This window comes from Lactuca serriola, chromosome 8 (assembly GCF_051521515.1).
Source record: "Lactuca serriola cultivar US96UC23 chromosome 8, Lser_US96UC23_V15, whole genome shotgun sequence".
Taxonomy (NCBI): Eukaryota; Viridiplantae; Streptophyta; class Magnoliopsida; order Asterales; family Asteraceae; genus Lactuca; species Lactuca serriola.
The window spans coordinates 35986734-36058822 of record NC_136415.1 but is presented as its reverse complement, the minus strand read 5'-3'; the positions used below and the strand labels follow the sequence as shown (position 1 = coordinate 36058822).

Here is a 72089-nt window from a genome sequence, read left to right as displayed (position 1 = left end):
CTGTCTGTGCTGGGTGAAAGATTTTCATACATGTTTTAAATTATTTAAAATGTATACGTATTTTATATCTACAAAATGTGTTTGGTAAAACATGGGTAGATGAAATAGTTTCTGTGTGACAAAAATAAAATGATGAAGAGGTGATATAGACCATGAGGTAAGGGTGAGAGGTGAACCATGAGAGAAACCTTTTACCCAAGTGATGGCCCCGTCATCCAGCAGAGTATGGATAACAATCACGGACTATTCTAGACAGTCCAGTGGACACTAGTAGGATCGCAACCTGTAGGTGTTTTGAACTTTGTATTCACCAGGTGTACTCTAAAAACCCATCGACATGTATTGTAAGTGGATTCTCGGAAACGATACTGTCGATAAACGAGATAAAACCCATTGACCTGTATTGCGAGAGGAGTCTCGGAAACGATACTGTCAATAAACGAGATAAACCTTGGTAACTATGGAATTAGTGCCTGTTGAGTAAACCTTGGCAATGATGGATTTCGTGTCTATTCCTTAGGATAACCCTTAGAAATAAATAAATGAGGAATAACTGAATTCTTAGGGTAGAATAAAGAAGATAATGGGGATGGGTAATTGGGTTGATTGTCTAAATGTTTAAACATAATAATTATATTATTGTGGGTTGAAAACCCTATATACTCACTAGGTTTCCCAACCTGACCCACTCAGTTTATTTATATCACAGGTGTTGATATGAAGTCACATTACACTGAGAGATTAAGGAGATATAAATCACTAGTGATAATGAATGTATGTTATGTTTATGCTTATGTTTCTGTATTGACAATGACATCCCAAATGTTTTAAAATGAATAAAAATACTTTTCTTTGGAAATGCTTTGATAACGTATTTATCATGTTTTACTGGGAAAAAAATTCGCAACATTTTTATTAAAAGAGGTACTCTGACTTTTATAAAGCATAAACAAAATCGGTCTTTTCTGACCGTGAAAATGGGGATGTCACAACCTTTATGCAGGGTCGGCCTTATGTGTTGTTGAGTTAAGTTAGGGCTTAGGGGCCCATTTCCTAAAGGGCCCCAACCAATATACCTCAATGTCGATACTTCTCTTCTCCGGACTCCATTTGATGATTAGTGATATGCACGCCTCATCAAAAATAAAAGCGGAGACTTTTGTTCTTCTTCCTTCCTTCTTCACTCTCGCTGATCGATTTAGGCTTCTCCAATCTCAATTCTTGAACATTGAAAGGTTGCTTGAACCGCTGATTGCTGAAATACATTCATTGTTCTTCTTCCTTCTCCATTCTCGGCTTCTGTGATGATTTTCTCTGATTCTCCATTGTTCAAAAATTTATGATGATTCAAGGTATGTGCAATGTTTGACTGTTTTCACTTGATTTTTCCATTATCAGATATTGATTTTCCCATTTCATTAGGGTTGTAATGGTAGTAGTCTTATCTTCACATTATTTTTGCAATAATAATCCTAAAACAAGGTTGTATGAAGTGTAGAATGTATCAATACACAAGTTGTATGGTTTCACGAGGAATCTTAATTTTTGTTTATCTACTTTATAGTTCTTCAATATATTTATTTTCTGATTTCTAACATAATAGATACCACTAAAGACCATATTTTTCAAAAATATGGTCCAACTTTATTGTATTCATAATAACATGTGTTTTTGTTAAACACATTGCTGCCCCAAAAAAAGGATTATTGAAATGGTTTTCGGTTGATGAAAAAATGAATTAATTGTTGCCCCCCATCTACTTTGACATTGGTGAACAAAGACGATAAGGAAGATCACAGATAAAATGAACAATAAGAGAACATTAGTTCAGCTTCACATGGTATGTTTATTGTTTTAGTGTAAACTTAAATTGTTGAATTAGGTTAGTATGTGATTATTGTGTGTTAGAATTGAAATGATTGTCCCTTTACTAGGAATGAAAAAAGAACATTGGTTCAGCTTCACATCAGTAATGCAGTTTATCTCAAATTGATATGTGTTATTTCTTGATTCTAGTTGGACTAGACTTAATTTTTTCACATACATAATGAACTTTATCCAAATATCGCATACATAATGTGCATTCCATACATTGATTCATGCCCTGTCATGTGTATACTAATGATTTTAGAATAGTACAAGTCAAAGGGCCCCAAATTTTGGTTCATTTAGAGCCCCCTAAGTGATTAAGCCGCCCCTGTCTTTATGAATTTGATGAACTCGATGTAAATGATTGATATCTGGGGCTTTCAAACAAATTGGGTCGTGGACGGTCGCTTTAGTTGCCCCCTTACAGATCAGCTCTGCCTATTTGTCCGGTGCCATTTAGAAAAGATAATAATAATAAAAAATAAATAAATAAGTCAACCTATTAAACTGTCACACCCCCAAACCAAGGATGGCGGAAACGTCCGGGGGTGGAGGACTTCATGTGTAGTATCATAACAACAATGGCAATAGTGATGAAAGTAAACACAACCAACATATATATATATATATATATATATATATATATATATATATATATATATATATATAATTGAAAGAGTTACATCATTGTATGAATTACATGTTTCAAAATCAATTACAATATGTTGACAAAATATGATAAGTTTGACGCCTCAACGTCCCATCCTCAAAAGTACTTTGTTACCTGTTTAGCGATTTCCTGAGAATACAAGTAGTTTGAAAAAGTGTCAACACAATGGTTGGTGAGTTCATAAGTTTTCGTATATAATTATGAAAAAGCTTGTCATGTAATTTTTTAGTTGTTCCAGAAAAATCCGATATTTTCCTTAAAATGAATATTGTAGTCTTGTATCCAAAGACTGAAACGTATAAGTAATCTTCCTTATTTACAGAAAATAACGTGAGTTTATTTCAATACAAACGCGTATGATATTAGTGAAATTCTCGTAAATTTTTATGTTTGTTAATACTTTATGTATACGTAGTCCTAAATCTTAGGACCGAGAAAATAACAAGTATTGTCCATACTTAAATTTATAAATGTGGTTTCAAATGATGTGTAGTCATAAATACCAAAACCGAAAGCGTACAGTAATACCTGTACTTATTGAGATAAAAAGTGATTTTACAATCGACATAAAACCCATTTAAGTTTTATATAAAAAAAATCCCGTAAACTTTATGTATTGTTATATCCCTATGTGAGTTGCTATAATCATACTATGACTAAATGAACCTGCCACGACGTTTCTCAGGCGTCGTAAAACTGAAATGACATTTGTCACCCGTAGACCTACAAGTCCCACTGTAGCTAGCAGCAAGGTGTGGGGTGTCAAACCCAATATAGATCTATACACAACTATCACGTTCTCCCTCCAGGAGACTCTGATTATAACTAACAGGAATTTATATCCCGCACTCGGACGTACGGAAAGAGATTGTCTCACAATTTAGGTTAACAAGTTTACAAGTTGTGTGCGTGAGTGTAAAACCTTTCTGTATGAATGTACCCTTTTTGTACGTGTGTGTTATGTGATGTATCATAAACTATACCTATTATAGTTTTATCCAAAATGTTTGTAATATATAAGAACTCTTTTATGAAAAAGCGTTAGTGTTATGAAATCCATTAAACTATGCTTATTATAGCTTATATACGTGTTCTAAATGAATGAATAATCTTATCATGAATGACTTATTTTCAGTTTATGATGATAAAATTTACAAAGGAACACATTCCGTACTTAGAATTTATTATTATACACTTTGCTCAACATAATACAAAGTGTTATGAAAATTATATGATGTTAATTAAATTAGACCTTCCTGCACTGTTTTAGAAAAGCCATAGTAAAATCATACGAAGTCGAAAACTAAATCCGTAAATTCTGAGAGTTCCCAAAATGTGTCTAGTTTACTCATAATTTTTATCATGATTTTTAGTGACCTCCAACTTGGGTGAAAAAGTCCATAATCACAGACTGGTCCGGATTGGTGTTTGAAATGATAGACAGTTTTGTAAGAATCACCATAAATTGTAGAAAAATCGTATGGAGATGTGTAAGTAGTCATTTTAAAGATAAGAACAGGAACTACTTACACCTAAAACAGTTTTTCAAACAAAAATGTTTAAGTGGTCCAAAACAGTCCGTGAATGGAGTTGAACTTTTCTGATGAAGGCTGTTAGAAAAGTGTAGTTATGTTCTTAGTGTTTTAACTTGTATTCCCCCCCTAAAAACTTGAGAAAACATGAAAATATGGGGGTATGAACTCACCTTAAGTGTTTTCAGTAGATGATTGTTGAAGAATGGAGGTGTTTAACTCAAGAACACTTGGAGATGCCTTGAAGATTTTTGAGAATCTAGCATCATAGTTATGGAGTTTGTATAAGCTATCAATGATTTGAGTAGAATGAAGTGTAAAAATCACAAGGAGGATGAATTACACTTACCAAGAGTGGAAGAACACTTGATGATCAGCCTTGGGATCTTGAATTAGAGAGAAAAGTTGGAGAGAAAATTAGAGTTGAATCTTTGGTGGAATGAGAGTGATTGAAAGAAAATGAGGAGAGAGGTTGAGTGACCAGCCCTAGAACGTGGGGGATGGCTTGTGAGAGGGGTAAAAAGTACAAAGAAGTGACAAGGTATGGTGGGGAGGAGTGTGGGTTAATCATGGAGTGGGTATGGGGTTGCTTGTGTCATAAAATAAGGTAAGGTCAACACTCTACCTTTGTACTTTACCTACTCTCTTTTGGATAAGGTTTTATCCTTAAAAGGTGATTAAATCATTAATTTAGGGGTCTTATATTTTAAAATAAAGTTTTGGGTGAAAATCCTATGTTAAAACAATTAAAAACGGGCTTAAAACGCGAATTTTATTGAAAACCGGGAGAAAAAGGGCTTCCCAGCGAGACCTCTCGGTCCTAGGCCGAGGTTTGGTCCCTAGGCCGAGGTTCGGTCCTTGCTGGTGCTAAGTCGGAAGCGAGAGGCGCGAGCCAGAAGCGAGAAGCGAAGGGCGAGGGTTCGGTCCGAAGTCAGAAGCAAAGGTGAGGGTTCGGTCCGAAGAGAAGTCAGAACCGAAGGAACTGTAGTGAACAGTACCTTCGGGTTCGGTTCTTCCTTTTAAGCGAGGTTCGGTTAGTAATGAACAGTACCTTCGGTTCGGTTCAGCAGCCTTCTTCATCAGGAGGGTTCGGTTCCTAAGAGGGGTTTCGGTTCCTAAGGTCCGTTTTTCGCGTAGACTTCCGTTTTTGGGCTGTTTTCGCCAAATTCGAGGGTCGGGATGCCCCGAGTGATTATAGAAAGTTGGGAGAGATTTCGAGAGAGATTTGAGAGAGATTTGACATACTTGGAGAGATTTCACATACAGAGAGATATTTGGGAGAGATTTGACATACTTGGAGAGATTTCTCATACAAAGAGATATATGGGAGAGATTTCACATACAGAGAGATATTTGGGAGAGATTTCACATACAAAGAGATATTTGGGAGATATTTCACATACTTAGAGAGATTTCACATACAGAGAGATATTTGGGAGAGATTTCACATACTTAGAGAGATTTGGGAGAGATTTGACATACTTGGAGAGATTTCTCATACAAAGAGATATATGGGAGAGATTTTCGATAAGAAGAGATAAAGTGAAAACGATTGAGAGCGGTTTCGTGTGTGACGAATATGAGTGTCCGGCTTCGCAATGCAAGGTCCGTAGACCCCGTTATGCCATGTTTTAGGATCTTACACACTACCTATGAGTATGCAACATTGTTTTATTGTTCTTGTTTATTGTTTAGCACTAAAGTTAAAGAAATTTAAACACACGAACTTTCCAAGTGATGTATTCTCATTGAGATAGTGAGTTATACAGTAATTACATAATATAAACCCTATTATACAAGGTTTTAATTGAGTTGACCGGTTTGACTCGTTGACCTTGTCCGGCTTAAACTTGACCCAAATTTGACTATTGTCACATAAACACATTGGCTATCATCTATTCCAAAAAAAAATCCCTTCACTAATGACAAATACTCGTTTTACAATGAATCAAAAGGTTACTATCATAAACACATGTATGATTATATGTTATAGAACCAATTATGTGTCTCTTCACATACAATCAAGACAAAAAAGTCGTAAATATGACTCATTATGTATATTTTTTTTCACGACAAAATTGCAAAAATGGTCCCTGTAGTTGGCAAATTTCTGTAGTTTTGGTCCAAAACGATACCTTGGTGCACTACTGGTCCAATATTGAATCTTTTATTGTTTGGTCCCTACACACTTAAAACGACGATTATGTCCTTATAATTTATATTTTTCATTTTTTTAATTGCTGAAATATATAAATTAATTTAATTTATATTTTATTTGTTTTTTCTCCCTCAAAAAAACACACACCACTAAAAGAAACGAAGAAATAAACAGGGACAACCAAGGACTACCACCCTCAACCACCCACCGGTGACCCCTCACCGCCATGAACCACCACAAACGGCCACACTCTATCCCCCTCTTGTATTGTAGAATCCATTGCACCACCCACCCTTCACGTTTTCTGTTTTCCTTCTCTTTTCACTGCCAAGAACAACCACCACCAACGAGTGGTTTTGTTGTTGTTGTTGTGATCACCGAACATCACTAGGAACCACCTCATCTCACCAGTTTTGCCAATCAGCAACAACCCAAACACACCCTTTGACCACTGCCACCTCCCCTCTCTCTCCCTTGCTTATTTTCTCATATGACAATAGCCCCACCAGAGGTGGCATCAACCTCCCAAAAACCACCGATTGCCACCCCGTCTTTCCCCCTATGATGATGAGCAAACACCAATCCTCACTATGAGATCTTGAAAAAATGAAAACAATTTGTTTCTTATTGCTATCGATCAAAAGCACAAAGCATCATCCAAAACGATTTGTAACTGTTGCACACACCAACTGTTCGACATATTGCTCCAAAGAATAATCATCTTCTAAAATGTTATTTTTTGATTGGATTTGTTGTACAGATTGTAAACCCAAATGTGCATATCGACGCTCTGCAACATCACACAAGAAGCCATGGGAGGGGAGGTGGAGGGATTGGTAGAAAAACTGAGAAGAAATTGAGGGAAAGGGCAAATCGAAAACAACACTGCAGGAGGAGGTTCGTGGGTTTGGTCAGCAACTGAAGGGAGGTGAGAGGTTGACAAACGGTTTTTCCGAGGGGCTCTCTTCCTCGACTGTTAGCTTATCTCACCGGAGCTATGGCTTCGGGGAAAGCAGGGGTCGAGCAAAACAATAATAGAGGGTGTTTGGGGTGATGCATCTTAATAGGAGAGAGAGAGAGGTTTATTATTATTTTTTTTGTTTTTCATTTTATTATAAGAATAAGAAAATAAATAAAAGAAACTAAAATATAATTATTTAAAGGGCATATTAGTCAATTTAGGTGGGATGTGGACCAAAAACACAAGAAAATACAACTATATGGACAAAAACTACACAAGGTATCTAAAATTGGACCAGTAGTGCACCAACATTTCGTTTTGGACCAAAACTACAGAATTTTGGCAACCACAGGGACCATTTTTGCAATTTTGTCTTTTTTCAATTTTAAGGTGACATTAAACATTAAAAACTTTTACTTAGACCATAAGATGTGGGCAACTAGATGTAACACCATTTTGGTGCCACATCACATGCCACATCATCAATGGTGTTATAACACAAAGTGGGGAAATGGGCAACATGTTGTATCTTGTTATGACACCAACTTTTTTTCCATTTTATAATTTATTTCGATTTTTTTTAAATTTAGACAAATATTTTTTAAATATAAATAATAAATAAAACATAATGTTTAAAAATTATAAATAACAATTACAAATTTTTAAAGATTAAAATTAACATAAAGACTAAATTACACATAATATCCAAAAACAAAAAAAGAAATAACATCCAAATTCAAAAAAAAAAAATACAACGCTATTCATTATCGTTATTGTTACCATAAAAGATATAATCCGTCAAGTCCACTCGAAGTTGTCTGTGTTTATTTGCGTCATGAATGTAAACAACGCGATGCAAATAATCTGTTGTTCCTGGTTGAAACTGAACGTGTCTGGGCTCCGTTGGATATAGTGTGCAATATTTTGCCCTTTATCTTTATACTACCATGTTATGCATTATGATACATGCATACATGATATATCGTAGAGTTTCTAAATCCAATGGTCGTGCTGCATGTTTGACTATATGCCACTTCGCCTTCAGCACTCCAAAAGCACGTTTCACATCCTTACGTGCTCCTTGTCTTCTCTTAAAAAAATTGTCTCGTTCTTCAACCTGGTGGCGGAATACCTTCACGAATGTGGAATACTGAGGATATATTCCATCTGTAAGGTAATACCCATATTTGTATTCGTTTCCATTTACCGTGAAATGAGCATCCGGGGCTTTTCCATTCAAAAGATCGTCGAATATTGACGACTGATCAAGAACGTTGACGTCGTTGTTGGATCCCGCAACCCCAAAAAATGCATGTCAAATCTATAAATCTTGAGAAGCGACAACCTCTAACACCAACGAAAGTGATCCGTGATGACCACTTGTGTATTGCCCTTTCCATGCTACCGGAAAAAATTTTCATTTCTAGTGTGTGCAATCAATGCTTCCGATTATTCCGGGAAACCCATAGCGTTCTTCATGCGCCGCATACAATTCTTGCAAATCATGCAACAAAGGTTTCCGCAAATACACGTCTCCAAAAGTTTCAACAACACCCCTTAACAATGTATACAAACTCTCTTTTGCGGTTCTTTTGGACATTCTCATATAATCGTCCATGGTGTCGGGTGACTCCCCCATAGCTATCAAACGAATGGCCGCATCACATTTCTGCAACCTTGTAAACCCTCGTCTACCTCTAGCATCATATCTTAATTGAAAAAATTCGTACCTAAACATAAATTTACTACAGTTTAAAAATATATTGCATATGTTGTAAAATTAAAGAAACATGTAGTACATTTTTATTTATTTTGTATACAAATATAGTAAACAAACGATACCGACTTTTCAAGGCGTTGACGATTCGTAAGAACACATCCCTACTAAAAAAAAATCTTCTTTTGAAGTCCTTCGCCCCGTATACACAATTATTCGCAAAGTAATCGCGATATAGATGTTGGTGTCCTTCCTCGCGATTTCTGTTTAACATCGCACGTCTTGTTAGTAGCGGGGCTGAGTCTGGTTGTAGTAGGTCGGTAGTGTAATAATGATATATCATCCTAAAGAAAATATCGTCATCTGAATTATCGGACGAGTCGAAATGATTCATATTTTTTTTTGAAGATAATTGAAAGTATGTAGAGAGGAGAACAGAAAGTGTGTGAAATTTTTTATAAAATGGGAGGTATTTATAGGATAAATTGTTTTTTTTAATAATTAATTTTTTTTTCAAACCGTTGCAATTAAAAGTTTCAAACGGTAACAATTCATTCGTTTCATCCCGTTGTGACGCCAACGAGATCCACCTTCGACGAGTTGCAACGAGCAGGGGAGGCGGTGTTCACCCATTAAGCCGCCGTCGCCAAACGTCACGTCACCCGCGTTGGTTCTCGTTTGGCCCATACCTATTGCTCTTAAATATATCATAACTTCAAAAATTACAAAAAGATAAATGGTTGACTTTAAATTAATGTAGTAGGTCTAAAAGACACATCGAAGTTGTATGGGGTAGGTATGGCGAGTTGGTTAGTTATAAAGGTTTGTGTTGACTAATCAAATCCAAAATAAATATACAAAGTCAAAAGATATGGTCAAATTCTCAAATCACCAGTTTTTTTAGAGTTTGTGAGTCCAAATCAATATATGACAACATGGTCAACCAAGTTTTGGTGTTGATATATAGGTTGATGCTGAATATTTACATGATTATTGTATATTTCAAACAAAAGCGTATGCATATATTGGAACTTTGGAAGCGTCGATGTTATAAATGATATTCTAATAAACATATTTGTTTAACTAATTTCTCTATAGTCTATAAATAATGAATTACAACAATTGTCCTTAGCCTTGTGTGAATTGACACTTTTAGTTTTTAAAGACGATAGCCTAGCAACCATCGATTCACTTCCTCCTTTAACATGATGACACTATGACATTGAAGGGGAAAATGGATAATCCAACCCTTTTTTTTTTTTTTTTTTTTTTTTTTTTTTTTTTAATTTTTAATTTTAAAACAACAAATAAATAAGTAGCTAAAACAAAATTAAATTGTCTTTATTATAAGATATTTCATAAAAATGGGGACTTAATATTTCATATAGTAAAGTATATTTTTCTAAATAGGAATATTGATACAAAAGCTGTTAGGTTAAAATTTTGTTTAGATGATGATGACCAAGATTTTTTATTTTTATTTATTTACTTTTTTTTTTGACGTGCATTAGACATAGTTTATCTATCAACATTTTCATTTGACGTAGGAATGTTAGAGACTGGATTCGAACCAAAAACCTCACTTAGAGACCCAAAATCTTATCACTAAGTTGAATCGTTTTTCAAAAATATAATGCTGGATATTATTATATATTTTGTATAACACATGATGACTTTAAATTGTATTATTATTATTATTATTATTATTATTATTATTATTATATTTTTTATGAGTGTATAAATATATTTTTAATTACGTTTTAAGGTATAAAGATATTTAAAAATATAAAAAATATGCTTTAAAAGGTTAAAATGCATTTTAAATGTATTTACAACTTTGAAAATGTATTTATACCTTTAAAATTTTATCTAAGTATTTAAAAATAAATTTACAATTGTAAAAATATAAATATGTATATTTATGTTTTTTGGAATTATAAAAGATATATATATATATATATATATATATATATATATATATATATATATATATATATAGATATATATATTAAACTTGCAAAAAAATAAAAATATCTATTTATATTTTTGAAATATATAAAATATGTTTTTAAATACATAAATACATCTATCTATATTTTTCAAATATATAAATAGATATTTTTATTTTTTTGCAAGTTTAATATATATATATATATATATATATATATATATATATATATATATATATATATATATATATATATATATATATATATATATATATATATCTTTTATAATTCCAAAAAACATAAATATGTTTTTAAATACATAACTACATCTTTTTATAAATATGTGTTTGACATGCTAAAAGACAAATATGACAAAAAGTTTGTAAAATATTAGGGATTAATGAACATAAATTTGAATTTAGAGTAAAACCGTCCGAATCGACAAACTTAAAGGATTTTGTAGCGATTTCCCTTTTAAATAAGCAAGCCTTAGGACTTTAGAAACACGTTTTCCAACATATTCTTCTTGATCAATCAAGAATGAGATGGTTATTTTTTCTTCTCTTCGACAAATGAGATGGTTATCTTTTATTCTCTTCGATCAACCCATTGAAAATCATTTTTAGGACTAACACATTTAGAAGGTCTAAACCTTAAGTCGAAGATGGTGTTTGAGATTCCTTTTCAAAATAGTTTATTGACTTGTTTTTTGTTTTTAAAGTCGACAAGTAAAAAAATATTTGACTATTGTATAAGTGCATTTCAAAATGACTTTTTTGGCATGTTTTAAAACGAGGTTAATAAAAATAAGGAAATTCTGACTTTTTAAATATCACACTCTCATTTTCTTCCCTCGTTTCTTTCCATGTCATTTTCAATCATTTTACAATTATACGACTTTTTCTACCATAAAAGTTAATACAAACATTTTTTTTAAAACTCTTTTTGCTACCATAATAAGCATGGTTGCAGAAATCGCTAATCGGTGGACTAGCGATTAGGGATTAATCGGCTAGGCGGGGATTAATCCGGGATCATTAACTATTAAGAAATCTATTCAAAAATTTATAAATCTAACTTTAATCTTACAAAATAAGCGATTAATCGGCGATTAGGTCTGACTTTGACCTTTGTTGACTAAACCCGATTAGGTCCGATTAAGTATGGTTAGGTCCAATTAATTCCTATTTTGACCTGTATTGACCAAACCCGATTATAGTGATTGATTAACAATAATCTCATCGGTGGATGTTCGATTAGCGATTAATCGCCGATTCTACCAAACCCGATTAGCGATCAGAGGAAATCATTGTTTCGTTGGGCTCAATCACAACTTTGTACTAGACCTATGAACTAATTTATATAACATAACACGCCTGTAATTACTTACAAAAAATCAATGTTTTAAGAAAAAGAAAACCAGAATAGCAAGGATTCAAACCCCATACCCCTCACACACAAAGATCTACCTTACCCCTAAGCTAGAAGTACTTTTATGCATTTTTTTATGTTGAACTTCAATACATAATGTCCGTTAACCTCGAAACATTAAATAAATGTTGATTATTATTATTATTATTAATTTTATTATTATTTATTTTTATGAAGGTATAAAAATATTTTTAAATATATTTTTAGATATATATATATATATATATATATATATATATATATATATATATATATTTAAATGTAAAAATATGATTTTAAAGGTATATTTAAAACAATCAAAACACAAATCATTCAAATATACAATGAACAATTAAGTAATTAAAATCCCAACCAAACAAACCAAGATGTATTATGAGATTACTTTATTGTTCATACTAGTGTTGGTTGTTAACCTAAATAAAAAAGAACCTTAAAAGTGTTTCAATTTTATCATTGAGCCACTACTTTAGTCCATAACGTGTAACATCTAAGTTGCTAATGTCAAAATCATTCTCGTAAACGTGTCCATATGAGGGGTACTCCCTACCCCAAATCACTTTGAGCTTTTATGGGACTTGTATATCGTGTTTGAATTCTAAAAGAAGTTCTAAAGCCAATTTATAACAAGTAGAAAGTATTTACTAGACCTTCAAAAAACAATTAACAACAATATTAATTCAAATAAAAACTAGACAAAATTGCAAAAATGGTCCCTGTTGTATGCATTTTTTTTGGGGTTTTAGTCCAAACTCCGACTTTTTTGGATTGGTGGTCCTTTTAAACTATTTTGTTTGCATTTTTGGTCCCTGTCCAAACTAAAAAGACTATTATACCCTTAATGAATTTAATTTTCATTTTTCTTTCACTTTTTAAAATTATTATTATTATTAAATATAAAACCGGACCCACCTCTCTCTCTCTCTCTCTCACATCGTCTTCTTCCTTATATCTGCTTCCAATATAATAAAATCACATACATATACATTGAAGTTAAAAATAATACATGTAACTCAAATACATATACACCTCCTTTGCCCTTTGTCTTCCTCGACAAAACATCACTATCTTATTTGAGCATTTGATCAAACACCTTACGTGCATCTTCTAAGTTTCCATAATTACCACCCAGTAGAATCATTGAGTTCCACAAGATGAGCTATTTGACAGGAATTTCATCAAATACAATGAACAAAGTTCCAACAAAAATATGCAGACATTATACAGATTAAACACAACCATCACTTTTCTTGATCCAATCTAATAAAAATATGCAGACATTATACAGATTAAATACAACCATCACCTTTCTTGATCCAATCTTGAAAGATAAATATTGAACAAAGATTTAGAAGGGAGATAGGAGAGTATGAGAGAGGAAAGGGGAAAGGGGAAACATGACTGTAGTGGCGGCAAGGTGGTGGTCGGAACTCCACGGCAGTGGCGTTCGGCGGCAATGGGTTGCTCCGATCAACAGAAAAAACGAGGAGGGAGGTGTTTCTCGGTGGGAAGGTGGCAGTGGGTGGCGGAGGGAAGAGCTCCGACAGCCTCTGTTGCTTCTGTTTGGTCTTCTGCTGGCGGAGACGAAGGAGGGAAGAAATGGCTCCAGTGATGGCTGGAGTGACTCGACAGGAGGGGGTAGAGGGAGGTGGTGGCCGGTGTCAAGTTCTTCGTTCTTTTCCTTTGGCCGGTGAGATACGAACGAGAGGGATTGATATTTGGGTGCGTTGTGAGATATATATATATATATATATATATATATATATATATATATATATATATATATATATATATATATATATATATATAGGGAAAAGTGAATATACCCTTAAGGGTATATAAGCTTAGGTACCCAAACTCATAATAATATGTCGTTTTGTTTGATATATTCATTATATTATTGTTAAACTTCAAATGTTAACTTGATTTATATTCAATATTATTAAATTTTCACTATTGTCTTCCTCTTACATCACATCTTTTTGTTGAACACTTACTAGGCTATATATATTATTGTTGAAAATGACAATTATCTAAGAAGAAGATAAATATGAAATTTATAAAACTCTTTGAAGTAATTCAAGTTAGAAGTTGAATTATAAGAACACTGGACAATTACAATGTCTATATATGATACAAAACGATGTAGTATGGTGAGTTTGGGTACCTAAGCTTATATACCCTTAAGGGTATATTCACTTTTCCCATATATATATATATATATATATATATATATATATATATATATATATATATATATATATATATATATATATATATGGGCCCAAATTAGTATTTATTTATTTTTTTCTTTTAAATTAAATAAAAAAATAAAAAAAATATATTAGAAAAAGCATTTTAGTTTTTTCAGTTTTTCGAGAGACCAAAATAAAAATCGAGGTTTTGACTAAAACCCCCAAAAAAATGAATACCACAGGGACCATTTTTACAATTTTATCTAAAAACTAATGTTATAAGATAATAGTTTATTTATCTCGGTATTCTTTAGCTTTTGTAGCCATCGAGGTTGGCCCATAGTGAATTTAGGGTATGAAATATAACTCAATATTTACAACGGAATATTAATTGATATGTGAAAAATGACCCGAAAATCCTTGTCACGAAGTTTTTGTTTTTTAAAAAAACTTATATATATTTGCAATTTTGCATATTAACCACTATATCAATTGACACGACTTCCTATTTAAGAATTCACACATATCTTCTCTATTAATAACATCGAAACATGCACCTATAAAATGGCCCATTGCTATAAAAAACATAATTTAAAGCAGCGTGGTTTGGGAATTTGGATGTATTTACAATTGATTGGTACCAAACACTATAAATTAATTACCAATATTGATTTGAAAGGTGTATTGCCACATAACTACTTATTAAATTAACTTGTATTTGACGATTGCCTATTCTAATAAGCGCTAAAAACTAAACATTTTACGTTACTAACAAATATTATAAACTTCTTAATGTCATTTTATCATAGTTTTGCTCTATAAATTCCTTCATATGCAATACAAGTATAATTCTACCCTATTTTCCCATATTCATTTACTTGTCACATATTAAGCTTAAGAACCATAAGTTACGTTTATTCGTCAATAGTGCCACATAAACTATTTTGTGAGGATGTTAACGAATTATTCATAACTATAGGGGGTCTAACTGTTATTAATCTTGTCATAAATATGTACACTCCTCTCCCCTTTCCTTTCTGATTTCTGTTTCTGGACAGTGCTTTCTAGGGTTTCTTAAATTGGGTGACAATAGAGATAAATAGGCGAACAAAAGCATCACACCTGCTTCTCATCTGCGAGCAATTCTGTTTATATCCACCATGCTGTCTAATTATAGTGAAATATTCGATCGTGATTTCTGAAATTCATACTTTGAGTAGGATCCGAGGTTCTTTTTCCATAGATTCCATTGTTCGTACACGATTTGTTTTTTTTGCTTCGCTATTTAGCTTCAATCGACCGAGATTTTGTTGAAAATTGCGATTTTTGTTGCTGGCACTGAGTTATATCTAGTTCGTTGTTTCGTTGATTAAGAAGTGATCATCAGTGTATCAAAAAATCCGATCGTCGAAGTTACATGATCAGAGGCTTTATGTAGATTACTTGACTTGGGATGAAGTTTTATTTCCCAAAATAGAGTATGGCTGCCGGCACCGGTTACTCGCCGTCATATGTAATGGTAGAAGATGGTTTCACTAATGATATTATCTCCGGCGAAGAGAAATCGCAGAATTCAGAGCAATTAAATGAACTGGATATCGGAAAACCTCCAAGGCATCTTTCATTAGTCCGTCATAGCATGAGCACAGCTACACTCCTGACACCTACAGATCCGGTATTTAAATCATTTCTCCCCTTCAATACTTGCTAGTTCATATTTCACATCGTAAATTCATCATTCAGTTACTTATTGAAACCCAATTATAAGCAAATTACAAGTGTTAGAATGACTAATATTGCGCAAATCGTACTTCCCTAGGACTTTAACTTTGGGATTGTTGATGGGAAATCGGAATATATGCCTATGATTCGATCAGGAAGCTGTGCAGAGAAAGGGCCAAAGGAATACATGGAAGACGAACATATATGTATAGACAACCTTCTTCAACATTTAGACAGAACAGAAGGTTTTCCTTCCCTCGGAGCTTTCTACGGGGTATCCATCTTTCCAAAATCCATCTCTCTTCTTTTTTCTTCATCTAAACTTCCACCAATTAATTAATTCAACAGGTTTTCGATGGGCATGGTGGCACAGATGCTGCATCTTATGTTAGAAAAAACATATTAAAATTCATAGTCGAAGATCCCCAGTTCCCAGGTTGTTTAAAAAAAGCAATAAGAAACGCATACATGAAAGCCGATCAAGCATTTGCAGAAAACAGCAGCGTCGACATTTCTTCCGGAACCACTGCATTAACCACCTTCATATTCGGAAGGTAAGCTGGTTGGTTCTGAATTCTGATTCCCTTCTCCTTTTCATTCTCTTCTTCATCTGGTAAAAAGAGTAATCCGAATTCTCAAACATGATGATGATTATAGGAAGATGGTGGTTGCAAACGCGGGCGATTGTCGGGCAGTTTTAGGAAAAAGGGGCAGGGCAATCGAGCTCTCAAACGACCACAAACCAAACAGTGTGACCGAAAGACACAGAATTGAAAAACTGGGTGGTGTAATATACGACGGGTATCTAAACGGGCAGCTATCGGTTGCCCGGGCACTTGGGGATTGGCATATGAAGTTCCCAAAAGGGTCAGGGTCAGGCTGCCCGTTGAGTTCAGAACCAGAGTTGCAAGAAGTTTTGTTGATGGAAGAAGATGAGTTTGTGATCATGGGGTGTGATGGGTTATGGGATGTGATGAGTAGTCAATGCGCTGTAACAATTGCTAGAAAAGAATTGATGATTCATAATGATCCTGAGAGGTGTTCTAAAGAGCTTGTGAGGGAAGCGCTTAAGAGAAACACGTGTGATAATTTAACGGTTATTGTGGTCTGTTTCTCACCGGATCCGCCCCCCTGGATTGAGGTGCAACCGCAAGTGGGACATAGGAGGAGTATATCTTCTGAAGGGATTAATTTTCTTAAGGGCGTTTTGGATGGTAATTCGTGAGAGAGAGAGGATATGTGTAATTTGTGTTTATAACTTTTTTTTTTTTTTTTTTTTTTTTTTTTTAAATGTTAATTTGTGTACTAGTTTTTGGGAAATAAGACTTGAGATTATTGGTGTTTTTTGTTTTGAGATTTTGTACATTTTGGTAAGTCGAGTACTCTTGATGATTAATTAGTTTCCCCATTGTACACTATTTCTTTGAGTAAATTACAGTCTCTGCAGAAGTTTTATGAATGTACAATAGGTAAGGGTGTACTCCTAGTTTGTAGATATGAATATTTTAAAAATAAAAATAAATTTTTTCATATTTTTAGAACCTTATATTCATGAAAATAAATACGTATGTAAAAGCTGAAAGAAAACTAAATTTGAAAACGAAAAAATCTTTATAAAACATGTAACAAAATGAATTTATAAATAAATTGAATAATTTTTTTTTTTTGTAAAAAGTATTTCGTAAGTCTGTACCATGCCGATGCTTAGGAATTTTTTTGATATACAGTGGGTTAACTTAAGACATTTTTAATCGATTAAGTTTAGCAATACATAAAAGTGCCCTTATTGTTTGTAAAAAAATATGTAAAGAAAACGAACTTTTAAATGTTTTTTCAATCCAAAAAATTAATAAACTAATTTATATATACTAGAAAACAAATATGTAAAAAAAAGGTAAAAAGGAATTCATAAAAAACTAAATTGTAAAATAAGATATAAATTTTTCATAATAAAATAATTACCAAAAATAATAAAAATCAAAGATTTCTTAAGCATGAACATTAGAACCATGTTATTATGATTTCAAAGTAGCAATGATTATATCTTTCATGATTATTATGAATTCGAAGTAGCAATGATTATAACTTTAATACTTAATAAATCTTAAGATTAATACAAGACGGAATTCGATTTTGATTTTGAATTATTTTTTATAATTAAACTTTGATTTTGAACATACATTTTTAAATTTTATATTCGATTAACAGATCCAATGCAATGAAGAATACATTAAGGATCACTTGTCCAACATGTTTCTTTGTTGATGATAAGCATTAATTCCAACAAAAATTTTAAGATACAAAAATAAAACAAAGTTCATCTCAATTAATATCCGTATTAGTATGCTTCCATCCCCCATCCTTGTTTGGGTTTATTCAATCAAAGTTCTTCATTAGCTTCATCATCTTCATCATCATGGGTTGACTCATGTTGACCACTACACAAAAATGTCAACATCAAACACAACACAATACAACATATTCTGTTATATCATGTCATGCGTAACAGATGAGAAATGGGATGAAATATTCAAAATTACCTTGTTTTCTTGCAATGTTTGCTAAGATCTTGACACAAAACTTTGCTCACTTCTCCTACTTTGACTGATCCTTTCTTTATCAATTCCGCTAGCTGTATTTTATTTATTTATTAGTTTTAACACTATTCTATATATTACTTAAGATAATCATATAATTTATTATTTAAAAAACTGAAAAAGATTATATAGAAGTGTAGCTCATTAAACCCTAAGTTCAAGAAAGCTTTGGCGCACCTCATCTTCGGTTTCCTCAAGTAACCTGGAAAATAAGTATACACAAATAAATACAATTGGTGTGTAGATTTTTTCAAAATAAATAAAAATACCAATACAAAATATTAAATATTTTTATGGTGTAAATTAGTTTTCTCATCTCACCTTCCACAATAAGATGATATCTCTTTCGAATGAGCACGTGATTCTTGCTTATCTGTAAAATATAAATAACAAGATTTGTCACATAAAACCTCAAACTTACTTGAAATCAGTCAACATTTTTTTACTTAACTCTTTTTAATTTTAATTAACAAATAAACCATATAAAACAAGCTTACTGAAGGAAGTTATTCACCAATACATACTACTAGTCATGTCATCCCAATCATCCACTTTAATCCATGTTTTTTTGTTTGAATCTATCTGCATAATTTCCAAAAAAATAATGAACAAAATGAAAGAATAAAGTTTTTACTTCATTATTCAGATATAAGAATAATAATACCTTCTGAAGAGTATAGTCTTGCATTTTATCACAAAGTCCATCTAAGAGGTCAACAACTCTCAGCTCACTGACTCTGTATAACAGAAATTGATTATTGTATTATGTTGTCATATAAAAAATTTTGTGTGGGAAAAGTTGATTTTAATAAATAATAAAGAAAGGTGAAAAGTTATTTAAAATTTTACCTGTAATCTATTACCTTTCCTCTGCGTTGACCTGTGGAATCCAAACGATGCCTCATATCTAGATGATTTTTTGGTTTTTCCTGGAATAATATAAAAGTAAAACATGATTGTAAAAAAAATTTACAGAATAGATAATTGAATAAGTTTTAAGTCATGATACAGGAATGAAATAATGCATTGGAGAAAAAGGAGAAAAAAAAAGTGTACCTTCATCATTTCAAGTTCCAGTTCCTCCTGCAAAATGTGAAAGTACTAATCAATTTCAAATCCATGGTAGTGATCAATTTATGTTTAGTTAGTTTATAGTTTATTGTTATTCTAAAAGAGTTCTATAAACAGTTAGCTTCCTAAATAAGAAAATTTAGTAAATGGGTTGTGTAAATGTTCATTTCATATATGATGTTTTTATAAAACAAGAAAGAAATTACAAATTACTAACATAATTTGCATTGCAATTCCTTTCAGGCTTTCACATATTTACATATCATACTGAAAAAACTTGAATTCCTTTTGATCTCCTACAAACAGAAATCTCTTCCTTCCAAAAAGTTTCTACCAACATAAAACAAAATGTTAGAAATCTAAGGGAAGATAATAAGGCGTTTGCGATAATCATATTCCTAGATATCTTTAAGATCATGTTTCTTCACATTCCTTAAACTGTATTTCCACCCTTTCCAGGGGTTTCACGAAATCAGGTGCTTGAGAATCCAAAGATTAGCACTTCCAGTCTTAGGCACAAAACTTGAAGTAAAGTACTAGAAACCGGAATCATAGTTCTTGTTTACTAGAACAAATCACAAAGGCTAATTAACATATATCCTCATAACTCTAAATTTAACAGAAAATAGCTAAACATATTTAGGTTTTCAAGCTAGGATAGAAGTTCCAATTACCCCAAAACCAGCACAGATTTCCATACATCACATATAAAATCACAAATTGGATGCACCATAGCAAACTACAGATCGAACAATTTCAAGATCAAATGATGAAAAGGTTGATTACTCACAGCTACGGCATTGCAAGCTGCGCATTTGTCATGAATGGAATGAGCTATAGATAAAGTGATAAATATAGCCGCAACGAAGATCAACCGTCGCAACGCCGCCCTCATCGTCATCTTCTGTTCTTCTCTACGGCGTACACCTACTATAAACTCCTTTGATAAGCAGCGATCTAAACTAAAATATTGACCGCTGACCGGAGAGTTTGGTTACGTGGAAGAAGAGTGTTGTGACCAATCGGGAAGAGCCGCCTGGCGCAGGCTGGAAGGGCTCCGCCACATCAGATTGATTGTATTATCCATTTGCCCCCTTTGAGATTTAGAAATTGCATATGTGCCCTTTTAAGTGTTGACTTTTGTAGAGCTTTATTATTTTTGTCTTCATAGATTGTTTACTAAATCACATGTTTAAATGTCATTCAATAGCAACCAAAGCAATCTATTTCCCAATATTTCTCCATTCAACCAAACAGTAACTATTGATTCATTGTTCTAACTAAGGATAATTCGTTATAAATATATATACATTTAATTAGTGATCACGATACAATTAGTGATCACAATAACAACCGAGTTCTATAAATATTTTAGTTTGAACGGTGAACCACAAACTTCATAGTACTAACAACATAATATGCAATGTTTTGCTCAACATAAACAATTTTTTGAAAAACATCCTTTAGATAGAACATGTTACCAACATATCTAAATGTTAAACTAATCATACTTATTTTAAATACCATTAAGTATTAACTTATATATTTTCATCATAGATAAGAATAAACATCTATATAAAAATATGTATAAATGTATGCAAAAAGTGAAAAATTAACAAATAAATAAACATATAAACCATGCTAAGAGCATCCATAATGTAAATTTCAATGAGAGAGTTGAATAAAATAACATGTCTAATTGACATTTAATGGATTAAACTCTATCATTGTGGGATGTCATATTGGCATTCAATGGATATGGAGTTCAATGACCACTGAACTCTTCAATAGGGAACAAGAAATCTTTTAACTAATAAATATATATTTTATTAAACTCTATTGGGTTCAATGTATTGTAGGAAAATTAATATAAAATTGTATAGTAAGTAAATGATGATGTACTAATCCATTAAACTCTAATAAGTTTAATGCATTATGAATGCCTAAACGTCATGTCAAATATAGTTTAAATAAGAGGAATCTTTATAAAAGTCTATACTTTAGACTAATTAGTGATAAAACAAAATTTTCATTTCCTTTTAACAAAAAGACAAAATCCATAATTGTTAATGGAAAATGATAAGAAATTGAACAACCCTTTATATGTTTGAGATTTTAGTCGGTAACCTTCAAAAAGTCATTATATTCACTAATGATAAAGTAATAACTTTTTTTAACATAAAAAAGTATTATATACTATATTCTTATTGTATTCTTTTTTCTAATAGAGAACAGTTGTTGGTTTCTTGTAACTTTTAATCAACGATTGTTGATTTTTGTCATTTTCTTTTACATAAAAAAAGTCATGACTTTATAACCTGAATAATACATAAACTTTTATAAATACTTCATTTTTAATAATGTACTAAATAAACTAGTTTTTTAGGAATAGTTTTATATTTATATAAAATGTGTCTTTAATAACTAAATTAATGATTTTTAATATAAATAATATTAACTCAAATATTTTTAACACATTTATAACTAAAATCAACTAGTCGTTTTCTTTGCAAGTCAACCTAACCTAATTGAATCAAATTAAAAAGTTTTAAGGCAACCATGTTTGACTTGTTACATAAATGAAGTTGAAGATTTTGAAAATAAATAAATAAGTTTGAATGATATATTTCCCTATATAGTTATTTTAAAAACTATAATATACTTGCAATCAAGTCGGATATCATATACTTTTGGCAAATTTTTAGAAAAAAAAACATATTTTCATTAAATTTTAATACACATGTAAAATACATAATCTCAAAAACTTTTATTTTTAGAAAACATATTCTCAAAGTCAACTTTTAGATAATGATTTTTATGCAAGATAACACATAACTACAAGTTACAGTTTTTAGTATCACGATAAATATAAAAGACAAAAATTTATTCTCTGGTTCTTGCTATGCAAAAGGCATAATTAATGTTTGTTTTTAGGGATGTCAACGGGGGCAAACGGGACGGAGATTGCATCCCCCGCCCCCGCCCCCAAAATTTTCCCGTTCCCCCGCCCCCGCTCCCGCCCCCGAAATCTCCATCATTTCCACCTCCGCCCCCGCCCCCGAATTCCCCTTCTGACCCCCGCCCCCGCCCCCATTTTATTTTGTGCTAACTTATTTGGGCTAAAATAAGTTTTTGTTTGAGCTAAAAAAAACTATTTTTTTTTTTTGTAACAAATAGATATTTATAACATAATTTTACATGTTACAAACAACTTTAAAACATGTTTTTGTTGAATTTTTATATGTAAAAATCATTTTATTGTTTATTATATTTATATAATTAATATATGTCAAATTATATAGTTTATTAACGGGGCCCCCACGGGGGTTTCGGGACGGGACTACCAACCCCCGCCCCCGCCCCCGAAATTAAAACGGGGGTTAACCTTGCCCCCACCCCCGCCCCCGTCCCCGATTTTTTTCAACAAATGCCCCCATACGGGACGGGGCCCCCACGTGATTTTTTGACATCCCTATTTGTTTTTGGTCTTTTGTTTATGCAAAGACGCATAAACAAAAGAAACAAATACCCCCTCGTTTCATCATCGAATAGAGCACAAAAAAGCTTGTCCAATCCATTCTAAAACCAAACACAACCTTATGAACCACTATAATCAAATAATAGACAAGGTAACTACAATAGAATTGACCTTTTGGTAACCAAGTCCCATATATTATATCATAATTCGTTCATTGTTGCCTTGTTGAGTTTGGAAACACATTCACTAAAATAAAATCAACTTAAATTACATTTTTTTTATGTTACAATTCAACAACTCAAACGACATACACCCTTCAACTTCCTCAACAAATTCTTTTAAGTAAAGACAACAAAACAACTGCACAATTTTACACCCAACATATCCTCGATTCAAACAACAAAGCAAAAAATCAATTATACACATCTAATGAAAAAAAACATCATATCTGTTTTCTATATACACTATCCAACGTAAAAGAAATCACAAAAACGGCTAAAAGCCATTAATGTCAAAATCCCTTCACACCAACAGTGTATAACGAAAACAACATGAAGAAACAAAAAAAATAAAATAAAACATAATACAAAACCACATATCATACAACAACATCGACAATTGTTTCTAGAATCTTCCATTATGTGTTGGGAAAGATCCCCGAAAAGTTTGGAATCTTGTCAACATGTTTCAACGCCCGCTCAGCAATCTGACGTGTCCGATAATCGCCATGCTGGAACGCCTGCACAAGAGCTGTACTAACATTCGGATCACCCGAAACTTCATACGCGATATCTTCAGTCCTTAAAAGCCTTTCAACAACCCAAACAGCTCGCCTCCATAAATTATCAGTCTTTTTTTCAACTAAAACATCCAAAATCGGCTTAATCCCTTCAGACTCACATAAAGCAGCAACCCCTTGTTCTATATTCACTCCATCATCCAACAAAGTTGATAAAGCAGCCAATGCAGCTTCAATCACTAACTCATTCGTATGATCCAAAAGCGCCACAAGCCTAGCTAATCCGGGACCTTCTAGAAGACAAAAAGTATCCCTTCTAGAACACGCCCCACGGTGGACCCTACATAGCCCCGTCATCACCGGTTGTTTGCTAAAACAAGGAAACATCACCCCACAATAGCCAGGTGGCGGAATCTCAGGGAGTTGAGTCAAATTCTTCGATTCTTGAGATAAATTCTCTAAAGAAAAAGCCGAAACCATTTGCACGTTATCAAGCCCATTGACTTGAAGTAAGTCAACAAACAACCCCGCGAGATCATGTTCACGACATAATGAAACAGCCTTCGGTTCCTCGGTCAACACAAAAGTCAACCTCGAAAGGACTCTCACAAGACCTTCTAAATACGGTGTTACAAAACGGGATCTTCTGGGTTCCCCTTGTCTTATCATTTTGATTCTAGAAACTACCATTTCAAACGCGCCTTCATCCAACATTTGTCTTGTAAGTCCCATGTCACGTTCCGGAAGGTCCGCCAACAACCCGACAGCTGCCGCTTGTTCCTCGGTACTCGCGATGTTTTCTGAAATCACTTTGATTAACCCACCGAGTTGACCGGCTGCCCCACGTAACGAACTCGCCAACTCTTGTCCCATGTTCGGGGACAAATTATGTAAAAGTTTAATCGAAGCTAAACGAAGATCTTGTTGTGGGGCCTCGATGAATTGCACTAAACTATTAATAGCACCCGAGCTTTTGATTGCTGACACAACACTTATTAAAGTAACGGGTGAGTTTGTGAGGCCCACGAGGACGTGTAAAAGTTTGCATTCGATGGCGGGGCCCGTGTTGCTGATGAGGTGGAGGAGGTTATGGATTATGTCTTCGGAGACTAAAGTTTGGTGGTTGGGGCCCACGGGAATGGAATCGAAGTCGGAATCGGAGGCTACAATGTTGGCAAGAATTGTGGCGGAGATTTCTTTGAGGCGCATCGGGAGTTGACTTTGACTTGTGAAAAGGTGTTGGACTAATGGTGAAAGGATGCCTTGGTCAACTAAGATTTTGGCACTTGGTTCGCATGAGGAGACTTGGTTTAAGGCTTTTAAGGCGGCTTCTCGTGATTGGATGTTGGTGGTTTTCATTAGGTTGATTAATGCGGGCCCCACGGATGTTGCCACGTAGACTTTTACATCGTTGCTTAATGCCAGCTCACCGAGGTATGACGCCATAGAAAGTTTGAGTTCTGGTGAACCTTCTAGAAGAAGTGTCAAAAGAGGTTGCAATCTACCATTTTCAGCCATTTGTCTCACATTATTCTCGTTATTCTCCAAATTTTCAAGAATTTTATCCGCTTTCTCGACTGTTGACACATTTTCAGATTTACTACTTGTCATTCCAACTAATATCAAGATTGCTCCATTAACAGATCCGATCTTTTCAACCATCGCTTCGGATTTTGAAAGCTCAAAGAGCAAAGATACAGCTTCTTCTCTCTCTTTAGATTGTTCATGAGACAAAAACTTCACTATTGTCCTCACGTTGTCTCCTTCCGCCATTATTTCCTGCAAATTAACAAAAAGAATCACATACATGATACAACTTTCGTTCAAATTAACGAATTAAAAATCAAAGATTAATTAAATTAGTCACCTTATTATCATCATCATCCTCCACCACAACATGAAGAGTCTTCAAAGTTGTACACCTCACTCTTCGACTACTACTCTTCAACATATCAACAATCATTGGAATCAAATCAGCATTACGAATTATATGCTTATTTGAAAGATTCCTTTTGCAAAGATCTTGAACAAATCTCAAAGCACGCAAAATATCAGTCTCGGGACAACCGATATTTAAAGATTTGCGGGCCATGTCCAGCTGGACAGCTTCGTTTCTAGCATTCCATTCTTCAATTGTGTTCCTCAAAGCAATACTTGGATTCATATCGGTTGTTTTTAGTTCTTTTAACGTTAAGGGGCAAATGAGTTTTCTGTTGTTTTCTTTACATTCGTTGAACCAATTTTCAATGGCTTCACGTTCGAATGTTTGTCCATTTTCTAGGGTTACAGGGTCTCTCATAATTTGTTTTGTAAGAGGGCATATGAATGCGTCATAAATTGGCTCTATGTGTTGTCTTTCGTATTGGAAGCTATCATCTGATTGGCTACCAAGTTCATGACTTTCATCCCAACTCCCTGCCATTTGACTGAATGCAGCCTGTGAAAGATATAAAAAATCAACAATCACATTATATAAATTGCAAACCAAAATTATAAATATAGATAATTAGCTACAAACATGTAACATTTAAAAAGGAAGTTCACCTTCAAATGTTGCTAGCTTTTTGGAAATTCTGGAAGTGTGACACTTCTAGCCTTGGTATTGACACATTGATGCAAGGAGGTCTTCTACAGTAATAATAAAGATCAACTATTAGTCAATTACATAAATGACCCTCCTCAAGAACGATAGAAGAGATAATCTTTTGGATTAAAATCAATGTCATCGATACTTTGTAAGGGCAAGGAGACAACTCTTATAGAAATGTTGTCAATAATGGAACTTGTTACATTCATATCAGAACATCCGAATAGGAATATAGGACATATTCCATGTTACTAATAAAGGGTAATTTAGTCCATAGATTAATAATCAAACCTTCATGTTGCAAATTTCATTACAAGCAGAAGTAATTGTGTGAATTTCAGAAAAATTTCAAAGACCACCAATTCACTTTATAATTTGACCTATCTTAGAGATGTCATCTTATAACATCAAGATTTCTACTACAATTTCCATTGGCAAAAATCAATGCAAAACCCCAATATATAAAAAGCATAAAAGTAATCTCAAAGTCAAAATGAAAAATGAAGAATCGCATATTTGGTCCAGTATCCACTCTGGATCAGAAGCTCACAGCAAATCATAATCACAATAACACCTGCGCATAATTTATAGAAAAAAACAAGCAAAATTACCTTGTATTCTGCAACTCAATTGAACTTCTGCAGAGGTGAATTCATCCTTCGACCTGTGGTATCAATTATTGACGCAAAAAGGGTTTTATCAACAATACAAATAACATATGAGAATGAGGAGAGGATTTCTTAATTTGTTAGTATCGGATGAAATTTGGGGTTTTTTTTTTCTGACAATTTCTCCGTCTAATCGAAAGAAAAGAGAAGGAAGGTGCCCAAGTGATCAAATTGAAAGATGACAGAAATTCAAAAGTCAAAAATGAAAGTTCTGTAAAATTTTTAATACTCATACAAAGGTTTTAGAGAGAGAAAGATGAGGGAGGTTTTGAAGTCAATGATAATAGTCGTCGTATTAGACCGTAGAACATAGTGACACAATTGTGGAGTGTATGGCATACCGTTTGACTCGATAACATGGAAGGATTTTCAATATCCAAATTAAAGCGTGTCTTTTTGATGATTGATCAACCTTTTCAACTATTGTTTTTAATTTTTTTTTTATGCTCATAAAGATTCTTTTTATAATATGATTAAATAATATTTGACAAATATTAAATATACGATTGTTTTATCATATATTTTTGAATGCATGTTATATGAAATGATATATGTATAAATATGTTCCAATGTTTTTAAGGATATTAGCTTTGAGTTTTGATTTGTATGTCGACTCTCTAAGGTTTCTTCGGACACAATTTTACAGTACCGGTAGCATTGATTGTGTAACATCATCAATTCTATACTAAATGAGTATATTGTATTTTGTAACCGAGTGCGTTATAAACATTGTTTAATTGTAATAAAAATTCGATTGTACAAGTATGATGATATTGGTGTATTAATTTTCATCTAATTTTACTCGTAAAATTGTGAAGAGTATAAATGATAATGCATGAGCTAACAATGAAAACGTTACAAGTGCACAATTCACTTTATGATCCATGTCATTAAACTAGGGTTTATATGATAAAATGGGGAAGATGATTATATGAGATTGATGAACTTCATGTTTGTAGTTGGTTAAGATATTATACGTATTGATTGCATATTAGTGGTTACTTAAGTTATAATACGTATTAAAGTAATTATCATATACTATGCAATAATTGGAGATTATACTCACCCTTTTATACCAAATTGTCAAAGGATTAGAGTTAATATCCGGTGTTATTAGCTCCCTCGTGTTAGTTTTTTTTAGAACGATGGAATTTTATTAATCAGAAAACCTAGCAAGAAAGAAACAAACACATAAGGTAACAACTAGTTTAGGGTTTTGAAGCCACCCAAACCAATTAAGATTAAAAAAAAAAACTCTATTTTGACACTAGATAAGCTAATAAACATTTCACTAAAATCATAAGTTGTTTTAAATAAGCAATCCTAAATACCCTCTAAAAACATGACACTGAAGTGGAGATGGATTCCGAAAAGAGCAATAAAGAGCATCATCGAGTTAGAGAGCTCGAGAGACATCAAGGGTACAATTAACGGTACAACTGGGAAGAGGGAGTCTATGTTTCTCTGGCTGTAATTTCGTTCTCGAGTTGTTCTATAACATACAGATCCCAAGGTATGAATTTTATTTAATTATAAGAAAATTTGGGTTGCCAGATATAGTGATGGCATCACCACGACGTGACAATTTAATTTGTAGCCGTGTGTTTTAAGGTTGTGAGATCATCTTGGCAAGCTTGGAACTTCTGTTTGAGTATCTTCTGGATTCTTGTGAGTAATCAAGTTCAAATCTTCATGCATTAGGGCCTTGGATCTATGCTTCTTATCCATTTTCTCATATTTTGGGAATGTTTGGATAGTAGGATGTCATAAAGTTGGCAACTTTATGAATCCTTGTGGTGCATTAAAGGTTTTATTCAATGGATTTGGAGAGTTAGTGAGTTTTGGGCGTCATACATGGGATTTGATCTCATTTTCCCTTCATTTTGACATAGCTTATGTTTAAGACATGCATTGGACATACATGTCTAAATAACAATGATTTTTATGGTATTCTGAGATAAGGAATGCCTCCTAGAAAGTTTGGTTGTTTGGCTTGAAGGATTAAGAGACTAATGCATTAAGTTGCCTTTTTTGGACTCTAGAACCTAGATCTAGACTTATACGAATGTCTTAAGGGATAAAGTTAGAAACTTTATCCATTAAGACCTTGGAAAGGACCAAATTTGAGCTTTGGAGCTCTTGAAATCGGAAGAAAATGGATTAAGCTTGTTTGAGCTGTTTAGACCAGTCCCCACGACGTGGCCTTAGGCTGTCACGATGTGGCGACTGGGGGATCATCGACTGTTTTGACATTTAGTGCCCATGACGTGGATGGTTGCTGATTGACAATTTTAACCTTGATTTGACTATTGACTTTGAGGATTGACTTTTGACTTGTTGACTTTTAGTCAAAGTTCTAGTTTACAAAGATAGCCTAAGAGTTTATCTTGTGTGGTAATCTAGGTAGCGTTTAGTACATATTTCCTGATTGTGTGGGTTGTTGACGTTTGACTGCATTAGCGATGTGACCTCTTCACTATAGTCGTGAGTCGAAGGCACCAATGCCGACCCACTGGATTGTGTTATGTAGGATGCTAGCTGTCTTTGTGACTCTTTGTCACACCCCGAAACCGATGACGGAAACGTTCCGGGGCAGAGGACGTCATTAGTAGTATCACAACCATTGTACATAGTAAGCATAGTAAACACAACCATTACATTACATAAGAATATTTACATTTGTTTGAAAGCGGAGAAATACATAATTTATATACATCAGTATAAACAAAAGTAAAGACGAGACTTCTATATGCACCGTCTTCTCCAAAAGTAAGCAAGATACAGGTCTAACATTGACCTGAGAATACAAGCAGTTTTAGAAATATCAGCATAAAGCTGGTGAGTTCATAAGCATGTTTTGTAATGAAAAACTGGTTACTAAATCTTAGGAAAATACTTCAGTTCCATTGATAAAGATTTCAGTAAATATCGAAAACCATTATTATTAAGTTATGAAATACATATGCATGTTTTCCCAGAAAATCCCATATTTTCTAACATGTTAGTCGATTCCCATTCGGTAAGAAAACCCTGGTTGCCACCAGTAAGTATAGTAGTTTTACTACTTAAGATAAAACCATAAGTTGTGTCCCTGGAAATACCCTCCAGTAAGTAAGTAGGTAGTTTTATTACATAAATAAAACTATAGAAGAAGGAAAGCAATCCATGAACAAAGTTAGTTTATATGTATTGTGAGTCGTATAACCATACTAATTTGACCCGTGACCTTCTTGACGTTCTTCAGGAGTCGTATGATTTCCAAAATTTTTCACCACAGGCGTGCCCGCCTAACTATAGCTAGCAGTTTAGGTGTGAGATTGTCAGTCCCGAATAGATCTATCCACAAATTTCACGCTCTCCCTCCAGGAGACTCTGGTTATACTACCGGAGAGGATTTATTGGTACCCCGTAGGGTTGCGAATGTTCATCCGGGTTCACGTCCGGACTCGACGAGTCCATTAGTGGACTCGGCGAGTCCACGCTTTTTAATGAAACCCTAAATCCCCGGGGTTGGAGCCTATTTAAGGGTACTTATAGCCTCCCATTGCGGCTACCGGTCCCTTTGAGAGAACCCTAAGTGAGCTAAATCGTTGTGAGAGAGAAGAAGTCACTTTTTGATCCTTGAACCTTTGGTTTAGCAAGAAGAAGGTGACAAGAGCAAAGAGGAGGTGCGATTCAAGCAGCTCCAGAGTTCATAGACTTCATTTTGAGGTAATAGTTCGAACCTCCTTCAGTTTTGGTGTTAATCTTTAGAGTTAGGGTTTTCTAACCCCCTTTGGAGAGTGATTATGTGGAGAAAATAGTCCCTCTTCGAGTTTGTGCCTTGGATCTGGACTCAAAGAGGTCCAGAGACCTTAACCCTTGGAGCTTTATGGATCAGTTTGGGGTTATTGGACTTAGGTTGCCATTTTTGGGACTAAATCTCCTTTTGATGCCTTGTTGTGGTTGTACAAGCATCAAGTTTCGAACTTTACGTGACATTCATGCTTGGGGAGGCCAGATCTATGGTTTGGGGAAACAGATCTGACCGCAGGAGGTCAGTAGAGTTTGTGCATGGCATGAACTCGCCGAGTTGTTCTTGGGACTCGGTGAGTAGGGTTAGGGTTTCACATAAATTGTTCAGCGAGTAGACTTGCCGAGTTGGGGGATGACTCAGTGAGTCAGGAGGGAATTAGAGGACTGGAGTTCAAGGCGGTACTCGCCGAGTTGTTCTTGAGACTCGGCGAGTTGAGTCGGGGTGGCCCCGCGATTCATGACTGGTATGACTCATCGAGCATAGGGAGGGACTCGGCGTGTCAAGTGGGACAAAGAGTTAAAGGAAATGTGAGAACTCGTCGAGTCACCTGGGTGCACTCGGCGAGTAGGGTCAAAGTGGGACCGTTGACTTTTGTTGACTTTTAGGGTTTGGTCATCAATGGAGTCCTTGTGACAAGAGGGGAGGGTAAAATAGTCTTTTACCTTTCTGAGGGTGCCAATGGCAGGTTGAGTCTAGTCTCGAGAGTTATATTTATAAGAATATTTATTTATGTGAATAGGCGGAGGCTAGGCAATATTTTCCATCGAGTCAGAGATTTACCGAGACGCCTGAGGTGAGTCTTCTCACTATACTTTACCTAGTGTGGTAATAGAGTTATGTGACAGAGTACTATAGAGTTATATGCTAGTGTATTTGCATGTTATTTATGTGTTGTGATTTATTATGATATGTGCTATGCATGATTCAGAGTTACAGAGTTGGGACTTTCGGGTCCCTAGACACAGAGAGTTGGGGCTGGAGGGCCCCACTGAGACACATTGACCAGAGGGTCGACAGAGTTTCAGCCTTGAGTGGCTATTATGTGCTAGAGTGGTATTTTGGGGAACTCACTAAGCTTATGCTTACAGTGTTATGTGTTATGTGTTTCAGGTACCAGTGATGACCGCGGGAAGGCGCCGACTTGATTCGTACACACACATGGGATTCTATGTATTGTGATCTTGGGAGATATTTTGTGAAACAAAGACATGATATTATGACATTTTATGAATGAATGAATTTGTAAAAATGTGATTGAAAATGCGAAAAATTGTTTTAAATTTTCACGGTGTTACAGAAACCGATGGCGGAAACGTTCCGGGGCAGAGGACGTCATTAGTAGTATTACAACCATTGTACATAGTAAGCATAGTAAACACAACCATTACATTACATAAGAATATTTACATTTGTTTGAAAGCGGAGAAATACATAGTTTATATACATCAGTATAAACAAGAGTAAAGACGAGACTTCTATATGCACCGTCTTCTCCAAAAGTAAGCAAGATACCCGTCTAACGTTGACCTGAGAATACAAGCAGTTTTAAAAATATCAGCATAAAGTTGGTGAGTTCATAAACATGTTTTGTAATGAAAAACTGGTTACTAAATCTTATGAAAATACTTCAGTTCCATTGATAAAGATTTCAGTAAATATCGAAAACCATTATTATTGAGTTATGAAATACATATGCATGTTTTCCCAAAAAATCCCATATTTTCTAACATGTTAGTCGATTTCCATGTTTGTCGATTCCCATTCGGTAAGAAAACCCTGGTTACCACCAGTAAGTATAGTAGTTTTACTACTTAAGATAAAACCATAAGTTGTGTCCCTGGAATACCCTCCAGTAAGTAAGTAGGTAGTTTTATTACATAAATAAAACTATAGAAGAAGGAAAGTAACCCATGAACAAAGTTAGTTTATACGTATTGTGAGTCATATAGCCATACTAATTTGACCCGTGACCTCCTTGATGTTCTTCAGGCGTCGTATGATTTCCAAAATTTGTCACCACAGGCATGCCCACCTAACTGTAGCTAGCAGTTTAGGTGTGAGATTGTCAGTCCCGAATAGATCTATCCACAAATTTCACGCTCTCCCTCCAGGAGACTCTGGTTATACTACCGGAGAGGATTTATTGGTACCCCGTAGGGCATAACGAAGATAAGTCTCATAAGCTAGTATTAACTAATTCACGGAATATTTAGCTGTTATCAAGTTTCGAAGTCGTTTGGAACAAAGTAGAGTATAAATAATTAAACACCAGGTAACTATTTAACATGATACTCTAGGTTAATAATGGATAAACTAAATCAGACATAGTTTATATATTGACTTTGCATGAAATTAGAATCTGAAAGCAAGTAATGAAGATCCCAAATTATTTCCATAATAATTTGAATGGGTTGATAAGTTCCCATGTTGTTTAGAAAACTATGTAATTATATTTAGAAAGCGTCCCTTATGCTCTGCATTGTACAAAAGGGATAAAGGTATCTAAAAGTTTGATCGAAAATCGTTATAATTACATCAGTTTTTGAATTACGAAATCCTTTATGATTTGCTTGTATCCCCCCCTGAAAACATGAAAAACTCGGAAAAGTGTAGGGTATGAACTCACCTGACTTGGGTGATTCGGATGAACGGACTATATAGGATGCTATGTGCCAACTGAGGACTTAAACACACACTTGTATCCTATGTAACATGAAGTGATACATAATTGTATCTAATTAGCTATTTAATCACCAATTAAGTAAGTAAATACACTTTAATGCGTGAAAACACTTTATTTCAAGTGTTAGGAATGATACGGGTTGCATCTACGGAGTGTATGGCCTCATTATGGAGTTTAATCTTCAAGTGGATGACTTCTAGAGGTGTTTACGGCCCAAAGGCCACTTCCCCATGAGTTTACGGCCGTAAACTCATGGCTATGGTGTGTTTGTGTGCTTCAAGGTCTTATATCACTTAAGGAAGTAAGCTAGACTTAAATCTAGGGCATAGGAAGTGACTAGGGCTCCAAATGGACCCTTTTATGGAGTTTACGGCCAAAGGACCATCTTCTTTTGGGTTTACGGCCGTAAAATCTAAGAGGACTTGGTTTCTTTAATGTTTAAGGTCCCTACTTCAATGGTGGTTGATTCTATGTTGAGTTCTAGGCATAAGGAAGGAAGAAAGGGCAACTTTGCACCCTTAAAGGGAGTTCACGGCCCAAGAACATTCATTGGCCGTAAACTCTCATTCATCCTTGATTCATGGTGTTTTTTAAGTCCAAAACATGTTAATCCTAGTGTACAATGAGTTAGGATAGGAATACTTACAATCTAGGAGCTTGAAATGGGTGATTCTTGATCAAATCCGAGTTTGAAGAGAGAGAGAGTAGAGAGAGAGACTTCTAAGAGTGGAAAAAGAGTGAAATGGAGGACCACTCATTCCTTATATAGGGTGAGTTTACTGCCCAAGTGAGTTTACCGCCTGGAGTTTACCGCCGTAAACTCCACGTTTACGGTCGTAAACTCCATCTTATGGAGTTTATGGCATGGTTTTTGATGTTAAGACTTTAGTGGCGGTTTTCTAACACTTGATCCTTAAGTGTAGTTGGCTCGGAATGTTAATACGGACTTTAAATTGGGCTAAAAGATGGCGGAAATGAATTTGATTTTCAAAAAAAGTTATAGACTGTTGAAATTATATATACGAAATATTCGAGCTGTCACACTCTTGCATGTATGTTTGGGTTGAAATATACCCCAGGGTTGGGCCCACTGTTGTATGTTTGTATTGAAATATACCTCAGGGTTGTGACCACTATTGTATGTTTGGGTTGAAATATACATCAAGACTGGGCTCACTATTGTATTTTGGGTTGAAATATACCCCAGGGTTGGGCCCACTGATTTGAATGGTATATGGTATTTTGGAGAACTCATTAATTTTTGTGTTTATGGTTTCGTGGTTTAATATTTTCAGGTACTCCAGTTCGAAAAGAAAGGATCTGACATGATTGCACAACATCCCTTTACGATTTTGCATTGATGATTATTCTACTATAATGTTTTTGATACATTGTTTTATGACTATTTAAGGCACGTGCTGGATGTTTTGATGATTTAAAAATGAAAATTTTTTATCACTATTTTTGGGTCGTTACATGTCCTCTATTCTTTATTTTGACAACTTTTTGTTTACATCTTTAAACTTATGTTGCTTTCATTTTAGTTTATATAGCTTAATTTTTCCTTTGTAATCCAGTTGAGAAGCTAAACTGTTTTCCATCATTTAAGCAAATCTGTTGTTGAAATTTTTTTGTTAAAATTTCAAAAGGCATATACCCTTGCATAGATCCAAAGCTTCATACTTTCATCAAGTTTGTTACATTCAATTTCATCTCGTGTAGTTGGGCTAGATGTGTCATCAATGTGATCAAACACTCCAAACATGTAGAATGTGATTTCGAAAGCTGGCGTCAAACATTATTGTTCAACTCATCAAGTTTAAGGGCAACACGAATGATCGCTTTGATGTTTGTAATGTCGTAGTATTTTTCAGCAGATGATTGGGGTTAAGGACAACACTTGACTTTTTTTTGTAGGAAATAAAAGGGTAAATATGGCCTAGGATTTAGGCTGTCGAGACAACACAATAAAAGAAAGGAAGGGGGCGATATTGAAGAGAGATGAGAGATTTTCTTGGAGGACTTTAGGCTCCCGTACCATGAAAAAAAATCTCATGATCAGGGGCGAAGCCAGGATTTTAAGATAAAGGGGGCTTATATATATATATATATATATATATATATATATATATATATATATATATATATATATATATATATATATATTAAAAAAAATCAAATAACACAATCGAGTTTGTAAAATTGAAAGAGAGATGATAAAGAAAAAAAATTTGTCTAACATTCTCCCTAACAAAATATGGTGGTGTCATTACCATCTTTTTTTGTTTGAAAAGAGAATATGTGTTTCTTTTTTTACTTATGATTTACCGTTTACACTATGATTATAAAAATTAAGAAATCAATTGACCAATCATAATACTATCATAAATTACAAATTTTACTGCTAAAAAAATATTAACCAGAAATTACAAAAAAATTAACATAAATATGCATTAACTAATAAAAAGGAAAATTACCTTTTGAGAGTTCATGTCGATCAATTTAAATAGGTAATCGTGATAGAGTAATTAAATATATTTGCAGTATTTCTTTTGCTTTGCCGATGATTTGTAAATCGTAAGCTGATTCGCCGATGTCGATTGATAATTGCCGCATTTAATATATTTGTTATTTGTAATCGTGCAAAGCAATGTAAAATAAATTGGGCTAGCTACAAGTGGGCCGGTGGGCTTGAAATTCATTTTTATTATGGGCTTAAAACAATAAAATATATGTTTTTAATTAATATTCTGTATATCAAATAAGAAATGTTGGAGGGGACAACACACCTGCTAGCCCCTGTATTGGCTCCGCCTCTGCTCATGATTGACAAGTTCTTACCGGAAAACATATATATAAAATACAAGTGGATATGAGCCTACATTACACATAAGATGACCTAACAATGATGTTACAAATGCAATAAAAATACATCTAGAATATGCATGCATCTACAAGATACACACTAATTAACATAAATTGCAAAACCTTGATGATAATTCCATTGATATTATTCAGATGGGTAATTGATGGATCCACGAGTTATTTGCAAAAAGGGGTAGTTTTCAAAAAGGTTAGTAGAAATGGGGTTGTTTTGAATGCCTTTGTAGAAATGGGGCTGCTGGCCCACTAAATCAATAAATATATATTGATTCTCACAACTTACAACAATAGTCCTTAGTTTTTTATAATATGTTCAAATTTTATCCTTTTATATATTTTTTTCTACATTTTTACTACATCTTATTATATTTACTTATTATATTTACTTATTATATTTACGTAAATATTAAATATACAAAATAGTCCATAAAAATATTCAACATTGACTCTTATTTTATGAAATATGTTACCATTACATCTTATTTTATTTTTTATTTGTATTTTGTACATTTACTTAATTTAATAATATTTAATGTAAATGTATTATTCAATTTATAACTAACGCTTATTAGTTTTCAATACCAAATATATCTCATTTATACATTTCCATTAATACTAACATTTAATATGATAACAATAAGAAATAAGAAAACACATAACTAACATTACATTACTAAAATTCAAAAATTATAATACAAAATCACACAGGAAATACAAGATCAACGAAACATGAAAATACAACACAATAAAACAAAAACATAGTTTACTACTCATTGAATCTTGTGTTGAGAATTTGAACAATTTCTTCTATTATGACCTGGCTGGTGGCATAGTGTACATCTGCGAGGTTCATCAGGATGACGAATGTCCATCTCATTATGAATTCGATTTGCACGCCTTCGTCCTCGATGAACAGAAAGTTTTGAGTAATCTGCTTCAATCGTCCAGTTTGAATCCAACCAATAATCAGCATGAGGAAGTGGTACAAACCCAAAATTATATTGTTGTCTGTATGTCATAGTAGTGTACACATTGTTCACAATGGAAAGAGGGTTGTCCCCTCTATTCCGACAAACTGCAAGTGCATGTGAACATGGAAATCTCTCCATTTGCCACTTACCACAAGTACACATATGTTGAAAATAATTAACAGTTTGTGCATTTCCTCCGGTTCCATTTATTTGTGACCTTGTGACAACTCTGTAAACACCTTCATTGTAGTGAAACTCAGATAAAACATGACTTTGTGCACGAGTGTCACGTTTAAGAAAGAGACACCACATACATTTTGGTAGAGGTGTAATGCAGTTCATTGCAATACCACTATGCTTTCTGAAAAGTTGCACAGTTCTATTGAATGTAAGGTCAATACACGCCCTAATTGGCAATTGTCTCGCTCCTCGTAATGCGTTGTTCATACTCTCAGAGATATTGGTCGTTAAGAAACCCCATCGGTGATTTTCATCATATAAAAGACACCATTGACTTCTTTTAATTTCCCTCAAATACTGCCAAGCTTCCATATTGATTGCTTTTATTTCCCTTATATACTTAGCGAACTTCCTTTTTTGTGTGGTGCTACCCATAGACCAACAATTTTTTTTAAGGCTCACATTCTTGTACCTTTTCATGAGATTACTTCTGACATGCCTCAGACAAAAACGATGGTATGCTAATGGCTCTTTCCACTCCTCTAGATTTTCCATTGCATGAATGATTCCTTTGTGCCTATCAGAAAGAACACATAATTGTCTATTTGGAGCAACAAAATTTCTAAAATGACCCAAAAACCAACACCAACTATGAACTGTCTCCTCGTCAACAATGGCATAAGAAATTGGTAATATATTATTGTTAGCATCTTTTGAAACAACAACGAACAATTTTCCTTTGTAAGAACCCTTCAAATGAGCACCATCGATAGAAATTACAGGGCGACACAAATGAAATGCTTTAATAGCTGGTCCAAAAGCCCAAAAAAATATACTTGAATTTTGCCACTTGTGATGAGCTATTTTGGTTATGAAACCACTTGACAATTGTATCAGGGTTTGAAGTCTGCAAAGCTGCAATATACTTGGGTAACTAAACAAAAATACTCTCCCAAGTTCCATAAATGGTCTCTATGGCTTTTCTTCTTCCATGCCATGCCTTCCAATAAGAAACGTCAACATGAAAATGATTTTTTATATCTGCTTGTACATGTTTCACCGGGTAAGCAACATCTTTTTGAATTGAATGGAGAATGTATGAGGCAATAACTCTAGAGTTTAGATTTCTGTTATTATTGCCAATACAAGATCCAAAACAATTATGTTCATCCACCCAACGTGTAATCTGCCACATATGATTATTTTTCTTCTTAATTGCACGGATATACCATTGACAAGGTTGTGTATGGTGCATAGAACTAGAGCTTTCTCCTTCACCCACCTCAGTCTTACATTTTGCTACCTATTTGTTATGTTTACTTTCATACACCTTAAACTCTCTATTTTGACTGATAGACCAAAGTATTACTGCATTTTTCACCTGCTGCTTACTTTCAAATTGCATTCCTAACCTAATTTTGTTTTCTGTTTCCTTCCAAACATCTATATGAACGTTGTCCTCTAAATTTTCTATGACATCATCTCCTATATTTCCAACATCATTCATAAAGTCTACAACTAGATTGTCACTCACATCATCAGAGTCTTCCTCAATATGGCTTCATGACTCACTATTGCATTCTGAGTTGGGATCATCAAATCCAAACTCATTATTTGGCTCAAATCTATCATCACTCGACAAAGGAAATGGTACTTCAAAATTACGAAGGAGATCTACCAAACTAGTATTTGTAGGTATCACTATTTTCTCAATTTCAACACAAACTTGACATCAATAATTTTCATCAGTCTCAGCTAAATAATACAACATGTCTAAGGTTGAATCATTTATAAGTGGTGCGATATTAGATCTCCCAGAATATTGGTAACATAATGACATATTCAACTTATATGAAGATTTTTCGACTCCAACAAGTGCATAAGCCAAATCTTGAAATTGTTCATACTGTATTTTTTGCCTAATAATGTCTGAAGCAGACACAGTTGATTCGTCGCCCTTGATGATTCCATTCTCATATTCAACATTGCCACCCCAATAGAGAGTAATCATAAATGGACGATTTAGATCCATAAATATAACTGCAAGTCAAATTGTATGATAACAGATGCAAATTAGTATCATATATATAGCGATTTGACAAAAAAAATATGCAAAAATATTTAGAAATTATATATACCTTATGTTAAATATATGAAAGAACTAATCATGTGGATATTATGGAAGCATGAAAGACTGAGAATGTATAATTGCGTGGAAACAATTTTGTAAGAATGATGAAGAACCTTGGCTCGTAAGATAAAATTTATAGCATCAAAAAGTAAATTGAGTTCAATTAAAATTTTTAGACATGACAGTTCATGTAGCTTTAGCTTTTTAAGAGTTTTCAATAAATAGTGACATTTTATTTTGGTTAGAGTGTTGCTTTTGTTTTGGATAGAGTGTTTGCTTTTACAGATTCAGTATTTGATTGGACAAATCATATATAAATATTACTATTTATTTTTTAATTTATATGATTCTAACAATATTTATATGTTAATTGTATTTGTATAATTAAAATACTATATAATATTCTAAAATTTTGGAATATAAATGAGATCGTTTGTGTAGTAAGAACAATTAAATGCTATATATAAAATTTAATAATATATTTAAGCTACATAAATTAGGTAAATAGTTAGGTAAATGTAGAAAAAAATATATAAAAGGATAAAATTTGAACATATAATAAAAAAGAAAGGACCATTGTTGTAAGTTGTGGGGATCCTTCATTTCAATATACATTTAATATACATTTATCGTATTTATTCGGTGAGGAGCCCCATTTCTACAAAGAGATTTAAACCAGCTCTATTTATCGTATTTATTCGGTGAGGAGCCCCATTTCTACAAAGAGATTTAAACCAGCTCTATTTCTACCAAGCTTTCTTAAAACTGCCTCCTTTTTGCAAATAACTCTCGATCCACTCCATGATTACCAAACCTTTTGTTCATGGTTGGGATCCTCGAGCACCATGTCTTAGCCTTTTGACTTCCTTGGTTATAATTTGATTGTGTTGATCTCTTCTAAACATGCCACCACTTTCTCCATTGAAGGCCGACACACTGGATCTGGCTCAAGACAGTTTAGGATGAGTTTCGCTACCTCCATTGCACCTTTTGATGGATAAACTTGTTCCAACCGTGGATCCATGATTTTCTGTAGTTTTTTGATACTGTTTAAGGATGGTCTAGCCCACTCCACCAAATGTTGTGAGTTAGGCCAGCTTTTGTCAACTGCAAATAACCCGGTAATCATCTCTAGCATCACCACTCCAAAACCATAAACATCACTCTTCACATATAAACGACCTGGAGTTGAATAAAAAAAACGCTAGATAAGAAATCCCAATAAAAAGTGAAAAACCGTAAAACCAACAAGTTGTACTAGCTTGAACAAGGAGATTAGAGAACTAACCGGTGGCTATGTACTCAGGAGCTGCATAACCGTAGGTGCCCATAATGCGTGTTGACACATGAGATTCTCCATTGACTGGACCTAACTTTGCTAGTCCAAAATCCGAGAGCTTCACATTAAACTCCTGTAACATATATAACTCACTATAACAAATTGCTATGATACAGATTTATTCTTTTTATTATATAATATGTAATAGAACCCCCCAAAAAATTGCTTAAAGGTTGCAATTATAATCATGGATTGTATGTTCAGAGTAAAACTTGTCTGTTTTTTACTTGCCTCATCCAACAAAATGTTTGTCATTTTCACATCTCTGAAGATGATGCTCTTTTCTCTAGTGTGCAAGAAAGCAAGGCCTTGTGCTACTCCTATTGCTATTTTAATCCTCATGTCCCACGGAAGTGGTTTTACAGTTTCTAAAATCCAATTTAAAACGGAAATATATCATTTACAAATTTCACAGATACCATTGATCAACTTTCCATATTTGTTGATATATATTTACATACTTACTTCTGAAGAGATGACTAGCTAAGGTTCCTCTTTGCATATATTCATAAACAAGAAGAAACTCCTTATTTTCCCAGCAATAGCCAAGGAGTTTAACAATGTTTGGGTGGCTAAATGTTCCCAAGAAGTTCACTTCTGCCTGTCATGAAAACACACAAAATTAACAATTTGATTTTTACTTCCTTTATACCGTCCGTCAGCTAGCTACTAGATGATCTTGTCACTTTATAATATACTTCTTTTAAAAATCTATTTATTTAACAAGAATGGTTACACTAAGAGGAAAAATAGGACACAAAAGGTTCCTGCAATTCATGTACAATATTCCGATCTCTTCACCATAGTTTTTCACTTTTAATTACCATATTTCGATCTTTTAGTGCTGTTTGACATCACACAACACTTTTCAGTCAGTTATTGAGCGGTTCTGTTAGATATAGGGTATTCACATAACTCTATCTGTACTTGTTATTTTGGTTAGATGCAAATGATGGCAGCCTACTTTAGTTCGATTCACCACTTCAGTCAATGTGGTATTTTCCCATTCATTAATTTTAGGCAATGTAATTTTTTCATCAAAAAAAAAAAAAAAAAAATCTCAAGTTCTCACGAATCATTGAGTTCTCAAAAGAACTTGAACGTACGATATATACATTGCCAGGATCAACATAGATTAAGAAGATCAAGGGATGAGATTGATTCTAAGAAGATTAGGTACGTACGTTCCATAATTAAAGGAATAATATTTAAGGGATTTGAATAATGCAAAAATAAATAAATAAATAAATACATCGCTTAAAATGGGATAGGGACCTACAATAGGTTGCTAATCCATATTGAGGGTCACAAATTGTGCATATATGTAATGTAAAGAAGGTACGAGAATAAGTACGTACGCAACTCATGCACACCAAAATAAATATTTCAATGCAAGAGAATGGAGGTACAAAAAAACAAACAAACCTGCCACTCGGAGAAACCTTGCACACTTTCGGGGTTGAGTCTCTTGATGGCCACAGCTAACCCAACACCAGCCTTCCGTGGGACAAAAGTCACACTGTCCAACCACCCTTTGTAAACTGTCCCAAAACCACCATCCCCAAGCACCATGTCAGGCCGAAAATTCCTAGTGGCACTCCGAAGCTCAGAAAACGTGAACATCTTCAAGACTGGTATCTTTGTCTCTTTACCAGGTAGCACCACCTGCTGAGAAGCAGTTGCAACGCCACCCTCAACAAACGTGGTGGCATGCTTTTCCGTCATCATGCCTTTCTTAATGTTGTTGATGCTTTGCCCAAGTTTCTTTCTAGCACCCACACCACCTTCTGAAACAATAATTAATTAACATTTAGAAAGAGAATTAACATGAGATTATTTATGGGCTTTTTAAATAGAAGACAACGACATGTACATGTACGTGTACATGATCATAGCCATCTTCCTATAGGTCATTGTATCAGTGATATATAATGATCAAATTTTTTGGTGAGTACCGGCCTTCAAGATGGAATATATATCAACCTAAACATAAAACTTCTAAAAATCCCAAACAGTAAATAAAAGAGTTTTAACTTACTTATTGGAGCTTTAATCAAGAACAATGTCGACCATGCCTTCTCAATAAATATAGATTTTCCAATGTCTTTTTGATCACGAGAACTCATCTCACTTTGCAATGTCCACGATAACACAAGCTCAAGCTTAGCTAACACCTTAGTCATTGTGGGTCGATCCTTTGAACATGCAAGGAGACATTCATATGCAATTCTTCCAAATTCCTTCAAACATTTAGCTCTCGTTTTCCCCCTCAAATAGGGATCAATGATTCGATCAATCTTACCTTTTCTGATGCACTTTTTGGCCCATACAGATAGGCTGTGTTGCTCCTCATCCAATGTAAAATCCAGAGCAGGTCTACCACACAACACTTCCAATAACACCACACCAAATGCATACACGTCAGACTTTCGTGTCAGTCTCTGAGTTGTGAAATACTCGGCGTCCATGTACCCAAATGTGCCTTTGATCTGATCGGTATAAACATTAGTGGTCCCCACCAGCTTAGCTGGACCAATCCTGGACAACCCGAAGTCAGAAATTTTCGCTACCAAATTCTCATCCAGCAAGATGTTTGAGCTCTTGATGTCACGGTGTATGACTCTAGATTCAACACCTGTACCTGTATGGAGGTAGTCCAAACCACGAGCAGCATCTATGCAAATATTGAGTCTCTGGATCCATGTCAGCTGAGATGAATTACTTACATTACCTTTTCTTTTGTGCAAATGATCCCCAAGACTCCCATTCCGCATGTATTCGTAAACAAGGATCATCTCTTTTTCAGTAGATCCTTCATAATATCCTAGTAGAGACACGATGTGACTATGGCGAAACTTGGAAAGCATCTCAATCTCTGCCCGAAACTCGGTTGCCCCTTGACTTGAATATTCAAGATTCAACCTCTTAATTGCAACATCAATTCTTTTCCCAAAGTCAACTCTACCTTTGTATACATTCCCAAACCCGCCCTTTCCGATTACAAATGCATCATCAAAATCATTGGTGGCCAACCTGATTTCAGCAAGTGAAAAACGTCGACACTGTTTATCCAGCAAGGGTGATGAGAATGAATCGTTCCTCTGAACATGTTCTTCTTTGTGTAGGGATTGCTGACTCGATGGTGCTGACATGGATAAATTCTTATGCTTACCATCATCTCCATCCTGTTGTTTCTTTAGAAAGTAAAACACAATACCCAATACAGTAAGGAGAAATATAAGGACTGAGAAAAAGTACATCTTTTTCGGAGTTATGGATTACAGTTTGGAATGGAAGAACCGATCCTTTAATCAGAAAGCTGGAGATGGGTTGCCTTGAATGCTGGAGTTCACTTTGATCATCTAAATTGACCATCCAAATAGAAACAAATGTTGGCTAATAATTGTTTAGCCCTTATCAGTAAAGTATCCAAATTGAAACAACTGCTGGCTAATAATTGTTTAACCCTTATCATTAAAGTATGTAGGGCCCGATGATGGCCATGAGTGGGTTTGTGTTGTTTTTATCGGAAATGTACTTGACACAAAATAAATGAGTTTGAGTAAGATATATCAACTCGATTAAATAAATGGGTTGACACAACAAGACATGAAAATTAAACGGATAAGGTTAGAGTTGAAAAATTCAACTTAAATATGACTTGAAAATAATCCGTTTATTGATATGCAAGTATTTTGAATTCTTTAAATAAACTAGAAAGATACAAACCCAAAATCATAAGTAAAAGAAAACCTTTTGATTGAGTCGTTTTATAATGTTTAAATGACTTAACCATCTAGATCACGACATCATTTTTAGTTTTTTCGTTCTCTTCCAAACTACAGAGCCCCTTTGACCACTCTCTCATCCTCATGATATTGTCTTCCACCTCCCTATCTCATACTCTTTTAATTTTGTTATCTGAACTTGCTATGACTTCATATATTCCACCTTCAAACTATTAGTTTTTCATTTCCGCCTACCAAACTCCTACTCTTTCAACATGCTTAATCTTTTAGCCTACATGACACGACATATTTCAAGGTATAAAAATAACAAAGTTTCCAAAACTATAGACTTTACAGAATCAAAACAAATCAATTTATGCTATTAACCCCCCTCCCCCCCAAAACGAAGTAGGGGAAGGACCGACACGAAGCTTCATGCGGAAATCATCAAACAAAGGTCTTGGAGGGCTTTTTGTGAAGATATCAACTAATTGTAGATGTGAAGGGACAAACTTGGTAGAAAGTTTGCCAAATAAAACAAGCTCACGAACAAAGTGATAATTAATGTCAATATGCTTAGCACGTTCGTGAGCAATAAGGTTTTGACTTAAAAACAAAGCACTTTTATTATTATACAAAATGGTCAGTCGTGAGGGAGGTAAGATGTGAAGTTCTTTGAGAAGATGTGTGATCCAGATAATCTTAGCAGCAGTGTTGGTTAAAGCTCTATATTCTAATTCATAACTAGAACAAGAGACTGTTGGTTGTTTCTTAGCACTCCAAGATACTAAATTTCCACCTAGAAAAACCAAATAACAATAAGTAGAATGTCGTGTCTCAATACATCATGCCCAATCAGAGCATAGTACTCAAGAATGGTGGGTGAAGATGCATGAAGAAATGAAAGACCAAAAAAGATAGTGCCTTTAACATAGCGTAAGATACGCTTGACTGCTTGAAAATGGTCTTGTGTTGGTGCACGAAGAAACTGACTGACTTGATTATGAAACATCATAAAACACGGTCCAAAATTTTCATTTTTATTTATTAAATAAACTATCGATATCAAATCATTTCATCCAAAAACATAAGTCACAGTCTTAAAATATCACAATCAGTGTATCATATCCAAAATATCAGAGTAAAAACATCCCAGGTTGCTATCATGGTGTGGGTGCAATGAAGTGATCCCGAGCCCTTCCCTTTGCTACTGGAAGTACCTGAAACCAAAACTGAAAACTGTAAGTATGAAGCTTAGTAAGTCTCCCAAACTACCAGATACCACACATATCATGCAACTAAGAGATACAAGCCCCGCCCATACTAAAGGAGATATGGGCCCCGCCCACACTCAAGGAGATACAGGCCTCGCTTACACTCGGTTTACTAAGAGATACGAGCCTCGCCTACACTCCGCTAACTATGAGATACGGGCCTCGCCCACACTCAACTAACTATGAGATAAGGGCCTCACCCACACTTATCTATCTATGAGATACGGTGTAACAACCAGTTATTTCAAGTCAATAAAAATCAAAGAAAGTCAAACCAAATTCAAACAAGACAACTATGTCAAACAAAAGTCAAAATATGTAAAAGTTAAGAATTAAAATAAAATAATAGATAGACCCAATATCTATGAAGAAAATTGTAGTGGTCGGGAAAAGGATTCTAGAGATATAAAGAACGCCGAAATCCGAGTTATAACGAAGAAATTATGACCTGTCGAAGTTCACGACAAAACTAACATGACACTGGGAATCGTAAAAAGTGAGTTTACGATAGATTACTTTTTAGCCTTAGTGATCTAAATGAAAGTTGTAGAGTACATCTCCACCTGCGTGTGGATATAAACAATGTCAAAAACAGAGCTCGTATGCAAAAGTTATGACCTTCTGAAGATACAGCTGTCTGAGAGCATGACATGTGTCAGAAACCCTAATCTGATTGGACTCACGACGTGAGCATGAATTCTCACGACGTGAGGAGTCAAAATGCCACTTTTCAAGGCTAGAAAGCAGATGGAAGGTCTACGTTTAAGGCTCACGACACGAGCATGATTTTTCACGACATGAGGAGTCAAACAGACACTAATCGAGGCTAGAAAACACCTGGGAAGGCTACAGGATGACTCGTGGAAGCTCATGACGTGAGCATGTGAGGCTCACGACGTGAGAGACCAAAAATCAGCCTATAAACATCAATCTCGACCATTTCACTTCTTATACTAAATTCTTCTCTCTCTCTCTCTCTCTCTCTCTCTCTCTCTCTCTCTCTCGTTTACTAAAGGCGTTTGGCTTCCCGAGCTCGACGATCACGAACCGCTGACCGTTTCTAGTTAGATTTTAATCGCAATCACACTCAAGGTGAGTTCATACCCCTACACTTTCCAATGTTTTTTTTTTTTTTTTTTTTTTTTTATGTTTTAGTGGGGGGGGGGGGGGGGATACAAGTAAAACACAAGGAAACCTGTGTTAAAATACAAACCATTATTTATGTTTTCTTACATTTTATGTATCATTTACGTGAAAATATCAAATATCCAAAATGACATTACTACCAAATTTACAAACATTTACATGCAATAGCATGTTAAAACGCAACCGTTTTCATTTCAGCAGAACATACATTATAAACTATAATATGTATAGTTTATGGTTCATTTTACAATAATTATACACTTAGAAATCTCTATGGAAAAGTTACATTTTCATTCACTAAAGGGTATTACATTTTCATTTACTAAAAGGGTTTTCAGTTCAATACTCGTAAACTCGTTGAAGCAATAAATTTGTGAGACATCTTCAAGTACTTACCTAAGTACCAGCGAAAGTCCTGACTTATAACCAGGGTCTCTTGTAGGGAGAGCAAGATATTTGTGTATAGATCTTTATGGGACTGACAATACCACACCCTATTTGTTAGCTATAGTTGGACTGGCAGGTCTTGGGTGACAAATGTCGTTAATGTTTTGGACGCCTGAAGAACGTCGTGTTTAGGCCATCTTAGGTCACAATATGGTTATAAGAACTCACATAGAGAAAACAACGACAAATTTACATAGTAGTATATTTTCAAACAGTCTTAACGGGTATTAACTCTATGATTACTTAGTGTATATGTTAGGGTTATATACAATGAAGATCCGATAGGCAGTTGAATGTGTGATTTTCGCCTTACTTCCTGTTCCTTGTTTGGTTGTGGGTTTAGGGCAGTTCCACCCATTCGATTGTCTGTTTGATCCTGATTATATATAGCTTGTATACACTAAGTGATCATAGGAGGGTATTAACTTTACATTTAGTTTACGAGGCAAACACATCTTCAGCTGGTTTTACTTCATAATAAAACTGCATTACATGATTTTCTAGCACAATACAAGTTACGACTTCTAGAAAAATACATTTAGAAAAGGATTACATACAAATACAATTACAATATACTATTTTCTAGTACAGTACAACTTACATTTCTAAAATGACCATTATTAACTTTATGATTACTTAGGGTATACGTTAGGGTTATATACAATGAAGATCCGATAGGTAGTCAAATGTGTGATTTCCACTTTACTTCCTGTTCCTTATTTGGTTGTGGGCTTAGGTCAGGTCCACCTATTCGACTTGTAGCACCTGGTTCCTGGTACGTAAATCTTATTTGAGTATTTTCCATTTTAAGCCTTGGACTCGGCGAGTCATAGGTCCGACTCGCCGAGTAGGGATGGGACCTGGTACACATTTAAGTTGGCGACTCGGCGAGTCACCGCTGTTGGATGAAACTCTAAGTTTCAGGGGTTTGCACCCTATTTAATCCCCCTTTCCGCCCCAAGCCAGCCCCTATTCACCCTCAGAGCCATACACCTCGTTCTAAGCCTTGTTTTGTGGATTTGAAGCCATTTGGTGTGTCCTCTTGAAGATTGGAGTGAGTAGGAAAGGAGATCAAGAAGAAGAAGAGGAGGTCAAGCACTTGTGAGCTATTTCAGAGTGTTCACTAAGGTATGGCTCGTTTTCCCCCTTGTCTTCATGCTTATGGCCCCATTAAAGTCCTTCATGACTCATTTTCCAAGCTTGTATGTGCATCATATTTCGAAATAAGTTGATTGGCCTCTAGATCTAAGCATGGTTGAGCTCCAGGAGCTCAGATATACTACCTTTATGAACCCATATTGCATGAAAACCTTAGATCTACTCTTTTGGTGCATTTTGAACCCTAAAAACCCCATAGATGGATATTTACACAACTTTACGTGTTATTCATGCTCTAGGAGCCCAGATCTACGAATGGCATGGACTGGATTCGAGCAAAATCGTATTTATGGCTCTTGTATGGAGCAGACTCGGCGAGTCGCTCATCTGACTCGGCGAGTCTAGTCGCGAGTCTCCGAGATTGTCCCCTTTTTGTTGTGTCGAGTTGTGTAGTGAGTCCAGGGTGGACTCGGTGAGTTGGAAGCCAAAACTCACCCATAATGGAACTCGACGCGTCGATGCCCAGACTCGGCGAGTTCAAGGCAATCTCCTTAGATCAAGATCAGACTCGGCGAGTTGTTCATACAACTCGGTGAGTCACAGTATAACTTGTTCATCGGATGAAGATGAACTCGGCGAGTTGTTCATATAACTCAGCGAGTAGGATGAAGGACATTAACATCAGTTTGGAAGGAGAACTCGTCGAGTCGACGCCTAACTCGACGAGTAGAAACAGAATTCAGGTCAGTCGTTTGGACATGGAATCGGCGAGTTGGCGAGCCAACTCGGCGAGTCGGGTCAACTGGAAGTTGACTCTGACTTTGACTCAGGGCATGATCAGGGGTAAAATGGTCATTTTACCCAAAGGTCAGTTAGCAGTTTTTGACTAAGTGTTGGGTGGGAATTACAACCGGAGGATTTCCGGAGCAGCAGCAGCAACAGTCAGACTATTCCCACGAAGATCAACAGCTACTCTGAGGTGAGTTACCTTCCAGTAGCGGTGGGTCTAAGGCCACAATGCCGGGCCACCAGTAGGAGTTGTATGTTATATGATTGTCTTTGTGATATAATCTAGGTTTGCTACTACCTGATATGTTATATGTTGGCATGATATGTTGTATGTGATAGTAGTAGAGTTCGGTAGTTAGGACTGAAGGGTAGTCAAACACCCCAGATATGTATGATATTACGTTTGTGTTATGATATATGTGATGGTAGTAGTAGGGGGTGAAATATACCCCGAGTTTCGGTTGTTAGGACCGAAGGGTAGTCAGCACCCCATAATAGCTCGACATGGGTAGGTCAGCACCCCAGAATGGCTTGACACGGGTAAGACGGCACCCCAGAATGGCCGCACGGGTAGTCGGCACCCCAGAATGGCCGTACCGGGTAGTCAGGCACCCTAGAATAGCCTGGCAGTATGTATGATATGTATTGTATGGTATGTGGTACGATGGGGGAACTCACTAAGCTTTGTGCTTACAGTTTACAGTTTTGGTTTCAGGTACCTCTTCATCGAAGGGGAAGGAGCTGGCACGGTAGCGGCACATCATGCACACACACTGGTTTCCGCATTTGTTAGATTTCTCTGGGATTTATACTCTGATGTTTCGATTGGTAGTATGACTTGACTTTTGAACATGGTTTATGTTGTGATGTAGTTTGATCAAACAATGTTTTTATTTATTAACGTTTTCTAAAGTAATGTTTTAAAAATGAAATTTTTGGACGTGAAAATTGGGTCATACCACTTACACAAATTTAGAACTTTGTATTATAAATTCTAAGCATAAGAAACTTATACAATTTGGTCTTAAGGTACTAAGGCTACAACACTTTTACAAAGAAAATATTGGATTTTCTGGAAGAACACACTAACGTTTTCAAAGGAACAAATAACATACCTTTTCATAAAAAATGCTTATGAACTCACCAACTTAAATGTTGACACTCTTTTCAAAACCACTTGTATTCTCAGGAAATTAGTAGATAGGTACACACACAGGTTTCGAGAAGACGGAGCATAGTAGCTTTACGTCTTAGTTTTTTGTTATATACTTTTGGAATCAAACATACAAAGATTCGAACACAATGTAAATTATATATTTTCAATATGATGGTTGTTGCTTTGATTACTATTATTCATTGTTATGATATTGTACATGACGTCATCCGCCCCCGAACGTTTCCGCCATTCTGGTTTGGGGTGTGACAGATTGGTATCAGAGCATTGTTTATAGTGAACTAGTATATCAAACCATATAAGATATACAACTATAAATACAATGGGCCTAAAACACTCTGACTAAGAGTTATACTTTTTAAATATAATACGAGTAATATTTTTATAAAAGTATACATGCATACATATATACTAGAACAGTGTCATAATAAGAACAAAGCAAAGGTATTAAGATTGTTGAATATCACGAGTAGACCTTGGTGTATATGATCAAATCTGGGATGAATATATCCTGGTCAACTATATTTATCCGAGAAGTGACTAGCATATGCCTAGGAATAGTCGTGGTGTTGCAACAAGTCTAAAACTTACCAACTCTATATACTAAGAAACTCTAGGACCAAACATAAAGTTTAAATTAATATAAGATCATTTTATGATACTATAATTAACTTATGTGGAAACCATAGACCCTTACTGGTAGATATATAATTGCTTAGTGTATACCCTTACTGGAAATCGTAGATTCTTTATATGCCTCTATTCTTGCACAAACGACATACCTAGACTTCATAAATCCACTGCAACAGCCAACTAAGGAGTCAAGGAAGAACCATAAGGGGTTCATAAGGAGGATGCCGAGAAGGGATCAAACGAAGAGAAAGGCGTTGTAAAGTTCGTTAGTGAACCTTAACCTATCAAGAGCAGACATGAGGAGTCGCTCGGATATTGGGGTTCAGACTCTCCATCATGAAGTAATGGAGATCATTGTCACAAACCCGAAGCATGATGGAACGAATATTCAAGACATCTACAAGGAACAAGAACACCATATGGAAGCCATGAAACAACAAATCTTTACAACTGAAGCTAGTGATGGGTTTCGAGCAATACAACAATCCTATGGTGTACATGCAAACCCTAATAGCTTTTGATCTAGTTTGTCTAATGAACATGAAATTGAATATCGAAAGCTATAAGCCCTAGATCTATCATATAATAAACTAAATTAGGGTTTAGAGAATTACCTTTGATTGTTATATAGCAATAACAATCAATTCCTTGCTTTGATTGGCTTCAAAAGCTTAGTGCCTCAAGTGTTGCACCTCTAATGGAGTCACAAACACCACTAAGCAACTTGGATGAAGAGGAGAAGAGAGGAGGCTGCCCAAAACGTCTAGAAACCCTAAAGGAACTCGTGTCCACGTTTTTGGGGCATAGGGGCCCTTTATATACATGTAGGCTATTAGGGTTTACAACTAGGAAACCCTAATCTGGTTGCTTAAGCCCTAAGCAGCCCATGGACTCCTTTAACATATCCCTTGGACGATTTCTAATGGGCTTCCCATAGAATTCATCCAACCTATATTTTATTAGGTGATCCATAGCCCAATTATAATTATCTTATAATTACAACTCCAGTCCCCTAAGTTTAATTAATCTCTTTTAGCCACAAAATTAATTATCAATTAATTCTTGACTAATATTAATTAAACAATATGATTTCTCCTTTAATATATTATTCTCATAATATATTAATAAATCATAATTAAACCTTTCTCTCCTTAATTCATCCTACATATTGCTATGGTGAAGGCAACCCAAAAGGACCATGCTCATAATCGGGTCAAGTACATACCAAAATAGTTATGGACTTAGACACTAATCCAACAACTAGGACAATCATAGAAATGACAGGGAGCAAAGGAGACCACTCACGAGACGTGCGAGGTGGAAGAGCACCTTATGTGTCACTTTAGTAAAGTAATATAACCTAGTGAGTTAGTGATTACACTCACACTATGTGTTAGACTTATCACATCTTTCGTCGCAACTAATAACAGTAAATCAAATCACAAAATTTCATTGAGGGTATTACTATCAGAATTCATAAGTTTATTTTTACATAAACTTATATTATGAACTGGTTACAAAACGCTTTACAAGTCGGAACATGATGCATATAGTAACTGATATAGTTAGTTCATTTACACCCGATTTTATAACCATTAGCGAAGACTTATCGTATTTTCATCTTTAAATTCTACGACAGAAAGATGTCGCCATGTAAATCAAACAGGCGTTTCAAAAACACACCACCAACTCCACCACCTCCATAGTATGACCCTGCTGTTTTCCAAGCAGCAGTTCCAGCTGTTGTGGCAGCCGTCATGACACAAATCAACGCAAGTAGTGCCGGTGGGGCGGGTAGTGGTGCCATCTGTTCTAACCACGAAGATAGCCATGGAAACCCTAGGGAGTGTTCCTACAAAGATTTCAATAATGGAAAACCCAAATCCTTAAATGGAAGCGGGGGAATCATTTTCTAACGCAATGGTTCGAGAAAACAGAGTTAGTTTTCGAGATTTGTGCATGCCTGGAAAGCAGTAAAGTAAAGTTTGCCGCTTTTACCTTCTCTGACAGGGCCCTTACTTGGTGGAATGACCATGTCAAGTCACTGACCCTCACAGTGGCTAACTCAATGGGCTACGAGAGCCTAAAGGCAATGGTGATGGAAGAGTACTACCCGAGGGGCAAAGTACAAAAGCTAGAGCAAGAGCTTTGGAACCTTACCATGACAGGATCTGACATAGCAGCCTACTAGCAGTACTATATCCCGGGATGGTTACCCTGGAGAGTAAGAAGGTAGAGAGATACAGTTGGGGACTATCTCCTCAAATTCAAGGGAATGTATTGGCTTCAAACCCTGTTACTTTCAATAGCGCCAAACGCTTAGCCCAGAGACTCATCGACCATGGAGTCCGCCAAGGCGTGATGACTCTCGTTCCTGAGTTAAAAAAAGGGGGTGACTATAAGCGAAAGTCTTAGAGAAAGAAAAAGGGACAGCCAATGCAAGAGCCCTCGAAGAAACAACAGATTGTTGTTGTTCATGCTGCCACAACCCCTGCCACTCCAGCACCCACCAATCGATATGCTGGAACCCTTCCAAAATGTAACAAATGTAACTTCCATCACACCGGAGTTTGTTAGGAGATGCATTGCAAAAATTGCAACAGGAAGGGGCACAATGCTCATTTCTGTAAGGCACCGACATAACCCTTCACCCAGGTCCCTGAATTTGGAGTGAGCCCGGCTTGTTACTAGTGTGGTGAAACTAGACACTTCAAAAGAGATTTCCCAAGATCAAGGAATGTTGGTGGTGATGGAAGGGTACTTACAATCACTGAAGAAGAGACTCTCCCGGAACCACCTATGAATATCGGTACGTTTCCTAACAACAATGTTTAGGCCTTAAATTTTTACTAAAACTAAATTAAATGCGACATATCATAGTCATAAATTGTTGGGTTTATGTAATCTAACATCCCTATGGTGCACATACAAACCTAATGCTTTGGATCTAAGTTTTCTCTAGTTATACATGCAATAATATTATCCAAAGCATAATGTCTACAACTAGCATACAATTTGATATTTTAATCATAATTTTGATTAGATGATTACCTCTTTGTTGTAGCTTGATGTATTTGGCCTTTAAGAACTTAGCACCTCAAATGTGACGCCTCAAACAAGTCACAAACACCATGAACAAAGGAGGACTTTGAGAGAGAGTTTCTAGGCACCAAAATTCAGCTATAGTATCTCCAAGATCACTAGTGTGTCGATTTTTATGCATAAAGGGGTTATATAAATAGTGTAGAATCCAAGAGTCACATGTAACCCTCATTCTTACACTTAGGCTTATGATCCATAACTCATGTGGACTAACTCTTTATGGATTCTTACATAAAATTAGCCCATCATGGATTAATAGCCCAAACATGTGTATCACTAATTTACATAATTAGTCCCCATTAATTTAATTAGTCTCTTTTGATCACTAAATTAATTCCAAATTAACTCTTGATCAATACTAATTAAATAATATGATTTCTCAATTAATATATTATACTTGTAATATATTATTAATCATAAATAACCTCTTTCTCAAATATCCATCCTATCAAATTGTCCTGGTGAAGGAAATGCTACTCTCGGGTCAAGTACATACCAATTATAGTTATGGGCTTAGACACCTAATCTAATAGTCTCCCACTTGGATAAGTCTAATAATTATAACTGCAAGTACAACTTAAACACTGACTAGCAATTGTAGCTCTTAAAAGCCGATGTCGAACTCTGACCTAGTCAATGATGCGTCCATTAGATAAGGGATCATCTATTCTTCCATTCTACAAAATATCATATGGCCTGAGACATGGATTATAATCATTATCTTTATCCATCTGTTGTTCCCGATTTCCGATTTATGACAACTGAATAATTGAACAAATCAAATCAGTCCAAGCTTGGCCAAGCGCTTAGGGTGTCATCACTAAATCATCGAGGGACCCACAAATATCACTTTTATCCCACATTGGGTAAAAGGAATGGATAAAATTTGACTCATATGCTTGCTCTAGTTACTCATCAAATCACACACAACATTACATTTTATAACACCAAGTTACTGGTGTGTTTACGTATCATCAATGTGCAACCGAATTGTAAACTAAAACTCACATGTCTTGGTTTCAAGAATATAAGATATTATCGTGTCACAATCACTAGTGATAAAATCCATAAAGTGATTCAGATGAGCGTGGGTTTAATCTAATACTCTAATCTTATTACAGGAGTACTCATGAACACTGCAGCAAACTTGTGCTATGTCTAACACATTAGACAATCCTACATTCAGATTCATGATAGTCTTACCTCATTACTTACTTCCAATGTATGATTGATTGTGGATGTTTGAATAACCTAGTTATTCAGTAAGTAAAACATGCAAAGTGAAACACAAGAATAATCGAATCCAATATGGTCTCAACACTTTTGAATATCAACAAAACAACTTCTATTTAAGCACCATATTGATTACACATTATTCATTGTATAATGTTTCGAATAATCAACTTAATACTTGAATTAAAAAAATAGTAATCCCATGCTCTAAGCATGCATACTATGTTTACATATGGTCCTTACTTTTTGAAATAGATCAATTGTAACAATTTCCAATTATACTCATTTCACAATACAAATCCTTATAATAAGTGGAAGAATACCAAATTCTTGCCATTTACTATAATTTGTTAGATTCAAAAATCAAAATGCGATAATCCTTTCATAATTAAAATGCATAAAAGTCACTGAGACTTTGGCAAAAGATATTATAAAGTATTATAATGGATAGCAATTCCATGGAAACGAAGTCTCATATTCAAAGTACATTCCTTTGAACGCCCTTCTTGCTTTAAGATTTCTAATCTTATGCAGATTTTATGATTACCTTACACTTATGGAACATTTCCATATTTCCATGTTGACTATCACTTCTAAACAATAGTTACCTCTTCTTGACAATGTAGACCTTCCAAAACTTATACTATACTTCCAACTGTCCATAAGCAACCAATCTTTAGTAAACCTTAGATTATCCTCGACAATTGCTTAACCATTTTAGTCATATCTCGTTCTATTCCCTTTTCCCTCTTAATGCCCTAGGCATTTGGAAAATTATAACACATTAATATTATATCATATGTAATCGATCCTACATCGGAAGCATATGGGATACGATTCATAATGTCTTACATAAAGACATGATACTTGACCAGTCTTTTGCTATAACATTTCCATATATGGAATTTCCTTATGTTGAATCATTTCAACATAACATTCATATATGTTCTTGACTAAATTTGATTAAAATATCACTCTAAGCTTTTAGATTTGAAATGAAGTATGACTTCCTCTCCCTTAATTATAACAAAACAACTTTTCAACCCTGCAACTTTGCGAATTGAAACTTTTGTTTTCTATAATTAACATTGCTAACTCGCAATACTTAACGTAATTATTGTGCTGCCACTAGCATACTAATTACATTATTATTAGCATAACACTTATGCTCCCACTAGCTTTGACATGTACTCAGAAATCAGATGGACTTCTAGAAATCAATACTTATTGACTTTCTTACGAAAGTTCAGATTTTTGATACTTGGTGCTTCGATAAGTCTTTTCCAGACTTCTCAAGATCATACGCCTTTTAGATTAAATAGCGCAAGTGTGTGTTTGAACCTTTCAGAACTTAAATTAATAAGTCTCAAATGTTTAAACTATCTGCCATTTCTTACAATTCGAACTATGAAGAGGGATGCCGTAATCATAATCGAATTTGAGAATGCGACTATCACAACTGCAAAATCTAATCCTTTAAAATCTACTTAGTGAAAGTGTTTCCTCACAATCATTTTCATGAAATGGAAAGAAACCTTATTCCACTTAGATTTTATAGTATATGTGTTCCTATCCATGTGAATTTTTCATTTCCGACTACTATCAAAAGACAAGGTTTATGACAAATCTAAACTCATATGGACTGAACTTGCTTAATCTTAATTTCTTGTCATCTGGTAGCACAAGGGCCTACCATGTCTTCCAAGTTGTTTAACAACTCATCCCTAGAGATCAATGTACTTTCCATTAATCAAGGTGCTTTGCCTTATGTATTCAAATGAGAACTCATAGAACTTACATAAATAATCAACTTAACCGGAATAGGCACAGAAATAAGAGTATGTCAACACAATAGGTTGTAAACCCCAAGTCGTGTGCTAGTGATAAACAATAGGTTTATTCTTGATCTGTTCTTGAAACTTTTTCAAGACCACTTGAGACTCCCACTAACCTCTTGACATATAAGATTCTCTTTTCCTTGACAAACAAATATTCAAGAGTTAGTGCGGGTTCTTATCAAGAAAAACACTTCACAAGATATGTCGCTCAAGGTACAATCTAGGAGTATGACTCTAAGACTTGATATTGGAATGAAGTATGATTAATCTATTTGATTTTAACCATTTCAACAATTTCTGATTTCTCTTCTTAGCCATACAAGTGCACTAAGATGTCCTTAGAGGATAAATTGTGATATGGTTTTCATAATCATTAGAATGATCATAAAACATGATACTAAAGTACTCTCTTTTCCTTTCAGATTGGAGAAACTTTTTATCTTTCTGCCTAATTTGATTTTTCTTATTCGTTCTGCTATACATTGAAACTTTTTCAATGATTCAGAATTATACTTAATCTTGTAAATATAATCATATTTACTAAACTTTTAGTAAATTATAACGAATAGTCTTATCGTTCTTTGTGGTGGACTAGACCAGTGCACAAGAATGTATATTCGATCCCTTAATCCTTCACTAAACTCACATTTACATGTGAACAAGGAATTAGTCTTAATTTCCCAAAGATGAAGGTTCTCATACAACACACACTACAAGTTGCATGATTCCAAGTTTCTGTCCAATTGAAACTTGGATGATGAGAATCTTTCCTTATTTGGTAAATTTTGACACTACCACAAACGAATGAATCAAATCCATTTTCCAGTATTGCTAAAATATATAAACACCAATTTTTACAAATGCCATTGCAAGGAGATATAAAATAAAACAAAAACAAAATTTTATTTATTTATAAAATGCGGAAAAAACTTCTCCTTACAATGCAATTACAAATGAAAACTATGTTTCTAAATATTTCTAAGCAATCTATCATAACTCTTAAGTAGCCGCTCAAAAATCCGATCATCGAACCATGCGATTGAAATCCATTTCTTCGCGATCAGACTCAGCCTACTCTTCCTTTAATCTTCCTTTCTTTTCTTTGATCCTACAGAACATCTAAAAGCAATTTTATCACATCATGTATTAAGAATCAACCATTAGAAACTTAATAGAGTTAGGTGCTGTTTGTTTTTTCTGAGGCAAAATATCTACAGTCTGCGGACCACATCTGTAGACCTCTACAGCAGAAGAGGTGGACCAAACATTTGCAATCTGAAAAAAGAAGACTATTTGTTTTTTTTTAACATCTACAGGCTACTAAAATAAACTAAAATCTAAATAAACTTATTTTTTTAAACTACAAAGTGATTTTTTTAAACTACAAAGTGATTTTTTAATATATTTATGACTTTGTTATAAATAATTAACAAATATAAATTAACTTTTATGTATTATTGTATAATAGTGAAAATAACAATGATACAAATAAGCGTATATATTTGATAAAAACCAACAATTTTGGTCGCGAAGTTATGCCTAAACATAGTAATTAGGAATTAAAGAATTTGGTATATAAATGAATGGAAATAAACTTCGATTTTTTCAATTAAATCAATTAAAAATGTGTCATAAATATTTTTATTAAGAAATTGATGATGCTTTATTAAATAATGCTTTATAAAATTTGACATGAAAAATATAAAAATATATATTTTTTCATATTTATATAAACAACTTCAACAACTATTATTGTAATAAACTTTTATTTATAAATTTATCAAAAATATCATGTTTGTGTCGTCGAACTTTTTTTTTTAAAGTATTTTAACTTTTTTTTAAAGTATTGTAACTTTTTTTTTTCAAATTGTTTATCACTAATAAAGTTGGAATAAATATAAATTCAAAAAAACAATAAAAAATAAAAATAAAGTATATGTCTTTTTTTAGGCTAGAAGATGTTAGAAGACTCTGATCCACGTCTGCACCAAGAAGAGGGAGTGCAAACATTTTTAGGTCTACAATCTTCAAAAAAACAAAAGAGTCTGTGAAGGCTAATGTCTGCGCGTGGTCTGCGCCGCGCAGACAGAAGAGGTCAGGAAAATCTGCGGACAAAAAACAAACACCACATTAGATAATGAATGTACCTAAAGTAGAGCCACACAATTTGACTTTACTATCTCTTAGATCTCTCAGGTAGTCAGGGTAGCTTCGCTTCCAATGTCCCTTTTCTTGGAAATAGAAACAAATGACTTTTTTCGCATCGAAACATGAGACAATCCCAGAACCGGCCTTTCTCTTAAGTTTAAACTTTTTTACCTTAGCCAAGTTCTCTCTCCTAGAAGAAGAAATCATTTATGGATTGTCACGGTTGTCAATAGAAACTTGGGAAGTAGATCTTCCAATCAAATTTGCTTTACTAGTGTGACAAATCATTGCTGATTCAGCAGCAATAAGCAAATGGGTAAGATCAATAAGGGTCATGTCGTTGTCTGTTATATAGCAATCCTTAATGAACCCACTATATGACTTAGGAAGTGACTGAAGAACCAAGTCAAAAACTAGCTTCCTCGAGACTTCGAAACCCAACATTCTCAGCCTGTCAATATGCAACTTCATCTCCAAAACGTGAGCACATACTGACTTTCCATCTTTGTGTTTGCTTGCCAATAGGCTTGAGTGACCTTGAACTTTTCAAGTCTTCTAACAGGTGGGTTAGGGAGAATAATTGGAGGATGTGGATGAAGTGAAGTATGATTTCCATTTCTACTAATGCAAGCCAAATGGATTGATCTTTCACCTCGATCGCCATGTGGAATATCATCTTCATTAGGAAAGCTTTTTTCAAAAGGATAAGGAAGACCATAGTTGTCAAAATTAGACATCTACAAGAAAGAAATTCAAGTTTAGTTGATTTAGGTCCTTAATATAACACCCAAATGAAATATAAGGCTAGGACCCAACACAATATTCTACAATTCGGAATAGGGATGCCGTAATCCAATTGTAAAATATTTGAAGATAGGTAAATGATGATTTACCATTCCCACCATGAAAAACGAGAATGAGCATTAGATTTTAAATGAATTGAAATTCCTAGATTCTTTGAGATTCATTGAACTTTTTAATGGCATGTTTAATCTTGATTATGCCCTTCAAGCTTGGGACTGGGATACCGAGGATCACAAACAAGGTGTGAATAACCATGCAAATTAGCTTGGTACTCTTGATGTCATTTATCACCTAATCAATGTGTCGGTTAACCACACATGCTCCATTGATCAATGATAAACATCGAGCTACCCTTTGCCATCCTTACTAGTCCAAGTTAGTGTGTCGGTTAACCACACACGCTCCACTAATGACTTGGCAAGGTGCAAAGTGAAATTTAATGGGTTAGCATCAAATTCACATTTTTCCTAAAGTAACTAAGATTGGGAATTTATAAAGTGTTTAGTTACTTTGTATTTCATTATACTTTTAATGAGGATTTAAGTGTCCTATCAAACCCGTTCGGCTAACGACCCTCCAACAATCAAGGAAGCGGTGGGTGAGAGTGGACACCCATTAAACCACCATTTTATAGGCAGTATCCTTATACCCCCCCCCCCCTATAGATTGGTTTCGTGAATGAGGCCTACTAACGGTAAGACTGACTTTGTTTTATACACACACACACACACACACACACACATATATATATATATATATATATATATATATATATATATATATATATATATATATATATATTTGTAACACCCATAAAATTCAAGAAAATTTTAAACTTTTTAAAAACATTTAAAACCAATAGTTATTACAAACTTGTTTCCAATATAGTATATATAAGAGTTTTTCCCAGAAACCATAATAAAATATGAGGAGTTGTACGATAACACCTTTGCCTTGCCGCGATCCCCTGATGTACCTGAAACAATAAACTGAAACTGTAAGCCCGAAAGCATAGTGAGTTCCCCCAAAATACCCATACTCGCAAGAACACACATACAATCATAAACAACATACTATGGGTCCAGGCAACCATCGGGTTAGAATACCCCAGGCCTGCAACCAACAGGTTGGAATGCCAACATACCATGGGTCCGATCATCCTCAGGATGGAATACCCCAGGCCCACAACCAATAGGTTGGAATGCACACATACTATGATTCCAATCATCCTCGAGATGGAATACTCACGGCCCACAACCAACAGGTTGGAATGCCCAGGTCTATTGGCTTTCGCACAAAGCAGATAAGCCTCAATCGCCAAACAAACATGTGCACATACATAACAGATAATCACATAACAGTCTATAGACAAGTCAATCTAACAGATCATAACAGTATAACACATCCTATATACTAGGATACTGATCTAAGGAATCATAGCAACATATAATATCCTATTTACCAGGATACTGATCTAACTAATCGTACCACATAGCACATAATACCCTCCTATCTACCAGGATACCGATCTAAACGATCATACTACATATCACATCGTATTATCCTACTCTCTAGGATATCGATCTAACATATCATACTAGCATACATAACCAGGTAACAATCCAAAGGGCCGGCCTTGGTGCCTTAGACCCTTAAGTATAGTGAGGATAACTCACCTTGCAACTGTCGACTAAAAATAGAAGTTCAACTCTCGGATCACCGCCACAAAACTCCACCGCCTATAACCAACACATCACAAAGTTCATAAATTCCCAAGATACCCCAGAAGTCCAATAGTCAACCCTTAGCCAAGTCAAAGTCAACTGCCAAGGTCAACAATCCATGTTGACCTCAACTCGTCGAGTACCCTCGGCTACTCGCCGAGTTCCTTGTATAACCTGCCAACCAGCCGAGTCACCTGAGAGACTCGTCGAGTTCCTAGTATATGCGACCGATAACTTTCTTGTTAACTCATCGAGTTTCCTTACAAATCCCTGAGTTCGTGCATGTCCAAGGGTTGGGAAGACCCTAGTTGACTCGCCGGGCTCAAGGAAATCTTCATCGAACTCGCCGAGTCACTCATCTGTCTCGTCGAGCCCACGACCATCTTCATCGGACTCGTCGAGTCAACTATCCCACTCTCCGAGTCACTACAGACCTTCATCCATACAAATGCTTTTTAACCCATGCAAAGGCTCCAGATTGCAGATCTCACTAAGGCTAAAAAGTAATCTATCATAAACTCACTTTTTACGATTCCCGGTGTCGTGATAATTTTGCCGCGAACTTCGACAGACCATAATTTCCTCGTTATAACTCGGATTTCGGCGTTCTTTATATCTCTGGAATCCTTGTCCCGACCACTACAATTTTCCTCATATATTGGGTCTATCTATAATTTTATTTTTATTCTTAACTTTTGAATATTTTGACTTTTGTTTGACATAGTGGTCTTGTTTGACTTTCTTTTATTTTCATTGACTTGAAGTAACTGGTTGTTACATTTGATGGGTTTTATCCATAAGAACTTTCCTATGTGCGCATGCAAAACCCTAATGCTCGGATCTAGGCTTTCTAATTAAACATGCTTTGAATCCAAGACTTCTAATGCCTAATTAGGTTAAATAACAACATTGAAATAGATCTAGAACCATACCTTTGAATTCCTTGTTGATCTTGTTGTCTTGGAGCTTCTAGAGTCACAAATGTCACTCCTCTAATGGCTTACAAACACCAATAGCAAGAAAAATGATTTAGGAGAGAGGAGAGGGGAGGAATTCGGCCAGAGTGTCTCTACTTTTAGATGGTGTGTCGAATTCCCTCACCCCTAGGGTCTATTTATACTTGTAGACTCCTTAAGGATTACAGCTTTAACCCTAATTGGATAACTTAGACTTTAAGTTAATCCATATCCTTTCCTTGATAACCCTATGGACGATTTTGGCTTATCCAAGCCCTAGAAATCGTCCATCCTATCTTGGATAAGGATTTATAGTCTAAAGTGTAACTATCAAACAATTGACAGTTTATACCCTCTTATTTAATTAATCTCTTTAAGTCACCAAATTAATTCCAATTAATCTATGACTCATATTAATCAAATAACTATATATTATTCCTTATAATATTTACTCTCTCTTAACAAATCATCCATCAAGTTGCTATGGTGAAGGCAACCCAAAAGGACCATGCACAACCGGGTCAAATACTTGCCTAATATAGTTGCAGCCTTAGACACTATTCCAACAGTCTCCCACTTGGATAAGTCTAGTAACTATACAAGTACAATTCGGTTTGCAATCGTAGCTCTCAAAGACGCTGTCAAACTCTGATCTAATCAATCTTGTCCTTTAGATAAGGGATCGTACAGTCCTCTGTTAGATATCATGCTGACAATCCTATGGAATGGTTAGTCTAGCATTTGATTTCTCGATCTCCGATTTATTCGACATAGAACTTAATCAAACACATCAATTCAGTTCTGACCGGGCCTGGCACATAAGTCAAATCAAATCATCGAGTGGCCAAGATATCGCTTTTACCTTTTGATAAAAGTTACAGATAAACTTCGACTTATATGCATTTACTTATTCATTAACCAATTATACACAACAATGCGTTTTATAACACCGAGTTACTGATGCATTTTCGCATTATCAATGTACAATCAATTAACAAATAATAAACCATATATCTAGGTTTTAAGACTATATGATATTATCGTCTTGCGATCACCTTTTATATCGTATTCCATAAAGTGATTCCAGCAAGCGCGGGTTTGTTCCAATGCTCAAAACCAGTTCATAAGCACTCATGAACGTTGCAGCAACCCTTTGCTATGTCTAACACCATTTAGACAATCTACACACCAATTCATGACAATCTTCATTCATATCTACTTCCAACATATGAACGATTGTGGACAATTTGAACAATTCGATTATTCCTAATAAACTCAATTATTCTAGAAGTCAAAACATGTAAAGTGAAACAATAGTTAAACGATTAACATAAGACAGTAACATTACTCATAAATAAAACTCCTTTATTTAATCGCCAAATGTTAATTACATTTATCTATTATACGTTTCTAATACTATCTAATCTATAATAATATCATCCTTCAGCCCAATACTCCTAGCATGCTGCAAGTGTTTAACCCTACTCAGTCCCTTCGTAAGCGGATCTGCTGGGTTATCTTCTGATGATATCCTCTTAACTATGAGTTGTCCTTCTTCTACACGATGTCTAATGAAGTGATATTTTCTGTCGATATGTCTTGATCTACCATGATCCCTCGGTTCCTTGGTCAAGGCAACCGCACCTTCGTTATCACAGAAAATCTCCATGGGCTCCTTTATGGCAGGCACAACTCCAAGATCACCAATGAAGTTCTTTAGCCATATTGCCTCCTTCGACGCTTCGGTCGCTGCGATGTACTCTGATTCGCACGTTGAATCAGCTACGGTTTCTTGCTTGGAACTCTTCCAAGTTACTGCTCCTCCATTTAGGGTAAAGACCCAGCCTGACTGCGAACGGTAGTTGTCCCTATCGGTCTGAAAACTGGCATCACTATACCCTCACACCTTCAAGTCATCACTCCCTTCAAGGACTAAGAACCATTCTTTCGTCCTCTGAAGGTACTTAAGGATGTTCTTTACCGCAATCCAATGTGCTTTGCCAGGGTTCCCTTGATATCTGCTAACCATGCTCAAAGCGAAGGCTACATCAGGGCGAGTACAAGTCATAGCGTACATGATTGAGCCAACTGCGTAAGCGTACGGTACTCGGCTCATTTTTGCTATTTCAGCTTCAGTACTCGGACTTTGAGTCTTACTCAACTTGGCATTTCCTTGTATCGGTAGTTCTCCCTTCTTTGAGTTTTCCATACTAAAACGTTTTAGTACCTTCTCTAAGTAAGTATTATGACTAAGTCCAATTAGTCTCTTACTTCTTTCTCTTACTATCCTTATTCCCAAAATGTAAGAAGCCTCTCCGAGGTCCTTCATAGCGAAACACTTCCCGAGCCAGGACTTGACTTCCTGCAGAGTCGGGATGTCGTTTCCTATGAGTAATATGTCATCGACATATAGAACGAGGAAGCTTACTATACTCCCACTGGCTTTGACATATACACAAGATTCGTCTTCGCTTCGTACAAATCCAAACTCTTTGACTTTCTCATCGAAGCAAAGATTCCATCTGCGAGACGCTTGCTTAAGTCCATAAATGGACTTCTCAAGCTTACACACTCTATTTGGATGCTTCGGATTCACAAACCCCTCTGGCTGAGCCATGTAAACATCCTCAGCCAACTTTCCGTTAAGGAAGGTGGTCTTGACATCCATTTGCCAAATTTCATAATCATGAAATGCGGCAATTGCTAGCATCACTCTAATAGATTTAATCTTCGCAACTGGTGAGAAGGTCTCATCATAGTCAACTCCTGGAGTTTGAGTAAAGCCCTTCGCAACCAATCGCGCTTTATACGTGTGTACGTTCCCATCCACGTCGGTCTTCTTCTTGAAGATCCATTTGCACCCAAAGGTCTTACGTTCGGGCACATAATCAACCAAATTCCAAACTTGGTTATCGTACATGGATTGGATCTCGCTATCCATTGCCTCTTTCCATTTCGCAGACTCCGGGCCTGCCATGGCTTCCTTATAGGTATTAGGTTCATCAAGATTTACTAGTGTACCATCACTAATATACGTGTCCCCTTCGGTAGTAATATGAAAACCATAAAACTGGGGATGAACTCTAACTCTATCGGAACGTCTAAGAGGTAAGGACTCATCAATCGGTTTAACCGGAGTTTCCTCCTCGGGTTGAGTGCCAGTGGTAAAGGTTCCTTCATCTATCGACTCTTGAATCTCTTCAAGTTCAATTTGCCTCCCACTGTCTCCTTGGCTTATGAGTTCTCGCTCTCGGAAAACTCCTCTCCTCGCAACAAAGACAACATTGTCCTTCGGTCTATAGAAGAGATATCCAAAGGATGTCTGCGGGTAGCCGATGAAAATACATTGCTCACTTCGAGGTTCAAGCTTGTCGTGAGTATCTCGTCTTACGAAAGCCTCGCAACCCCAAACCTTGATGTGTGCCAAAAAGGGAGCTTTCCCCGTCCACATCTCGTGAGGTGTTTTGGTAACCTTCTTAGTAGGGACTCGGTTAAGGATATGGGCGGCAGTCTCTAAGGCATACCCCCAAAAGAAGATAGGTAGTGAAGCACGACTCATCATAGAGCGAACCATATCCAATAAGGTTCGATTACGCCTTTCTGCCACACCATTCAACTGCGGTGTCCTAGGAGGCGTCAATTGCGAAACTATTCCACACTCCTTGAGATAATCGTGGAATTCAAGACTTAGGTACTCTCCTCCTCGATCGTATCGAAGCATCTTGATTTTCCTGCCCAATTGATTCTCCACTTTATTCTTGAATTCTTTGAACTTTTCAAAGGTTTCTGACTTTTGCTTGATTAAATAGATATACCCATATCTACTATAATCATCGGTAAAAGTCACATAGAAGCGGTTCCCATCCTTCGTGGTTGATCTAAAGGGTCCACATACATCGGTATGTATTCGGTCCAATAGCCCCTCACTCCTTTCACAAGTATTCGTGAAGGGTGACTTAGTCATCTTTCCATGTAAACAAGACTCGCATGTGTCACCTTCCCTAAGGTCGAATGACTCCAACACTCCATCCTTTTGGAGTTGGGCTATGCGTTTCTTGTTGACATGTCCAAGACGGCAATGCCACAAGGATGCTTTATCCATACTAGTGGAAGAATCAATATTCAAAACATTATTTCCTAAGTTATCAACAATCATAACAGTTTCATATATTCCATTACACGGTATAGCTTCAAAGTAAAAGACACTATTTAGATAAGCCAAAATAGAACCATTCTCATTATTAAAAGAAAATCTAAATCCTTGTCTATATAAACCATGAAATGAAATGATGTTTCTAGCCATTTCTGGCGAATAGCAACAATTGTTCAAATCTAAACATAAATTATTCCTAAGCACTAAAGAATACACTCCAATCTTGGTAACAGGCGACGATCTTCTGTTCCCCATGATTAGATTGATCCTTCCTTGCTCCACATCCCTACTTCTTCTTAGTCCCTGCACATTTGAACAAATGTGATAACCACAACCGGTGTCAAGAACCCAAGAAATAGCATGATTAGAATCGTTAGATTTAATTGTGTATATACCTGCGAAAGATGGCTTGATCTTTCCTTCTTTGATTGCTTGCAGGTATTCTGGGCAGCTTCTCTTCCAATGCCCTATCTTGTGGCAGTGGTGGCACTCTGCCTCCTTCGGGTTAGGATAGGGCTTAGTGGGATCAAATTTGGTCCCACTAGAAGAGGCACCATCTCGGGCTTTTACCTTGCGATAGTTCTTCGATGAAGCCTTCCTCTTCTTTCCCTTTCCTTGACAAATTGCCAAGACAGGAGCAGCAGACAGATTGGGAGTAGGTGCAACAGACTTGTCTTTGAAGTTGCTCTCAGCGACCCTCAAAAGACCTTGGAGTTTGCTTAGGGTGACCTCCTCTTTGTTCATGTGGTAGGTCATCCTAAATTGGTTGTACATCGGAGGCAAAGAGTGAAGCACCATGTCGATCGCCAAGTCTTCCCCAAAGTCAACATTTAACTTGCGAAGGCGATCGACATACCTTTGCATCTTTTGCAGGTGCACGGTAAGAGATTCTCCATGACCCATCTTAGCGGAAATCATGTTAGTGAAAATCTCATAACGCTCTTGTCTCGCGTTTTGGTGGTATCTCTCCAATAAGTCTTGATGCATCTCGTATGGGTACATGTCCTCGTAGGACTTTTGGAATTCAGAGTTCATGGTGGCAATCATGATGCAATGTACCTTCGTTGCATCTCGCTCATGAGTCTCAAAAGCGGTGATTTCGGCCGGAGTAGCGATTTCGGGGTTGATTTTCTCAAGCTTTTCATCGAGGACATACTCCTTATCCTCATAGCGAGCAATGGTGCGAATGTATCTTATCCATTCGCTAAAGTTCGTTCCATCGAAGGTGACCTTTTGGCAAAGGCTCATCAACGTGAAAGAACTAGCAGCAGCGTTGTTTGTGTTTGACATCTATAGAAAGGACAAAGATAGATTAGAATAAGAATCCCTAATTATCACCCAATAAGAAAAATTAGGGTTAGGATCCAACAATAACATTTACATATTAGAAAAGGGATGCCGTAATCTAACATGAAAATAAATTGAAGGTAAGTGAATGACGATTCACTAATTCTCCATTACAAAACCTAGACTATTAGTCCTAAGTGTATTGAGAATTCCTAGGTTCGGATGAGGTTCATTGAAACTATTCAATGGCATGTTTAAATCTCGATATGCCCCTCTTGTTTGTGACTGGGATACCGAGGATCACAAAGCGGGTGTGAATTACCATGCAAATTCACATGGTGCCTTCATTGTAACGATCACCTATTCGATGTGCCGGTAAACCACACACGCTCCATCGAACTATGATAAACAATGAATCACCCTTTGCCACCTTTGCTTAGAACCAATTAGTGTGCCGGTAAACCACACACGCTCCACTAACTTCTTAGCAAGGGTGCAAAGTGTAATTTCATGGGATTGCATCAATTCACTTTTCCTAAAGTAACTAAGATTGGGAAATTTTTAATACGTGTAGTTACTTTGTATTACTTATTATACTTTTAATGAGAGGATGAGGTTGCCCTATCCTACCCGTTCGGCTAACGACCCTCCACCAATCAAGCAAGCGGTGGGTGTGAGTGTACACCCATTAAGCGCCATTTTATAGGCCGCAACCTTATACCCACCTTATAGATCGGCTTCGTGAATGAGGCCTACTAACGGTAAGACTAGCATTTAGTTATACATATATATGTTATTCTAGTAATATCATATTAGTATAAGGTTGTGTTTTAAACCTTTTAAAACGTAGGGTTTGAAATTTAAGTTGTCTAAATTAAAACCTTTTAATCACAAATATAAATTTCAAAACTTGTGGGCAAGTTTTAAACATTTAAAACATGGAGGATCAAATAACAAATAATTCCAATTGACAATTAATATCCTAATTATCTATAATTGATTTATCCAAGATTTCTTTTAAGATAATTATCAAAATAATTAATCAATTATCATATAAGGAGATTAAATATTTTATTAGATGATAAATATCTTTGATTAGATCAAGATTATAGTCATATATATCAAAAAATCGGATTAGGGTTGATCTAATATGATTAAGGTAAGTTTCCATAAGATAAACATCAAAAAATCCTGGTTTTGGCTAATCCTGACGCCCGGACTCGCCGAGTACACAAAGGGACTCGCCGAGTCCATGACTCAGAACCCAAAAAATCGAATTTTGCAGGTTTGTTTCAGTTAATCAAGCAACAATTTAAAGAAAACCAAGCTAGGCTCTGATACCACTGATGGGTTTTATCCATAAGAACTTTCCTATGTGCGCATGCAAAACCCTAATGCTCGGATCTAGGCTTTCTAATTAAACATGCTTTGAATCCAAGACTTCTAATGCCTAATTAGGTTAAATAACAACATTGAAATAGATCTAGAACCATACCTTTGAATTCCTTGTTGATCTTGTTGTCTTGGAGCTTCTAGAGTCATAAATGTCACTCCTCTAATGGCTTACAAACACCAATAGCAAGAAAAATGATTTAGGAGAGAGGAGAGGGGAGGTATTCAGCCAAAGTGTCTCTACTTTTAGATGGTGTGTCGAATTCCCTCACCCCTAGGGTCTATTTATACTTGTAGACTCCTTAAGGATTACAGCTTTAACCCTAATTGGATAACTTAGACTTTAAGTTAATCCATATCCTTTCCTTGATAACCCTATGGACGATTTTGGCTTATCCAAGCCCTAGAAATCGTCCATCCTATCTTGGATAAGGATTTATAGTCTAAAGTGTAACTATCAAACAATTGACAGTTTATACCCTCTTATTTAATTAATCTCTTTAAGTCACCAAATTAATTCCAATTAATCTATGACTCATATTAATCAAATAACTATATATTATTCCTTATAATATTTACTCTCTCTTAACAAATCATCCATCAAGTTGCTATGGTGAAGGCAACCCAAAAGGACCATGCACAACCGGGTCAAATACTTGCCTAATATAGTTGCAGCCTTAGACACTATTCCAACAACATTATCCCCCCGTTAGAGAGAATTTTGTCCCGAAATTATTTTTATAGTGAGTGTTCATTAACTAGGGAAAAGATGCGGGTATTTTCGTTGCATCTGGTCTTCTTATTTCCTAAGTGAATTCGGGTCCTCGCTTGGCATTCCAGCGGACCTTCACTTTTGGTATGCAGTTTTTTTCTATTACACTTACTGTTTGCCTAGGGATGGTAATTTGTACTTAATATGAGTTAGGGTTTTCAAATGTTTTTGTAACATTTGACAACTATGAGAGGTGTAATAGACCGTCCTTTATATGAGATGATAGGTGGTGGTATATTGTGCAGTTTCACAATCTCCTTGTGATACGTTCCTGTCAGGTTCTCTGTTTTAACAGTTGTTTTGATCGGTAGGAAGTGTGTGGGTTTGGTTCATCACTCAGGTGGTTGTGTGTCCACTCGTATTCCTGGGCAACTTTGTTCTGAAGTTCATGGTAGGATTCATACCTGGTTCGTCTATCATTACTTTGTGTATACAAGTCGTATATAATTAAGATTGAAAAGACAGTTGGATAAGTAATTCTGCCCTACACCCACAACCAACCAAGGAACAAGAGTTAAGGTGGAATTACACATCCTATGTCCGTTGAATCTTAATTATATACCATGGGTCCTTAGTCTCTGTTCTTGAACTTGACATGCTATACGAGTGGTATTCCCGGAAGATCTGCTGGAAATACTTCGTGAAGTTTACAGACTTTTGGAACATCCTTGATGTTTTTCACTTCCTATTTCTTATCTACTGTGTGGGCTAGGGAGGCATGGTACCCTTGTGCTTTGAAGCAAGAGATGATTTAGAGGTTTGTGTCGGGTTTGTCGTTATAGATTGAAAGGGTTTCGTTAGTCGGTCGGTTAAGGCAAAGGGTCTCTTCGTAGCACATGAAATTGGTATGGTGAGGACCAAGCCAATCCATGTCAAATGACAATGCTGGAACTTGTCGATTTGGAAAGGGTGATTGTTTAGAATGATAGTGTAATCCATGTATATGTCTTTAATGCTTTCAGTTTTATCCTTGTTATTATTATTACAAATATGTTGTACTGTAATTACTGAGTACTAGTAGTACACATGCTTCAATAAGTAGTGATGAAATTTCATAGTATGATCCT

General features: G+C 35.3%; 4 protein-coding genes across 5 annotated transcripts; 1 reads left to right on the top strand and 3 right to left on the bottom strand.

The window, feature by feature from the left end:
- Window positions 1-15512: 15512 nt before the first annotated feature.
- On the top strand, window positions 15513-17555 carry LOC145069109 (putative protein phosphatase 2C 27). Its single transcript, XM_079016079.1, has 4 exons — window positions 15513-16154; window positions 16299-16475; window positions 16550-16755; window positions 16859-17555. Exons 1-4 carry the CDS (start codon window positions 15960-15962, stop codon window positions 17424-17426), a joined length of 1146 nt encoding a protein of 381 aa, XP_078872205.1. The 5' UTR covers window positions 15513-15959; the 3' UTR covers window positions 17427-17555.
- An 827-nt stretch (window positions 17556-18382) lies between these two features.
- On the bottom strand, window positions 18383-20820 carry LOC145070939 (TLR4 regulator/MIR-interacting MSAP protein). Its single transcript, XM_079017888.1, has 9 exons — window positions 20660-20820; window positions 19855-19881; window positions 19648-19727; window positions 19463-19535; window positions 19323-19380; window positions 19120-19171; window positions 18976-19000; window positions 18742-18833; window positions 18383-18639 (listed from the first exon to the last, which is right to left on the bottom strand). The coding sequence occupies exons 1-9, from the start codon at window positions 20768-20770 to the stop codon at window positions 18582-18584; spliced, it is 576 nt and encodes a 191-aa protein (XP_078874014.1). The 5' UTR covers window positions 20771-20820; the 3' UTR covers window positions 18383-18581.
- A 2774-nt stretch (window positions 20821-23594) lies between these two features.
- On the bottom strand, window positions 23595-27640 carry LOC145066009 (U-box domain-containing protein 44-like). 2 transcript variants are annotated; one of them, XM_079013150.1, is made up of 4 exons: window positions 27285-27640; window positions 26631-26714; window positions 25954-26523; window positions 23595-25865 (listed from the first exon to the last, which is right to left on the bottom strand). In XM_079013150.1, exons 3-4 carry the CDS (start codon window positions 26506-26508, stop codon window positions 23985-23987), a joined length of 2436 nt encoding a protein of 811 aa, XP_078869276.1. In that variant the 5' UTR covers window positions 26509-26523; window positions 26631-26714; window positions 27285-27640; the 3' UTR covers window positions 23595-23984. The 2 variants fall into 2 exon arrangements, with proteins under 2 accessions (XP_078869276.1, XP_078869277.1); XM_079013151.1 differs by having other exon boundaries at window positions 26631-26711.
- A 12876-nt stretch (window positions 27641-40516) lies between these two features.
- LOC145069706 (uncharacterized) lies at window positions 40517-44709 on the bottom strand. The gene is made up of 6 exons (XM_079016658.1): window positions 43363-44709; window positions 42750-43111; window positions 41790-41925; window positions 41556-41692; window positions 41274-41397; window positions 40517-41167 (listed from the first exon to the last, which is right to left on the bottom strand). The coding sequence occupies exons 1-6, from the start codon at window positions 44582-44584 to the stop codon at window positions 40857-40859; spliced, it is 2292 nt and encodes a 763-aa protein (XP_078872784.1). The 5' UTR covers window positions 44585-44709; the 3' UTR covers window positions 40517-40856.
- Between the last annotated feature and the right edge of the window lie 27380 nt (window positions 44710-72089).

Bases quoted from the DNA above. Each gene is read 5' to 3' on its own strand.
- LOC145069109 (XM_079016079.1), top strand. From the start codon at position 15,960: ATGGCTGCCGGCACCGGTTACTCGCCGTCATATGTAATGGTAGAAGAT. The intron at 16,155-16,298 runs GTATTTAAATCA...GTACTTCCCTAG, and splicing joins TCCTGACACCTACAGATCCG to GACTTTAACTTTGGGATTGT. The intron at 16,756-16,858 runs GTAAGCTGGTTG...TGATGATTATAG, and splicing joins ACCACCTTCATATTCGGAAG to GAAGATGGTGGTTGCAAACG.
- LOC145070939 (XM_079017888.1), bottom strand. From the start codon at position 20,770: ATGACGATGAGGGCGGCGTTGCGACGGTTGATCTTCGTTGCGGCTATA. The intron at 19,882-20,659 runs GTGAGTAATCAA...CACATTTTGCAG, and splicing joins CAGCTTGCAATGCCGTAGCT to GAGGAACTGGAACTTGAAAT. The intron at 19,728-19,854 runs GTACACTTTTTT...ATATTATTCCAG, and splicing joins TGGAACTTGAAATGATGAAG to GAAAAACCAAAAAATCATCT.
- LOC145066009 (XM_079013150.1), bottom strand. From the start codon at position 26,508: ATGGCAGGGAGTTGGGATGAAAGTCATGAACTTGGTAGCCAATCAGAT. The intron at 25,866-25,953 runs GTGACTAATTTA...GTTAATTTGCAG, and splicing joins AGGATGATGATGATAATAAG to GAAATAATGGCGGAAGGAGA.
- LOC145069706 (XM_079016658.1), bottom strand. From the start codon at position 44,584: ATGTACTTTTTCTCAGTCCTTATATTTCTCCTTACTGTATTGGGTATT. The intron at 43,112-43,362 runs GTAAGTTAAAAC...TTATTGTTTCAG, and splicing joins CTTGATTAAAGCTCCAATAA to AAGGTGGTGTGGGTGCTAGA. The intron at 41,168-41,273 runs GTTAGTTCTCTA...ATTCAACTCCAG, and splicing joins TCCTGAGTACATAGCCACCG to GTCGTTTATATGTGAAGAGT.